This window comes from Dermochelys coriacea, chromosome 4, assembly GCF_009764565.3.
Source record: "Dermochelys coriacea isolate rDerCor1 chromosome 4, rDerCor1.pri.v4, whole genome shotgun sequence".
Classification (NCBI taxonomy): Eukaryota; Metazoa; Chordata; order Testudines; family Dermochelyidae; genus Dermochelys; species Dermochelys coriacea.
In genome coordinates, this window is record NC_050071.1 from 62,722,347 (window position 1) to 62,794,435 (window position 72,089).

Here is a 72,089-nt window from a genome sequence, read left to right on the forward strand (position 1 = left end):
AGAAGAGGTGCAGATGCAGGTTGGGAAAGAGAAAGTGGGAGGGAAATAGTAGAAAGCATAGGGGAGAGAAGAGGAATAGGGAGTGGGAAGGATGCAGCAATGAATAGGTGTAAAGAGGAAGGAGATGTAGCATGGAGGCACCAGTAGATGGATATGGACAGGGAGTAGGGGAACTGGAGGGTGTCACATTGCAGGGTTAGCTGCACCTCTGACTCCTGTCTAGCCTAAGTGCACACCTTCAGGTGCCAGGCCTTGTGTCTTTACTTCTCCTGGGGCAGAATCACATGATTCTCTCATTCTTAGACGGGGTGCTTGGATACAATATCCTGTGTATTGACCGTCCTTACCCCAGCAGGTCCAACTACATTTGGCACCTGCGGTTCTTCCCTTCAGCAGTGACCGTACAGCCTTTTTAAATTCAAAGTATTGTTTAATAGTAACAGTCGGAATAAAGCATAAGAGAAAAAGGATTTTAAAACAACAAAGGGATTACACATATGTGGTTTACCTTAGCTCTTCCACCTTGTGATGGGAACCTAGGAAGGCCTAGCTTCCTAGGGGGACATGGTAAAAGTCTTCAGGTACATAAAAGATTGTTATAAAGAATAGGGTGATAAACTGTTCTCCTTATCCACTGAGGACAGGACAAGAACAAATGGGCTTAAATTGCATCAAGGGAGATTTAGATTAGATGTTAGGGAAACTTCTGAACTGTAAGTGTAGCTAAGCGCTGGAACAAATTACCTAGAGAGGTTTTGGGCTCTCTCTCCCTGAGGGTTTTAAGAGCAGGTTGGACAAACACCTGACAGAGGTGGTCTAGATAATACTTAGTCCTACTTCCCTGCAGGGGACTGAACATGTTCTAAATTTCTGTGATTCTTCAGACCCACCAGTGAGGCGCTGTGTGTGTGAGAACAGCTTCCCCTCTTTCTAGGGAGGGCCACAACTGCCTCCTTTCCCTAGAAAGATACATTTCATTCAGACAAAAGTCCTTTGTCTTCTCAGTTTCCCAAGATTGGTCCTCCCCCTTGATAAACTGTTCCAGTGAGCTCAGCAGGAGGCTGGAGGTAGAACATCATCCTTATCATCCTGTTGGTGGGTAGATGGATGCCTATCTGAAGCCATTGTACTTTTCCCTGACTATGTGCAGTCAGCTACTTATTGAATTAAACCGATAAAACTCCTTACAACAATCAGAGACAAGTCTATAATACTCATAAAACATACACAGCAGTCCCATTTCTGTCCCATGCTGCCTGGAACCAGGTGAGGTGAGGGAAAGGGGCAAGAACAGGGTCGGAGAACAACGGCTGGGTATTGGTAGGGAGGAGGATGGCTAGGGCCTGGAATGGGGGCTGGAAGGAAAGTGGCAGCAGAGTATTTGCAGTGCATCCTACTTCAGCAGTAGAGATGTAACAAGTAAAACATGTATCGTGGAGAAAGATTAAAATGGTATATAATCTGGTTCCATTTATAACCCTTTCCCTTCCAGATCATTTTAACATAAATCCAGTGCTCGGATGAAGAATCTGTTCCTAGCATCCTGTCCATTGGATGGCATGTGGAAGGCTTCATAGGAAGCGTTGGAACATAAATCTTTTCTTGACAGAGCTATTAAAAGCAATGCAAGGTTTTAACTGTGGAAGCTTTTCTAGGGTAATTTTTCTTCATTGGAGGGACCTTGGCATTCAATAGCAGGAAAACATTGCACATAAATAAGCTCAGAAGGTGTCCTACTTGTCAGAGCTTCCTGAGTAATGGACTTTAAAAGAAAATATGTTCAGGAGTGTTCAGATAAGAGGACATGTGCTTACCTATAATTTTTGGTGTCTCTCTCTCAGACAATTGTCTGCTTCTCTCTAATCTTGGGACTCCATTATTTTACCCAGTTTACTCTGTTGCTTTTCTAGTTTAGCCCTTTTCTGGGATAGACTTAAAATACTTTGCTGTCTCTTCCCTTCACTTCCAGTATCCACCTGTCCATCTAGCCACATCCGGTCTGATTCAAAGCCCCTGAATTTAATGGAGTCTTTCCAATGGGCATTATATCAGGCCTTTTATCTCCTGTCTCCTGCTCAGGGACCCAATGCTGCAAACACATATAAATATGTTTAACTTGATACATTTATGAACAGGAGTATATGACATAGGTGCCTGTGGTTGCAGGGGACTGGACTTAATGACCCAGAGGTCCCTTCCAGCACTATGTTCTTATGTTCTTAATGAATCCCATTAGTTCTTTCCCCACGTTTAATCATCTATATAAAAAAGACTCAAAACAAATTATGCTGAGATAATATATTCCGTCATTTTGCTATTCCACTCTTTTCAAATAGTTTATATTCCCACATGTGAAGTTATGTGAAGTTAGAAGAAAATGTTAGTGAATTTAACTTCTCCTAGGGCATGTCATTAGGCCCCATACCTATCCCTTGATTATCTATGAAATTAATATATTTTCTTTAATTATTCTTATTCTTATTCTTGCTTTTCCTTATTTGTAAGTTTCATAATGAACTCTACAAAATACAGTGTAGCCACAAACACACTGACAAAAGATTTTATCATATAAATCATATAATTAATTTATCATAGTCCAAAATGATTTTCAATCAAGTAAAACATGATGCTGCATGTTCCAAGCTTATTCTTCCATGTGAGAAGCAATGGAGTATCCACTGTCGTTCACTAGATTGGTTTCATTGGGACCTTGCTCCAGTTTCTCAAGTAGTATGCACGTTTATAACAATTCATAACACATAAACCATTTCTTTTGTTCTTTAGAATTTTACTCTCTCTCATTTCAGGTTTATTTTCTGCTGCAGGGGCCCACAAGCCATGTGGGCTAGGGCTAGGGCAGAGGTTCTCAATCATGGCCCATGCGGGGCCCATGCGGGGCCGCATGCGGTAGTACACAGCTGTGTAGTACAAGTAGTACACAGCTGTGTGCTAAAGGCTGTCGGGCCACACGGGATTCGGGGTTCGGGTTCCTGGATGCTAGGCCACCCAGCACTGTGGGAGTCTGGCACTGCTGGCCGGCCCCATGTGGCGGGGGTCTGGAGCTGCCAGCCAGCCCTCTGAGGTCCGGTTGCCACCCAGCCCCACAAACTCCAGGACTACTGCCTGGTCCTGCAAGGTCTGGGGTCTGGGCTTCCGCCCAGCTGCCCTATCACCCAGCCCCAAGCAGCCGGGGCCAGGATCCAGGCTGCTGCCGGCCCCACACAGCAGGGTCTGGGGTCCCTGCTGCCCAGCCCCACACCTAGGGCTCCACTCCTGGCTCCACTCTGTGGAGGGTTCTCTTGGCAGGAGGTGCTGGGAGGGCACGCTGTGGTTCTCAACCTGCGGCATATGCAGCCCACACTGATAAATAGGTTGAGAACCACTGGGCTAGGGGAATCTAATGGACTCAACTAGGGCATGAACTAACTCCTTAGGTGGATTAGGAAGAAATTGTTCCTGGTGGCAGTTTATCCCATAACTGTTCACTGCAGGACTTCTTTCGTCTTCCTCTGAAGCAGCTGGTGCTTTCCATTCTCAGAGACAGGATATTGGATTAGATCTGATGCAGTGTTTCCCTTATGCATGAGTAGAAGTCCATGTAGATGGCTTCTGCTTATACAGATTATGGATTCCTTCCCAGCAGATTGCCAGGTTCTGAAGCATTGGGAGGAACTGCTTACTGCAAACCTTGCAACCTCTTAAGCCCTCCTGTTGTAGAGGGTACGCTGTGGGAAGCTCAGCAGGGTGGAGCTCAGATTTCTCAGGGCAGGAAGAATTTGGCCCTGAGCTATTTAACTTTCAAATGCAGCTACAACCATAAATCCTGCTTTTTCCCAAGCATTTGCGATAATATTCAGTAGCATGTTTAAACAGTTTGATATAAGAATTGGTGAACCAGTGTGGGCTAATTCATGCTGCAGGTATTGTCCATGCAACTAGGCATGAGTAATGCACAGTTATTGCCAATAGAGCATTTTATTGTGACAACAAAATATTCCCTTTTGTAAAATATTAATGTTCATTAAAGGCAAACCCCAGCCACTTCTCTCCACAGGCAAGGAGGGTTCTGCCCTCAGGCAAACCAGTGTAGTTTTACAGCAGAAGGGCAGCATTTCAGGACCCCAGAATGCTTTAGCACTAAGTTCCCCAACATGCAGGGGGTCTTGGAGAATAACAGATAGGCAGAGGGACCACATTCAAATCCACTGGCCATTTTCTTTTTCTCCTCTCCCTGCCCTGCCATGCCCTACCCCAGCAGAGGGGAAGCATGCTGGCTGTGCATGTTATTCCAACCCTGTAACCTCCACCTGAGCAGGACACCCTTGCACAATACGGAGTGGTGCAGAAGTAGTGGTATGAAATTGTATTCCTATGTGATACAACTAAGAGGTTCCAAGCAGTGACTGTAATCAGTCCAGCGCATTGTTCTGAATTTCCTAAGTTCAAGACAAATAATTTTTGAGTATTATAGTCATGGCTCAGAATTCTTTTATCAGCCAGTGAAATTCCATATTCATTTTTCCTGCCCATTTAATGGTCTTGTTTATATATGTAGTTTGTAGATAGCAGAGGTCATAGAAATGATTGTCTTATAGCACTGAGGATATTTCTTAAATACGTACCTACTGCTGGACCAATGAGAAGAATTCACTATATATCTCAGATCTTTATATTCTGACTATTCTAACTAGTACATACAATTATTGAAGATCTGGGGTGCAAAGATGAAAGTGAATCATAAAAAACGGAGAGTTTGTAACATGAAATAAATTTAACTTGCAAATATGTGTGTAGGCTTTCTGAAAACACTTAACATGCACTTTGCTATGTTTAGCACTGTACTATTAATCCTGATGTTTCCACTTACGGTTGGCATGGTGTTATTTGCACATAACCTCACCTTTGAAATGTTACTTGTCAAGCAAGCCAAATTTTATAGATTGCTGGTCTTGCTCTGAGCAAGTTACAAGTTCACAGCCATTTGCAAACAGTAGTTCTTTAATGAAAGATTCCAATGTTTTTGTTGATGCACAGGAACAAGACACACTTTTCCTGAGCAGAAGCTAATCTTTGCTGCCAGAGAAAGGTAACAAATTGTTTCACCTATCACCACGGTAAAAAAAAAAAAAAAAAAAAAAGCCTAAATAATTAATTGATGTTGCATAGCTATTTAATACTATTTGCAATATAATACCTAAGACAGATACTAGGCCTCCTTGAATAGAAGATTCTAATATGAAGTTGTTGGATAATACTGATGAATAAGAATGGGCAGAATTTTTCTAAGTTAGAGGAAAGGATAAGAATCTTGAGGCTCTAGAGAAGGGGAAACCAGTTAGAGGTATTGAAAAAGGGAGCTTGGGAACACAGTCAGAACAAGGGGCAGGGAAGGTGATCTCGGAGGCTGTGTTTTGTGGGGGAGGGGCAATGGTAGTCAAGAAGACTAATTGCTGTGACTACTTAAACCAAGATGGAGAGAGCTTCCTGCACAACAGATCTGCAGATGCAGTGCTAAGACTACTGCCTATCATGCAACCCAATATCACCTCATTGTTTCCTTATGCTCCTCTAGCTCTCTGTCTATCCAGTACTTGACTTATACTTAAACTGCAATCTCTTTGGGGAAGTGACTTTTTTTTTGTTCATGTTTATACAGCACCTAGCACAATCTCCAGGACTCGGCCTCTTAGGCTATACTGCAATACAACTATAATAATGGTATTATTAATCAACTTGTAAGGGCATCCATGCATTTAAACTTGCCTCACCCTCTTAGACTAGGACAGCTTTAACCTAACCTGAGACACTGAAAGTGTTTTCATTTTGCTCCCTGGACTTCTACAATTGAGGTCCTAGCTAGCTCCCATTAAAACCAATGGCAAAACTCCCCTCGTGCTGCTAGATCAAGTCCTTGCTGAGCAGCAAATATCATCTCAACAGTGCTATACCTAGATAAAAAACATGGGGAGAAGTGAGGTGTCCATGACATAGAGTAGTTGGTTGAGAATAAGTCTTTCCACTATTTTGCCTGCAATAGTCAGAGATGCTTCTGCTTTGGAGAAGAAATAGTCAGTGTGGCTGCACCAGGGTAACAGAATGGAATCTGGATCCCCTGTGTCTCCTAAAGCCACTTCAAAATGGAACTAATCATTCTATCAACCTGCAGAGATTTATGACCAGACATATATAAATGGGTTCTAAATAGCCTTCTGTGCATTATCTGCAATTACACTTTCCATTTTGACAGGGCACCTATTAAGAAGCTTACAGGCACTCAGTGTAGCTAAGGAAGTTTGTTCCAAAGAGACAATTCAAAATCCTGTAATATTTACTTATAAAGGATGAAACTGATTGGAGGATATTTTGGAATATTTGTATATCCTCTAACAAGTTAGTTCTTTTTTTTTCCTCATGACCCCTTTTCTCAAAAGAGACACAATAGTCCAGGGCCTCTTTCTGTAATGTCATGGTACAGATCTGAATGGAAAAGAGAAATGTAATCCTACATGGTAGCAATGATGAATGTTGACAGCATACCAAGGCACTGAAACAGTTAAGCAATGCAATGATCTATTTATAGTCAGAGCAGGTTTCTGGAGAGCAGTGGTGCTTGGAAGTAACTTCAGCATCCAAGTCATGTGTTGTCATCCAAAGGCCGGACAGGTAAGTTTATTTTAATGAAAAATGTGATTAGCTTATAATGGGAATGTGATGGAAAAGCAAGGTACCACACATGGCATTTTTTTTCTAAAGAGCAGAGGAAATGTACAGACGTGGCTGTGTTTTAAGCATTCCAGTCAGAATCTACCCAGAAATAAAGGATCACACAAGCAACTCATTCATCAATGAGCAAATCGCAATGAAGAAATATACCTTGCAGTACTAGGATGTTTCAATACTTATTCTTCCCTGCTGCAAGAGCATGACCCAAAACCTATAACCCTTGGTGCTATACAGCAAATATATTGTACTCATTTGAATTCACTGGTACTATGAGCAAGTAAACAGTGACTTGAATTCACTGGTAATATGATGCTGAATCAGCAAGAGAACAGTTAGGCAATCTCTAGCACTCAGCACCCATTTAAGAAAAACGTGGGCACCAAAATCTTACTAACCCCTTCCCCCCCCCCAATTTATACATTGTTTTTTTTAAAGCCAGTATGGACTCAATGAAAATAAAAATTGAGCAAAAATGTGCAGTTATTTATAATGAAGACAGAGTTTGAAAAGGATGACCCTGGTTACAATGATTTGGGATACTGAACTTCAAAAGATTTTTGACCCATAATATTTGCTCTTTTGGTGGTCTTAAAAGAAAAGCCTTCTGCCAAGTTTGCCAGATCTCTCTTCTTTAAATTGAGGTCTATTATCTCAAGCAATTTCAGATGATCATAGATGCCTCAGGTATCCTACAGGGAAAGGGGTGGTCACTCAGTCAGACAAGATCTAGACTGTTTAGGACTTCACAGATCAAAACAAATATTTTAAAATCAGAACTCAATTGGTAGCCAATACATGGAGCATAGGTCTCTTCATTCCACCATTCTTAAAAACCACAGGCAATTGCATTCTGCACTACCTGCAATTTTCAGCTAGTTGGAAAGTAGAGATTGTACAGGAAAAATATGACCTAGAAAGGGTTAACAGTTCAGAGAGATGTGAATGTATATCTTATTTACTTTTTACATGTTTATTACCAACCCTCTACAAACTTAAAACTGAATCTTTTCAAGTCAATTTTTTTCTTCTGTATTATGTAAATGGTGCTTGTTGGCTAACATCCATCATTATGGCAACCTTTCAGGCTCTAGCTCTAGAAGACTTTCATGAATACTTTCTTCCACTCGAAGAAATAAGATTGTATTTAAACTGTTAAGTCCTCAAAGGTGGAAATGTTGCTGCACCAAAAGTATTTGATGGAAGGCCAAAGGCAGCATTCCATCACCAGCTGAAGGTAGCTCTTGGGGTTCTGTTGCCCCTAAGCAAACCACCAGATGTCCATCCTATCAACCCACATTCACCCTAGCAGCAATTAATAAAGGTTTTGCTACCATCCATTTTGCCTCTTTGGTAAGCCAGTCCTGCCACCAGCCGCTGAAGCCCTGATTAAAAATATAATAAGAAACCCCTGAACTACTCATATGATCCTCCCCAACTGCGAAGAGCACAAACAGATGCCCCCCAGTAGCCATCACTCTTCTGTTCACCAGCATTTGAAACATTATTGTGGTACTTAGGAGATCCAGGAAATCACATTTTAAGGATTATTTATAATTTGTGAGCCTACAAAGATGGCACAGCTTTATTAGTACTAGTTGCAGTTTGCTCTGCCATATTTGCTGAGGCTAATCATAGATTTGTCTAAAAAAACGCATCACACCAGCATAGCTAGAGCGATTTCTTGGTAGAATAGGGAAGGGAACAAATGTGCTTAAGTCAAACACAAGTTACTGGGCTCAAAACGGGTAGACTGAAATTTAATAGGCTTTAATATACAGAAGGCCAGAGTAGATGGTTTCTGGCCTCAAGTGTGATGAAATCTTTGAAGAGTTTAGGGGAAAGATGGAAAGGTATCAGTATAGTATCTTCCTTACCCAGAATGGGGGTGTTGGATAAAAATACATGTTTAGAATCCATGGTCTTAAACAAAAAAAGTAGATTGTCCCAGGCACTCCTCTATCCTACATTGCACTTGTTGATTTACTTAAACTTTCCTTTGCTGAGCAGATCCCCAGTTCTGGAGCAAAAGGGGTATCTTTGCACTGGTAGGGACACAGAGCCAGCATACCATGATGTTCTTTGGTTGCTGTGGCTTGGAAGCATTTATAGTTTAACTTGGTCATTCATTTCTACTTTTAATGCATCAATTTAGAAGTTTGACTGATGAATAATATACCGGGGGGAAAATATAAGTCAGATGCTGCTCATCTGTCAGGTACATAACTTTGAAACACTGATTGATGTTCCACAGCAGTTTCTCTGTATTGGAACAGAAGTAACAGAGGGTACAGTCAATGAGCCAAACAACCCTAGACTCCTAGCATGAAGGATGGAATGAAAGGGGAGTTCTGCCTCCAAATCTGAGGCTTGGATTTGTCCCTCTGTTCTATTTATAATATTAGCAATCCTGAAAGAAGGGTTTGTGTTCGTTGAAACTGATCAGGTGATTTAAATACATAGAAAGTTTCTAGTGAGATTTCATAAATTAATTTCAAATGAAACCACTGATTCCACTATATCAAAACAAAATTTAATATCAAAATATTTTCCCGTACTATGTACAATAAATATATTTACAATATTTGCCTAATTAAGGTAAACTGAGAAGATTTTTTACAAGTTAAAGTACATTTATTTATGCTTTTATCAGATTTTTCTTGCCAAGTATGTGTCAACCTGTAACTTGACCTAGTACTTAGAAGATAAATTATACAAAAGTCTCACAACTGTTCACCATAATATTTGAAACACTGAACTTGACACACTATAGATGCCTTTGCATGTCTACAATACTTCTTTCATCAATGGTAGAAGTATGCTCTTTGTAGCTGATACCAGAGAAATTCCCCAGATTCCACTTTGTATTCCTAATCTCCATTTTGTATCCCTAGCTTCCTTCTTGAATAAGCAGGAGTCACTTCATCACTGAGAAGCTGTAGATCACATACCATTGGATGCTTTAGGTCACATGACTGGTGCTGCAAGTAGAATGAGGTATGGCCTCAAAGTATTTCTGGGCTGAGCATGCCCAGTAGAATGTAGGTTACTTAATGTTGCATCTGAAGAAGTGGGCTTGTACCCACAAAAGCTTATGCCCAAATAAATCTGTTAGTCTTTAAGGTGCCACCGGACTCCTCAATGTTTTTGTGGTTACTAAGGTATGGCCACAAAGTAATGGAGATCTGGAGCATGGGAAGTAAAGTCAGATGAGGTAATCAGCATAAGGGTAGAGAGAGGTCAAACAGCTCCAGCCTGGGATGGTTTGGAGCAGCTTTGTCCAGTAGCTAAGAATGAGGTAATGTTTAGTAGTGAGCATGCTCAATAAACAGGAATGAGACAATGTTAGATTGTGAGCATGCTCAATAGAGGTCTGACAGTATCCAAAGCAATTGTACGGTCATGTCTATAATAAAAAAAATTAAGATGTATGGGGCAGGGAGCTGTCTTTCTTACTTTGTTAAATGCCCAGTATGCTTCTGAACTCTATAAAACTATTTAGATAAGCCAGCATCCCGAATGTCATGTGCTAGTCTGCATTATTTACTTCAAATTCTTCTGATCTTGATGTGATCATATATCAACCTTGCTCCCTGTATATTTTTCATTTTCCTAAATGTTGCTCACTGTGAAGTTTATTCCCAAAATCAGCAAATCTTGCTCTTGAGGGAATCAATAGGTCATTATACATACATAAAATTCACCTCAGTATATTCTCCCAGACAGCATATAAACTTCTCCATGTTTTACTTCCCTAATTATTCCGTTAAAAATAAAATTAAAAATGGGTATTACTGTTAAACTTCTCCCCATATTTGCATATGTAATCACAACTAACGGTAGCCAGAGATTTATTTGCCAAATTCCCAGAGGGGAGGAAACCACACATGGATTTTGAACCTATGGACTGCAAAACATAATCTTTTAATACATTTAGAAAATTATAACGCACACAAAATATGTAGAGGAAGGGAAAAATAGACAAAGTGTACAATCTAATATGAGAGATACCTATCCTTCCTTTCTGTACTGTCTGTATTTTAAAACTGCCTTCCAAAATAAAAATTGGCAAACAAAACTATATTTAGTGACAATTAAGGATGTAACAGGACACACTCCATCCAACCAAAACGTGAGCAAGGAAATAAAAAGTTAACAAGATAGTCCTTTCCACCTTCATATTGCCTCCAAAGCTATTGACAATGCACTCCAATATTCCATAAGGCTTTCACTTCCATCTCCAGCAGATACCCAAAAGCAAGACGTACACCCCTTTTAATATAAACTTTTAACAGTGACCTCCTATGCTTTTACATAAACAGATCAGCACATCTGATCATTACATATTCCACACATTTATAAAGTTATTCTGCCTTAACACTGCTGAGGTCACTGTTAAGATTTTGTATTAGAGTGGAAATCTAATGAAGCTGGGGTATGCATTACTTTTTTGGTATCTGTGGAGGATGGAAGAAAAAAATTTATTGAGTGCTAAAGTGCATTATCAACAGTGTGTGTATGTCTCTCTCTCTTTCTCAAATACAGCCTATGTATTATGTATGTATTCTGGAGTCAGCCCATGAGGAGCAACAATGTAGCCAAAGGGCATGGCCCAGAGTATTTTAGATTTCTTGTAAAAGGGGTACAAAGAAAAGAGACAATCCAGAAGGGAGGGAAAATCACCAAGAGGGAAGAATTTTAAACTCTTAAATCTTTCCTTATCAATTCATTTCCATGAAACCACCATGAAAAATTAAAACAGTGTTCAAAGCTTATATTTTATGTTCTGGTTTTTGTTATTTCAATAAGATTTTTACAAAATAAAGGTTTAATGTCAACCTGTTTTAAATTGAACTCTGCAGTGCAACCTTCACTATTATTGCTGCACCATAATCTCTCCAAGACTAACATGAAAGAACACTTCTATTTAAAGCTCTTTAAAAATCTTTGATCATCTCTTTAAAACATTTTACATAGAAGACAGCAATTTTAACAGATATCAGCTCCTTAATTTTGAAGAGTTTACAAATTAGTCAAGATCAAGCAAGCAAAAGGCATTAGAACTCTTTTCTCATTGAAATTCTGCTCATACAGACTAGATTATGCCTTTAGGTACAGCCTTGAGAAAGTGGTGAGAGCATAAGATGCACCATCAAGAAGTAGACAGAGGCACTGTACCTCAGGGACATCCCTCAAAAACTACAGTTGCCTCCTTACTCTGGGATGAGAGGCAGTAATTTCCTGCTACTCTATACCAGCGTAGGATGATAATGCCCCAACAACAGCTCAGCTGTGCTAGCCAGAGTGTTTCCTTACCTCCCCACCCACTTGTTTCAGTATGGGGAGTAGTGGATGTAATATTGTCCACTTACTCCTGTGTGCTCCACATAGTCCAAATCACAACATGACCATATCATTTAGGCCACTGCTCTTCACTATTTTTGAAGGGAGGCCACTTTGGCAAAAAACCTTCAATGTGAGAGCCATATCAACCCGACACAGACGGTTGAACAAATACCCGACACAGACGGTTGAACACTCTGAGTTCTTTGTTGGTTGATACGGTAATATTACCATTATTGGTAATATTTCTTGGGGTGCAGGAGGGGGTATTGAGGGCTGGCTCTGGGAGAGGGCTCAGGGCTGGGGCTGGGGTGCAGGAGGGGTATTACCATTACTAAGTTGTCATTCTGAGTCTGCTGACAGTCTAAAACAGCTATGAGAGGTCGCAAATGCTGTTCTCATATTCTCTGGAATAATTCCAGTTATATTGACAGTTAATGAAATTACTGTGCACATACTTGAGTGTATTTGAGAATGGAATTTGGCCTTTAAAAGTTTCATTAGTACAAAAGGCTCATACCTTAGTATCAATCTTTGCACATCAGTAGGAGCTCTACTGAGGCTCAAGGTAGCATATAGCCAGAGGTGAAAGTAAGCCGGTCCGGTCCGGCGTACCAGTACGCTGTGCCGGACCGGACCAGCTTCCCCAGGCTAGTGATTTAAAGGACCTGGGGCTCCCCGCAGCGGCCGGAGTCCCGGGCTCTTTAAAGCACCGCCAGAGCCCTGCCACCACTACCCCAGCGGTATTTAAAGGCCCCACCTCTTCTGGTCGAGGCCACACACCCCCACTCAGGACTTCGGAGTACTGTTAAGTCCTTTAAGTTACTTCCCCCGCTGCATATAGCTCTATTATTATAGGCTAGGCCCATGGATCATAAAAATATACTTTGGCTCTCTTCATAGAATAGACCTAGCACCATTGATTCAACACAGACAAAGTTTACTTTGGTTAAATACATTCTGGACAATTCTGAATGATCCTTTTCTGGAGCTAGCATTATTAGTCCTTTAAACTCGAACTGAAAAAGCGCAAGATATTTGTGCTGTTGCGAAACCTAAGTTATCCTTACATTCTGCACAACTGCACTTTGCAAGTCTCATCATACGGTAAAAGCCTCAAGATTGATTGTTTTTTTAAACTTCCTTTTGCTTATTTATTCCCCCTGCCAATCTTCAGGGATTGTTTACCGGTTTATAAATAAAGCTGAAGCTATGCTTGAATGATGGTTTAAAATATTTTCTACTTTTTCACCCTGCACTTTGTATGGGAACATATCTAGCACTTGCTTGACCACTCATTTTGGGCCAGATTCTGACATCCTTACTCAGGCTGAATCCACAGGCAGGCCCACTGACTTCAATGGCACCATTTATGGGGTAAAGCGCAACTCATATGAGGAAAGTGTGTTAGAGTCTGGCCCTGTGTGTCCCGAACATGAATTTTTACCAAAAGGGGCCAAATGACAAAGTTTAACCAAGAAATTAATTGCAAAAAAAAAAAAAAAATCACACAAGTTAAGTTAAGTTTTGGTGAAATGTAATAGAAAAGAACAATTGAGCTATTTAGCACATACACCCAGTTGTTCCAACTGAGAAGTCTAAAAATAATCACCCTAGAAAAGAAAGGATGCAAGAGCCAGTATCAATTCACTTTAAAGTCAATTGTTGTGAAATATTGATGATTAGACAGTGTCAGAACTTTGGACATGAACTTTCCTCACAAAGGGTAATGGACATCTCAGTAGTTCCTTGAGGACACAGCTTTGCCAGGCGGGCTCCATGCAGGACGGATTTCATCCTCAAGGATAACCTGGAGCTTCTTTTGTTTTTTCTCAATCTGGTCTTTCCTCTCTTTCTTTTCCTGAAATTAGAGGAGGTTGTGTCAGAGAAGTACTGTGTCAAAGGAAAATTAAATAATTACTATTTTACAAAAGATATTAGTTGAAAGTCCATGATGTTTCATTGGTGCAATTCATAAAATGTAAAAAAAGATGAAAATGGCTGAGAACTTGATCGAAACTGACTACAAATCCCAGCGATGATTGAACCTGGAGATATTTTAAACAAAAAGTGCTCTCTTCACCCTGACTCAGACCAGCTACACTTCATAGTGACACAAAGTCCGAGTGACAAGCCTGGCATTGTATTATAGAGAAGATATAGAGATAATGTTAATTATCTCTATAATAATAATAATGGGGAGTTGTGCTTGGAAGCTCATCCTAGCATCCCTTATAGAAATACAGCTACACAGCATGAGCAGTGCAACATCCATGCTACAGACTTATATTTCTCCAAGGTTTAGGTGGATGGTTGGAGATAAGCTATGCTGTGCACTACCCAAACACAGAGCATGACATACAAGGTATAGCAAGCTAATTTCTGTATTCATCTTTAATTGACTATTCACATCCTAATGACTCAAATTATAGGACGCTTGAATTCCAATATTAAATATTGTTTTCAATAAAAAAGGATGGCATTTGATGTCTATACCTTTCAGTGCTTTCTAAATTACTCCGGCACTATCTATGCTGTAATAAAACAGGTTTTTAAACAGTTTAGCTATAACAAATCTCTGTCGTTTTAATGTCATGCTAACAGTGTCATAAGGTTCTAATGACTTTTTTATAGTTTTAGACATAGCGCTGGGAAATTAGAACAATGATATTGAGCAGAATGTTTGCAAAAATATTTTCACATTACGTGAAATTTTTAGTTTGCTCCTTTGTAAAATATTTATAATTCATTCTGCAGAAAACCTTGGTTTTCAACAGAAATTTCAAAATGGGCAGTCAATGAATTCCCAAACTCTGACTCCTTCTAAAATGCTTTTTGAATTAGGGATGGGCAGTCTGGTTTGGCCAAATTCACATCTAATTGTTCCACCGAAATCAATGGAGAGATGCGAGGAATATCTTGGGCCCAAATGATAATATAAGCTTTGAGATTCCAGACTAGTTGACTTAACTTTTGCCTCTACAAGCTGCCGTTGCTCTCTTCTCCCCACTCCAACGCAAACCTTCATTTGACTGACAAAGCCTGCGCTTTTTGACCTTCAGCCAAGCTGCAAGTTACTTCTTTAGGATTTTCTAAGGGAACACTGTAGTGGTTTGCGGAGGAAAGAGTTTGTATTATCAAGGCAAAATTTTATATTCTTGTTGAAATACTGAGCTGCATTTGAGTTTAGAACGGATACATACTCTAAAAAGGAATAAATATATGATTAGTGCACACTGTTTGGAATAAATTCACACATACTGAGGATGTATTTCGGAATTAACTTAATTGCAGTCACTCTGGAATCTGTATTGAGTACAGAAATAAATTTTAGGACTGGTTTTTGATATGTAATGATTAAAAAAATAGCATTTATTGTATCACTGGTAGCCAGTACTTAAATAATATCTTACTAAGGAATTGCACCTTGCTATATGTAACACTGTATTACTGACTACATGCTGCATAGTATGCTTGTTTAAGGAAAAACCCAATTTCACAGCATATACTCCCGAATGAGCATTAAAGCTGGTCTGGGCAGCTTAATTAAGAATTTCTTGATTTCTTCAGATTTCAGTTCCTAACCTTAATTTGCATGAATGAAGTTTTTTTTTTTTAAATAGTTTGAGTGTTCTTGTTTTGGTTTTGCTGGTTTTTAAAGATAACATTTGATAAGCAAGTCCTGCCACCAGAGCCCTTCTGCTATCATCTCTCCCACCCCTCCAACACAGGCTTTTGTACAATTAGTCCTCACCACTACTCACAACCCCATGAGAAATAATTTACCAAAAACCTTCCTCCTCTCCAAATAATAAATAAGAAGGTTGTGTGCACACAGGTGTTGAGGGAAGCATAATCAGAATTATGAAAGATACAGTAAGAAACAAAATAGCAGCAGCAGTCTGTCATACATTAATGTTTGTTTCAGAGATCCTGTGTTGGGGTATGTTTACACTGCAGCTGCGAGTGAGCCTCCCAGCCTGGCAGACAGACGTGCGTGCTAGCAGGGCTCGAATTAGCATGCTAAATATAGCAGCAGGGATACTGTGTCCAGAGGAGACTTGCCCTAGCAACCCAAGCCCAGTGCTGACTGGACTTGAGAACCTGAGCTGCTGCCTGAGGCTCAATGTTCACACTGCTGTTTTGCACACTTGCTTCAACAGACCTAATGAGTCAGTGCAACTTTTCTTCATTTACAACATCTGACAAGACCATACCCCATGGCAGTGTGGCTGCAACATAACGATTTTATTTTACACAGTTAATGAAGCATTAGAGAGAAAGATAAAAGGAACAGTAGTAAAGCCCATGTTTCAACACTGCTGAGCACTACTACACCACTGAGCTAGATTTCCAATATATAAAATCTTTCAAAATAAGCCTTAACAACATATATCTGTAAAATCATCTGAGTAATTTCCAACATAGAAAAATAACAAATCTGTAAAACCCATCTAATTCAACTTACCACAACTCCTAGAGTGTATAAATGTACAAGGTGCATCATGAGATGAATACTGTTAAAAACTGGGTGTTGAGCAGTGCTAACCCTCAGAATAAGGGCCAAGCTTCTTAGAGGGTACATAAACTTGCTATACTATACAAATCTCCAAGATCTGTAGTTTTGAAAGAGTGCTTACTTGAAATCTCACTACTCACCAGCTAGAACCAAGTGTGGTGTCAGTATATATGCTGGCAAACATTATAAATGTGCCTACATGCATCTGTTCATCTATTTTAGGTATTTATATGACTCCATGGTATCACAAAATGGAAATCGAACCAGTATTGCTGTTAAATTGAGTAGCTAAGAGGTAAATAATATCACAAAAACAGAATTTTAATTACTGAACTAACTGTAGGGGAAACTTAAAGTTATCTTTTTCATGTTAAGAGTTTTGGAAGCGTTAATAACAAAAACTCAGTGTCTCCATTTCTTGGGTTTTAAATTTCAAGATGGAAAAAGTCCTGTCCATGCCCTTCCCTTGAGATAAGCATCCCTTGAGATAATCAGTGAACTCTATGCCACAGTATGACACTTCAGTAACAACAGAATTCCCCGTTCTATTGTATTTTTATGTTTTAGAAGTATTTAGGGAGGATTTTTAAATTCCTATTTTTGCTATCCATAAAGGCTGCCATTTGCTCCATGAGCTGAAAGATTTAATTAATTCTCAAAACTAGTTTTCCCTACTGATTGCTATGGGAAGAATTAACAGATTTTCATTAAGTTACTTGTCTTTTAATAGAACACTTTTACTTATTTATCTTCTTAGAACTACTGACACCAATAATCTAGGTACATACAAAAATCCTCCTAGTTAGATAAATTGACTTGAGTCACACAATTGTTCTTTCCCTAAATTTATAAAAAGTGAGTTTTACATTCTCATTGTTTTTATATAAGCCTAATACTCCTCTGGCCAGCAGAGCAAGGATGAACAGAAACATTGGCTGATGTGACCTCCAAAATACAGAGACTTGAGCCACAGCCAAGGGCACGATTTTAGAAAACGGACAGAGGAGATGAGATGTGGGTACAATCTGCTCCTGTTCAGAGGAGCAGCAACAAGCATGCCAGTTAGGCCCTGATCCTGCAAACACTTTTGCACATACCCAGCTTTAAGCATGTAAGTAGATACTTCGCTTTAGTGGGACTGTTTGCAGGATTGATGCTTCAGTGTGCTGCCGACAGCATCACCACAAGTGCTGGTAGGGATGGGGCAGAAGAAGCTAGACATTCTCCTAAAATCATACCCTTTGAAAGCACAATATATGTTCCTGTGCATTAGTTGACTGTCTCCTAGGGTTCCCCTGAACGGTGGTAAAGAAATCTTGACTTATTGGTTTTTGTGGGACTGGAAAGGCTCCTAATGACTTCTTCCCACAATAGCACATCAGATGTCACCCCTTCCTATCAAATGGAGGTAATCTCAATCCTCAATGTAACCGTTCTTATTTATTTTGATTTATACAACTCCCCATATTTAAAACTGTTTTCTTGAATGTAAATGCACTCACTTTTGCAGCTGGTGCTGCTTCTAGCCTTTGCTGGTTCTGTGCTGTGCTGAGTAGGCCCTTCAGAGGTGGCTCTTCCTGACACTGAATGGGAGAAGAGAAGACTGTACTTTCACTGACTGTAAAATGCAAAGAACTCAATGGCATACAGGTAGAGAGAATATATCCCATGTATGCCAGATGCTGTATACACTGCACTTTTAAGTGATTTGCTAGAATAACCCTTAGAGGAACTGCATGAAAAGGTATATACTACTGCCATTACCTGGCCATTTTCATAACATGATGAAAACCATTGAAGATTATAATTCAAAAGTTATTCACATGCATTATTTGTTAAAAAACACAAGGATAAATGTAAAAGTGTGAAAAATATGTTTACCAGCCATCTTTCATATTCCTCCATAGCCCTTTTATCTTTTTCTTCCCTCTCAAATTGTTCTATTTCTTGCCGTCTTTTCTCTTGGATTTTTTCTGTCTTCTTTTGTTTTACAAATTCTTCCTTTTTCTCATTCCTAAATATGGAGAGAAATATAACATACTATTCACTGAATTAAAAAAAATGCTGCAAATGTGATTGGTTAACCAAACATCATGAACACTGCCAGGAATTGACATTTATGTCTACTGACAAATTTGATAACATGTAGTTGTAATGCTTGCTTTTTTAATTCTGGGTTACTAATTAAGCATGAGATTGGTAGTACAAGGTTCCATGCTACCCAATATACCTCACTTTTGATTTGCAGCATTTTCAAATCATTGGCCTTTCTTGAGAAGAGACTTTCAATTCAGCAGATTGAATAGAAGCTGTATGGCAAGTTTTATAAGGTGGACAAATGGGAACGAAAATAAAGCTACCACACTCATATTTGGGAACAACAGGCCTGACCCTCTGAGGTGCTTAGCACCCTTCCCTCCCAGTGATTTCCAGGAGAATTGAGAATCCTCACTCCCTTGCAGGTTCAGGCCCTCAGGCCAAATATTCCCTGCAAAATGAGAAGACATAAGTGCTAGTCCGTACACAGTTATGTAACTAAATCCTCTGTAGCAGTACCATTTATCAACGGCAGACATGCTGTCTCGTTTCTTTTCTGCAATAGCTTCCTCTTCTTTCTTCTTCTTGATTCTTTCAGCTAGTTTTTCCTTTCTACTTTGCTCTCTTAAATACTCTGCTTTCTTTTCTTTCCATTTTTCAAATGCCTAAAGAAGACCTCAAGTCCATTAGCAAAGTTGCATAACATCTTTGTTCCAAAACTTCCCTTACATTACAGATATTTTTTCTTTCCTACCCATCCCCCTTTGGATTGTGCATTCACAGGGTTGTAGCTCAGCAAAGGATACTGCTACTAGGAGCAAGAAGAATTTACTACTCCCAGCTCATTAGAAAAGCCTCTCTGCTGCCAACACGTTCCTCCATTGATTAACTACTTTACGTATATGGAACAAAGTATTTCACATTAAAAAAAAACCTAAACATCAATAGAAAAAATGTGTGTATGTGCATAGGATGAGAGATTAGCCCCTGCTACAAAGATGACAATCTAGACATGAATTCTCCCAAAGATTGGGGTATTCAGTTCTACGGGTATGGTTTGGGTCCCTCTTTTGTTGTTAACAACTACATTTTTACTAAGGACTCTCTTGAGTTAAGTGTCCGTATAGATTTCTCACTGCCTTTTGAGCTTCTTCTTTTTTCTCTTCATTCTGTTCTGCTGCTTTCCGTTTCTTCAATTCCTCAAGCTTCTTTTTTTCAGCTAGTTTCTTTTTTGCTTCTCTTTCTTTCATTGCCTTCCAGGCTTCAAAAGATGCAATTGCTTCTTCTTTCTTAGTAGCTTCTTTCTACATAAGAAAAGTTTATACTTCAGAAAACACTGCATTTTCTACTCTCTCAAATGTAGCATTAGCCAAAGAAATAAATGAAAGAAAATTGACTTGCAGAAAATATTCTAAAATCAATGGTTCAGTTGTGATTTGAACTACCGCTTGAGCATGACCAATTTTTTTGATCTACAGTATGAGGCTGTTTTCTACTCTGAAACCAGAAACTACTATGACTCACTTCTGAAGACTGTGTGTAAAAAACATTAGTTCTTAAATAGAAAAAATTAAGAGAATTTATGAAGAAAGATGAATATAATATAATTGCATACATGTTGCTTTAAATGTAGATTACTTATGAGGAGAGACTGAGGAATTGGGATTGTTTAGTCTGCAGAAGAGAAGAATGAGGGGGGAGTTGGTAGCTGCTTTCAACTACCTGAAGGGAGGTTCCAAAGAGGATGGATCTAGACTGTTCTCAGTGGTACCAGATGACAGAACAAGGAGTAATAGTCTCAAGTTGCAGGGGGGGTTAGGTTGGACGTTAGGAAAAACTTTTTCACTAGGAGGGTGGTGAAGCACTAGCATGGATTACCTAGGGAGGTGGTGGAATCTCCTTCCTTAGAGGTTTTCAAGGTCAGGCTTGACGAAGCCCTGGCTGGGATGATTTAGTTGGGGATTGGTCCTGCTTTGAGCAAGGGGTTGGACTAGATGACCTCTTGAGGTCCCTTCCAACCCTGATATTCTATGATTCTGTGATTATGTACAGCTGAATATAGAAGAGCCAAGACAAGAGCATGAAAATCTTCAAATACATGACTTCTTTAAATTTCATTGCTGAAATACAGACTATCCCATAATCATCATAATAAAAATACAAAGATGGATCCAGACTGCTAGTTGTAGTCAAGATGCACAAAGTGAAACAAGAAGGGAGCTGCAAAGGTAGCTTTAATTTATATGGCATCCAAAGATTCTAAGGGTGCAGGGAAGCACCAGCTACACTCCACTTTTCCCTAGCCATATTCCCTATGGCAGCCACAAGGATTAGGACATATAAGAGCTATTACATCATCTCCATTCCACATAAACTGGAGCAATCTTCTTGTGCCTCACTATGATGGATTTAGAGATGCTTGTTGAAGGCAGAGTGGTTGCAAAGTGGCCCCAATGAAGGGGATAATAACAGTTTCCACTATTTCATTTCTGTGTTTCTTTCCTTTTTTAAATACACCACAACAAATATTGTAATGACATTACTTTATAGAGTGGCAGTTGGCCAGCTCCCATTTAATCAAATATTTAAATTTAAACAAACCTTTTCATTTGCATTCTTTAAATGTTCTGCTTTGTTCCTTTTTATTCTCTGCAGTTCTAGTAGAAAGACTCTTTTCTTTTCCAACCAATCCTAGAAGATTAAGGAAAAAGCTGTAGCTGAAGAGTTTTAAGCAGTAACTAGATCTTGTACCAAAGTAACTGAGTATTATTGATAAAGCAACATCTGATGTAATGACCATAGGCAATACTGACAGTATTTCTGTTTTCATATATAACAATCATCATCATCATCTTAGGTATGCAAACTACTTCTATAGCAATAAGCCCATCTGGATGAGTGAGGTGTCATTTAAACCACATTCTGAGGATCTGCAGCACAAAAACATTTGGATCAAAAGTTTCAACTTTTAAGAATAAAACCTAAGAAATTAATAACTTTATTTTAACAAAAGATTTCAGTATGGAAATAAAAGAAAGAGAATGTGAGCATGGAAGGGAAGGAAAGAAGGAGGAGTATCATGGTTGGTTTACCTCCAGTGTTACAATCTTGGGGAGTGGAGGGAAGGGAGAGCAGAGCAATACAAGTAACAACGCTACTTCTCAAAATCTTCAATAGGGCCTTAGAAAAATAGTTGTTGGGGAGCGAAGGAAGCATCCCCATGTACACATGTACAAGAATGAGCTACAGCTACTGAACTTTTTAATACAAAATATTTACAACCACTATTTTATGTTTCCCGTGGATAATTTTTTTTTTAAAGTACAGAATACATTTTAGCCATTTAGGATCTATAAGACCACAAAATTTAGCAAAAAACCTCTAACCTATTTATATGTTTAATTCAGAAATACCTACATTGAAAAGTCCTCACCCCACTGACTTCAAAAGCAATATACACCCACAAAGTTTTAGAAGTACGTGAGTGTTTTCAGGATCAGGGTCAAATTTTGTACATTTGTTCATGTGTTTAATATGTTGTACTGAGAAGCTAAAATATCTTAATGAAGACTATTTGACTTTAAAAAAGTGGCTATGAGTCAATGCACTAGTACTTGAGACAGCATGATATTTAGAACCATTAAACTGTTTAGTTAAGTGAATATGATTTTCCTTATGCGGAAACAATTTATGATCAATAAACAGATATAACCACAGTTGAGATTTATGCTAATTTTTACTACAGAGGGCAGAATTCAGATAGATTATGCTGCTCCAGGGAAAAATTTAAGATCTGACATCAAGTTCTTTTACCTTTCCCATGAAACGTAGCTTTGGAACAGAAAATACAGAGAAAAGAACCTAAAGGATACACATTAAAAATAAAAAACAACAAATACAATAATGGAGATCATCTATTGTGTTTGAAAACATTTTGCCACAACAGTAACATATAGATAAGTATGTTTCTTTCTCATCTGAATCTACCCTTCTTGGCTCATGTGCTTTGTAGTGAAGCATAATTTTTTAAAAATAAAAAAAAAAAGTATTTGATTTAAGAAAGGTACATACAGATATTGAATATAATTAACAGGCTTTTATTCTTATTGGATCTTTTCATGCAGACTTTGGATATGCCAAAATTTACCTGATAAACAGCTGCTCGTAAACTATCTGCTTTGTCAAGCTCAGCACTATATTTTTGCAAGTGTTTATTGTCTAAGACCTTTAATGTTCCCAAGTATTGAGAAGATGTAGTTGTAGATGGAGGGATGGTTTTCCCAGCTTTCTTCAAGTATGCAGAAGACAGAGACCTGTGAAGCATCAATTCATAAATATATCATAATAAGCTTTGAGTTTCTTATAGTGGATGCCAGGTAGAGTGCCTTCTCATTGCAATTACATCCAGATATTACTTATAATCCTGTTTTCACAAGCTTATATCTTTTTTTTGGGGGGGGGGAGGAGGAGGAGGAGAGGAAGAGACAGCCTGAATTGTCCATTTCTGTTTTTACGTGGATTTTATCACTACTAAAAGAACCTGCAGGGCCTACAAAAATTCTGCTAGTCAACCCAATAGAGAATGTGAACTCCACAAACACAATAATTTCAGTTCAAAAGTATTAAAAGCCCTATATGCTTTAGCCTAACAAGAACATGTTGAGACAGGTACAAACTGTTACTCCTGAGGGCATTCTGCACCAAAAACTACAAATTTGGCATACAATATTTTAAAATTCTGCAAATTTTATTTATCAAATAATTGTGGAGGCTCCAGCATAGCTTTGGGGAGCACAGGCCACTGGCTGCACAGACGTGGGAGATCACTGTGCAGCTCCCCACTGGAACATGGACTCAGTGGAGAGGCTGCACCTAACCCTGACAGAGCGCAAGGACCAGACCTGCCCCAGAAACACCCCAGGGCTCTGTTCCTCCATGCCAGGTGCACCAGGTGTGGGCAGGCAGGCTCAGCAAGGCAGGATTCAAGTGTGGAGGGGATCCAGGTGTGGGTTGAGAGGGTTCTGTGTGGGGCAATCTGGGTGTGGGTGGCTCAGTGGGGGATCAGGGGTGGGTGGGGGGAATCTGGATGCACAGGGGCTTGTTCGGGGTGTTCTGGGTGCAATGGTAATGGGAATCTGCACAGGTATCCAGGTGAAGTGGTTGGGTCTCAGCGGGGGTAGGAGGGGTATGGGGGGCTCAGTGGAGTGGGGATCCAGGTGCAGCTGGTCGGGGCTTGGTGGGATGGGGATACAGGTGGCTCATCGAGGCGGTCCAGGTGCAGGGGGAGCGGGGCTCATCAGGGGTATTCTGAGTGCAGGGGTGCAGGAGGCTCGGTGAGAGGAACTGGATATGAGGGGGTCTGGATGTATGGGGGTTGGGTGGATGGGGGGAGCAGCTCCCTGTACAGGGATCCCTCTCCCTGCAGCTGAGGAGTGAAGAGTGCAGGAAGCAGAGGGGTTGAAGAGTTTGCAGAGATTCCTGCTGCTGGGGGAGAAATCTGGGGGCTCCGGATGCTGTGTAGGGGAAGAGGAAGTCCTGTCCTCCCCAGCCTAGCCGGGATTAGCAGCTGAGCCCAGCACAGGGTAGGAGCCACCAGCCAGGTCTTCCCTAGTCCTGCCCCCTGCCCCACAGTGATTTACTTCTCTGCCAGCTGCCCTGGGCACCCAAAATATACTGCTGCGGAGGGTCATGTGACTGCTCTTGTGGCTTCCCTATCAGAAAGTCATTTTTCTGCACGGAAGCAAAGAAATCTGTGGGGGACATAAATTCTACACATATGCAGTGGCGCAGAATTTCCCCCAGGAGTAAAACTGTGGGCTAGAGTCATTTGTGGGTCCCATGGCACAAACAGATGAAGATTTTGATAAAGGCCCTTGGTGGGTCTGATCTGCCAGTGGAGATGTGAAGGGTTGTCACCCTGCAAAAAAGCTGCACCTCCCCTCCTCCAGCACCCTTTCACAGAATGCCAAATGTTGGCGACAGGGTGATGATGGGCATGAATGAGTGGCCAGTGTGTGTCGATCATGTGTATCTTACCTTTCTGCAGAAATCACATCAGATGGGATCAGATTGTAAACATTGACATATCAGTATAGTTTACTTACCTGCTTGATGAAGAAGGTCTCACTTTTTCTGAAAGTGTTTCCTTATATTCAAATTCTTTCTAACAAATGGAAAAGGAAAAATAAAAATATTACACCTACTGTCAAACAACAAAACCTGTTCTGCAGCATATAGCCGCAAATGCTGTATCAGAGGCTTTATAAAATACAGGAATGCAAAATATGAATGCAAAGACGGTGAACAAGTATTTTCTGCCATTCTTTTTGCTTATTATAATCAACAAAACGTAAACTAGATGAAGTCCAGCATGATCTTATAAATAAAGACCAAAATAAAATATACCATAATCTCCATTATAAGTCTTTACACAGAAAGATCACTATTTAGTCAGGATTCCATTTTAAAAGTGTCTCAATATAGAAAGAGAAAGTAGATTGTATACAGTTATTATTCATTATTTGTATTACCAAAGCGCTGAACAGTCCTAGTTATGGACCAGGACACCAGCGTGCTGGGCTCAGACAGAACAAAAAGATAGTCCCAGCCCTAAAAAGCTTACAATCTAAATATAAGTATATTCCTCTTTTTCCCTTGTACTATAGCTAACAATTACCATATGAATTACACAAATCACTGGTGTGAACAGCACTTAAAACATAGTAAGTTAGACCCTCCGCTGGTGTATTCACCTAAACTGATCTGAGCCAGTTTATACCTCCTAAAGCTCTGACTTAGTTTATTTTAAATTCTATACATGGATTTAAATAAGGCCAGCAAGTATAAAGTTTGATACCTTTTATTTGTTTGTAAAATATTCATTGAATGTATGTTCCCCTCATCTTCTCAAAATTGATGCTATTTTATAACAGAATCAACACCAGAAACCAGGCAGTAATGGGTGGCTTCTAATGTTGTTTCTATTATAAAATAATATCTGTACATATACAAGATGGAACCAACAAGTTTCATATGATAACTTCTTGGAAGCTTCAATGAAAAGTTTTTGTAAATTATGATACAAATTATATGTTTAAAAGATACCTTGTCTGAGTCCTCTGAAGTGCTCACTTCCGCCATGTCTTCAGATTTATCAATCAGTGACATTTCCTTTATGCCATCAGCAATGAATTTCTCTTCCAATGTTTGCAAATTTTCTTCAAGCTCGTCATCAGCTGATTTCTGTAGTTTCTTAGTTTTCTCATATACTGTAGTCATCATTAGTTCTATCACAGATGGGGATTTTCTGCCATTATTTTCCAGTTTCAAATCCCTGCAGTCATCATCTTCTGTTTGATTCTGCCCTAAAGCAAGTCAAAAAACCAATACGGGAAATGAGACACCAAGAGATGTAATTTTTAAGAAAAAGTGTGGTTCATTAATTCAGGTATTTCTATACAGTACCTAAAATATTCATGTATGAAAAAGCTTATTAAGCTTGATACAAGACATATTATCTTCTGTATACTTTAATGACTTACAAAAGTATACATAAAAATCATATTACAAGTTAATATTACTGCTGCAATAAATGTATTTTTTATTTTAAGGCAAGCGGCAGCAGTTTTGAGATAAAACAGCTCAGCAAAACTGTAAACTATTAGTCACCTGATCATATCTAGACAAGTTTCTAACATATGAAGTAACAGCAAGAAACATCTGGATCACATCAAGAGCTATTCTGGCATTCACTGAAGTATTACAGAGGTTTTTGCAAAACAATGGCAGAAAACACTTTGTATGCTATTTCTGACTCATATAAACATTTTCCGCTTTGAAACAAGAAATTTTTGTTAAGTAGCAAAAACATATGCCTAACTGGAATAATTAGTAATTATCATTAATTTTAAAAAGGCTTTAAACGGGTATTCCTAATGTAATTTACACTGTGATAAATATAGGATTTCTATACCTGTAAAACAACATAAAGACAAAAATCAAGAGGAGCCATAGTAACTCTCTAGTTGCATTTCTGTGCACATTTTTGGTGGAATTCTGAAAGGAGGAAGTGACAGGGAATTAGCTAGGAGATCACTGCAGCTATGGAAGGTAGGCTAGGCCTACAATTTGGAGAGAGTAATCTAAAGACAAAGAATTGGAGATCTCTCTATCCTATGAGGCTTCTACAGGGTGACATTTGGACATGTTCTAATTTGAAGGTGTGAAAGCTAAGTCACTGGAAAGTCCAGCCTACTAATGAGAGCTCTAATTGTGCACAATTTCTGCATTACTATATAAACAAGTTTCTGTCTCCTGTGGATAAGTAAAGTTTGCATATTTTATTTGCATATCACTTTCCAATTACAGGTATTAGAGGACTTTACAAAAATTAATTAAACTGCAACACTTGCCATTGTCCTATGGAGTTAGTGGACAAGGCACCGGACTGCAAGTTTGGAAACCTGGGTTGCATTGCTAGCTATACCACTGATTTACTGTGTGACTTTGGAAAAATCACTTTACTTCTGTGCCTCAATTTGGAAGATACAGATTACAGTACTATCTTCCCACAGTGCTTTGAGATCTCCAGTTGAAAAATGCTATAAGACAACCATTATAATTGTGATATCTTCCTTGCCAGATCAGACTATAGTACTCCCTCTTAGAACCATTCCACTTGTTCCCCCATCTACAGACTACAGTATCAAGTTTACATTTTCTCATTTTCTCTTTCAATGCCCTGAACAAATCTGCCCCAGACTACATCTCAGTATTGTTCGTCTTTCGTATTTTCCTTCTTCCTTTGCTCCACAGATGTCCTCATCTTCACTACCTCATCTCTTCCTTCCATGCATGGAAAACCTCTCTAATCAAGAACAACGGGGATCACTATCCTCTACATGTTCAAAGCTGTCCAAAAGACTTGCTTCATCCATAATGCCCACAAGCATTAACGCACATCAAATGTATTCTTCAACCCAAGAGTACAAATTAAATATAGATATTACATGACACTTACCAGTCATCCCTCTGTTTATATGTTATATACTTTTTCCCACCGTTTGTCTATCTTGTCTACATTGTAAACTATTCAGGGCAAGGACTACTACCCTTTATACATATTCTATAGCATAGCGGGGCCCCATTTAAACACTATTAATTTCTTCTATGAGTCTGCCTGTGCATTTTATCTATCTGTGTCAGTCTTACATATCGTAAACTCTTTGGGGCATGGATTCTCAGTATGTTTGTGTCTTGTACAATGCAGAAACAAAGTAATATTTATCATCCCCATTTAAGCAATAGTTAAACACAATACAGAGAGGATAAGTAACTTGAGCAAGTTCACACAGCCAGGAACAGAACACAGGCATTGTAATTTCCACAAGACCATCCTCCCATTATACATAAAATGGTGACCAACAGTTTGTCTACTCAGTTGATTTGTGCCTGGAAGGGATAAAGGAAGATAAGGGAGATGCAGGCAGATGGAGATTATTAATTGAAGAAAGTGACTAGGTTGGAATGGAGAGGGAAATTCAGGAGCAGTGGTTTAAGCAAGTCTCAAAGATGTTTAGACAGTGTTAAGTACACAGAATATGAGCAAAGGATGTTTCTGCATTTCTCAAACTTTAGCCTGTCTCCCTAAAAAGAATGTTTATCTGATTCTTATGTATCATGCTTTGTGATGCTATTCAGAACTGTTTCTAACAAAGAACCTGAAAACATCATCAGTTATGATTTCAATTTGTTAATGTAACTATAATAAACTTCCAGAAGCCACTTTAGGTTATGTCAATACTACACACCACTTTCAGCAGTGTGAAGTGTACATGTAGCTACATACCCTGGGGAAAAGTAGGCTGTGTCCACACTGAGGTGTGTAGTTACACATGTCAGTGAAAGGCTCTGGCAAGAGGGAGTCAGCTGGTAACCGCTGATGCGTCCCCACTGACAGAACCTTCCCCCCACTGAGGGGAGTCTTTCCGTGGAAGGGAAAGGCTCCAAAGCAGGAAGGCAACAGGACTCTACGCTGCTAAAAATAGCAGTGTAGCTAGGAAGGCTCGGCTTGGGCAAGTAGAAAATGTGTAGGTTATGTTTTCACATACCTACCCACATCCTTTAGGTAAGTCTTTACTTGCCTACGTCATGCCCCACTGGCTACACTACTATTTATATTAGGGGGGGTACATGGGTATGTATACTATAGGCCACCAAAAGTGGTGTATAGTGTAGATGTAACCTTATTGATTACTCCTCTGCAACAAACTGACACCAATAATACACAGCTGATGCATATTGGTGTAGCTAGTCTCAGATTTCTAAAGTAAACTTAGTGGTTGGATCCACCTCTATCAATGGAAACAGACTATATTGACATCATGGACACTAGTATCAGACCCTTAAAAGTTGCTTATACAAAGCAATTCTATTATTTCACTGATTGCACATATTCAAGTATAATGGTTCTATATAAAGTATATTGATTTCTACCTTTTGAAGGAGAGCCTTCTCCACACATTAACAAATTCGAGTCTCCAGAAGTTTCATCAGCTGAATGAAAATGAATAGGGAATGGTGGTGAAGAGCTTGTTAACAATGGACCCTTAAAGCAGAAAGTGACAGCATAAGCAACAACATGAACAATTCACACCAAATCAAAACCAGTTAACTTGCTTCTAAAACATAGTTTTCTATGCAATATTTATTTAGAGTTCCTTAAGAAAAATATGGCTATGGTTTAAATTAAAGGAGATGTAAACAGATTTTAAAAAGGGTGTAAACTCACCACAGATTAAGGTCAAATCCTGCCCGTAGTAATGAAGCAGATGGCTTGTTTATACTGCCCCACAGTTTAGATTATAGGGGTGTTAAAAGAAGTGATGTTAACGCAAACTAGGAACCTTTTAGTTCGCACCTGCAGCATCCGCACAGGGGAGATACAGCTCAGGACTTTGGTGCGCATTGCTAGTCACACCCCCTTAGTGCCAAACGTGGGGCAGTAGACATGGGCAAATAAGAGCAAAGATACTGTCAGCTGTACCTTCTGCCGTAAGAATCCTGCAGGCACACAGTTAGGCACTTTCTCCATGGCAGGATATGGCAACAAGGAGTAGGGTTCAATCTGCCGCTGTTCTTCTGAACTATTATATACTGCTGATAAGTAGCATATATGCTAGTCAGTTTGAAACTCAACATAGGCAACTACCCTTCCTTTGTAGAAAGGTTCTGCATATTGACATACTAACTAGGTATATTGCCTAGAGTATTTTTCTATCTTATGGAGGTTCTGCATATTGACATACTAACTAGGTATATTGCCTAGAGTATTTTTCTATCTTATGGAGGGAGGATCCTGTCCCCCATGACCTTCTTTCCACACCATCATCCACCAATTTAGAGAAAACAAAACAACTCCAGTCATCTTTAAGTCTCTGTTCACAGCATAAAGAAATTTTTACATACAACTTATTAGTCATGTTACATTGATGAAGAAAATGTGTATGAAAAGGGATAGAACTTTTTTATAACAACATACTTCTAGGCTTGGAAGGATTAGATTTTTACTGATAAATGTCAATTTCGCTGTGCACACACAAATTCACTAAAATATTTCTGTCAATAATAATAAAAATGTACAGATAAGTAAAAAAAATACTGCTTGTTATTTGTTTTGTACATTTAGACATATGTTTACAATTTACGTTGTAATGGTTATAAAGCTTTAACTTTCTGAACCTTAATGTCTACTGTCATCAAATAAATACTGTTTGACCCACCACCATCCTGACTCCATCCATAATTTCCTTCAATATTGAAAATTTAAATAGTTAAATACAAAAAAAGGCTTAAAACCCATAATTTTGCACAACTATGAAAAACTAAATCAATAAAAAATAAGGAAAAAATGCTTTAAAATAAACACTGATACTACCCATTGAAATTATAAAAAAATAAAGATCAAATTCTGCCAATACTACATATCTCCCAGAGTTAATGACCTATAGTTGAGAACTTGTATATCAATAAAGAGATACAGCAAGGCAACAGAATGCTCAAAGCTGCAGATGTAGGAGACTATTTCCCATAGAAGCTCCACTTTTTCAATCCAAGGAGCAATGCTCTTTGAAAACTTGATTAAATGTACCTCTTTCACCCTCTTATCCCCCTTTTTTTGTGTTATGAAAAATGTTATCACAATCACAGATGAATAAAAAGAGTGTTTGGATGATGTTATTCCAGTGTAGAATAGGCAAAACATACACAGAAGGGAAAAAAAATAGATAACTGTGCACATATATAATACTACACTAATGCTCTTACCTCAGGACTAGGGCTTTCAGCAAGTGCCCTTTTCTCAGATGTTGTTATTCTGGCACTCAGCCTAGTTAGGGAGGATGGTGCAGAAAATGAAGGTAATCTGTAACTAGAAGAAGCAGCCTTATCTTCTGCCCTGACAACATCTTTGTCTTCTACATGGCTGCTCTTTCTTAACACACTTCTTGGTTGAGGTGATGGTTTAGAACGATCATCCAGTGCAGAAATGCTGACATTCTCAGCTGACAATAAATATTGTTATTTCAGCATCATCCACTAAAGATACTTTATTCAGTTTGGAATATTATTTTGTCAATTTAGGATTGACTAACGTTTTTGGATGAATCCCTTTCTTCTGTAAATAAGCAGCAGTCACAGCAGGTCAATGACCATGATATATTATTTAAAAAAATGAAGTGTCCTGAGGCTCTTACTACAATGAAGATGAAAACAATCAAACCTGAACAAATGCAGCCAAGTATGAGAGAGAGAGAGTTAAAAATTTTATCTTCAGAAATTTTAACCAAAGTTTTGAAGCTCTGAATGTAATGTAAAGAGACACAGGTCAGAAGTTCATCTTTCAAGTTACTTTGTTCTCTGTATAGTAAAGATCAAATTCTTTATATTCTATATATTTAGATATACACTTTGAGTATTATACTTGGGTGTTTATCTGAGGCCAGGAAGACAAACCTAATAGACTGTAAAGGCAGAAAAAACAGCATGTGTCTAATGTAGCACTGCTGTGGGAAGACTTTCCATAGTGATCCTACTCTTTTTTTTTTTTTTAATAGGTCCACTGAACTCATTACATAAACCCATGTGCTTTCCTCTGCCCAGGGCAGAATAAATCAAATTTGTGGGGAAAAAATAAATGCAGTGAGAAGGTTGGTGGAAGGGACCAGGTGACTACTAGGATATTTGCCCCCTTGTATGCATAAATCTCTGTCCCTTTTATAAAAAGTTAAGGGCTCAGCAGTCACAAAGAAATAAAGTGCGCTGCCAGGAATGGGGTGGAGGAACCTAGGAACAGCCAGTACAGTCAGCATTTTCCCAGACAAGTTGCAGAGCCTTGAAAGCGGTGCTAAATTAGTGCCCCTTTTCAAGCAAAAACTCATTTTCCCCAATCCACAGCTATCCCCAGGCAGCCAGTGGCAGTACAGCTATCCTGCCTGACATGTTTCACAAGGACTAGATTTATTCAGAAGAGAGGGAACAGTGAAATGTGTTGCTTGGTGTGCTCCTCTGCATTCTAACCCACATCCAAAATGAACTTCCAAACCCAAAGCTAGCCATGGAAGTATTGGTGTATGAGCATTAGAAAGTAACAGTACAATGTGAGTGCTTAGTGCCATTTTCTAAAATATCATTTCATAAAGTTCAAACAAGGGTGAAATTCATCCCAGTGCACAGGGCTCATCAAGGCCATCCACACTGCTTAAAACACTAATTCAACTCTTAGTTGGAGGAAGGACTTGCAAATAAAGTGAATTTGTTCTCAATAAGCCATTAGAATATCAAAGAAAGAGGCCAATCTTATCCCTCATTAAAGGAAGTCACTGACCAGAGATTAGATCAAATTGTTTAACATGAGATAATTTAAAATTAGTTGCTTGTTGGAGAAGAGAAGCAGGTGTCTGTGTACTTGCTGTGTATTTAGATAAAGGACGTCTGAACTTTTGTCCGTCCAAAGTAAGAAAGATTTTCAGATTAAAGTACCTGAAGCTTTGCTGCCACCGTGTGTATGGAAGTGGGGAATTACAAAGCATTTGCTATTGTTCATCATGCACCACTCACTGCAGTTTGTGTTTTCCCATCATTAATAGTAAATGGGCCATGTATTTATCTCAAGATAAAATATCATTGCTAAGTGACAAGTTACTGCATGGCAAACCAAGGTCTGAATCAACAGTGCACAAGCTTGCCACGCAGTAACAAGTCCCTGCTACAGTGTAAAGTCCCAGAGCGTAGCTTACCATATACTACTCTCTATTCTCTCTTTCTGACATAGTCTATCATGTGATTTCAGCAATCCTCTATTTGCCTATAATTTGTTTGTTTATCTAGTTACTTGTGGCAGACAGTTGCAGAATATTAAAAGGAGAACTTAAAAAATTAGTTAAAAACTGTGATCCTCTTTCAATATTAAAGATATTGAAACCACACTCTATACTGAAGTCTAAATAATTCTAACATTTTCATTTCCAACATTAGATTAATTTAAAAATATTATAATACGAATATACAAATAGCAGCAACAATATTCAAGTGCCTTCTTTTTACCTGATGATATATTTTTGATTCTGTGCTCCCTTAGCTTTGGTACTGGTTTGTTTTCAAATTCATGTTGAGTAATTTCTTCCCTTTCATTCTGCAGTACAGCCATAAGTGATTCATTACAGCGGTCACCTTCATTACCATGACTAGTTGATTTTTCAATGAATGACCATTCTGTTTCATCTTCTCTGTCACCAGCCAAGTTTTGGCTATTCAAAATTGTCATCTGTTGATGTTTCTCTTCATCTAATAGTGAAGTCAAGTCATCAGCAATTTCACTTTTGAAAAGGGCCCTTTTCTGAGTAGTCTCATCATCTGAGAGGGTAATATCAAAGGCAACTGATTTCTTATTTGTGTTTTCAACAGCTGAATTATTTTCAGGAAGTTCTTCTAGAATACCCCAAAACAATGTATTTTCATCAACTTCTATATTAGAATTGTATTTCATATATACAAGGAATACAGCAATCTCATATTTTATACCTCATATAAAATTCTTTGTACAGCTCTGCTCTGGCCAACATCTCTGACTTTAAGATCAGTGGAATCGGGGACAACATAATAGGAGTTAATTTACTTTGCTTCCTCTTTCCACTCCTGTTCTCCTGCCTTTTTCAATTCTAAACCCTATGCATAGAATGTCCTCCCAGTCTTCATTAGTTAATTCCTACCACTCACCAGATTTAAGTTCCTTCTAAAAACCCACTTCTCCACAACTACAAGAAATGAGTTAAGTTAAAAAAAACCCAACATATTTCAAGCAGAATCATAAAGATGGACACATACTATAAAATGAGCAACCTTAGGATCTTATTAATAGAACCTTTATGATACCTCATGCCCTTCTACTGTTACACTCACTGGTTGTGTAAACTTCACAAATAATACACGGTCCTTGCCCTGTTCTGTACAACACCCCGAAGCAAGACCAGCCTTAGGGGTGGACCACCTCGGCAACTGCTAAGAGGTGCCATGGTCCAGGGGGGCACCTCTGCACCAGCGCAGAGCTGTGCACTGCTGGCATAAAGTTAGAAACTGCTCCTGGCTGGCAGGAGAGCGTTGCGTGGCTGTGTGGGGGAAACGCACCCCGATTTTTCCCTGCTTCCTCCTGGCGTAGGAATCTGGTCGGGGGAAAAGGGAGTGGTGATGCACAGATACTGCTTTCCCTCTCAATGTTCCTCTGCGTCCTCCTAAGGGGCTGTGATGGGGGGAGCGAGGAGCAATACCAAGCACTCCGTGCATACAGGTCACTTTCCCCACCTGGGCTGTGCTGTGAAGCGAGCATCAGGAGCTTCTGTTCTCCTGCCCTGTCCTTACTCAGCCCAGGTGGGGAAAGTGAGCTGGATGCATGGAGCCCTGACATCGCTCCTTGCTCCCCACTTCACAACCCTCTAGGAGTACACAGAGCAGCAGTACTTGAGGGAGCAAGCAGCAATGCCAGTTGCTCCACGCATCCAGCTCAGTTTCGCCACGTGGGTCTAGGAGGGGAGTGCAGAGCTTAGGGGCACAGGAGAGCAGTGCAGGGGTTAGCGGTAAAGGGTGCACAGTGCAGGGGTTAGAGGTGCAGAGGGTGGTGGGGAGTCTGGGAACCCATGTAACCATGTCAATGGGGAGCACTCGTGGGGGCCAGGGGCAATGGGAGATCACCATGCCCATGGGGGCCGGGAGAACTAAAATACAAGTTTGTCCAGAGCGCCATTTTCCCAAGGCAGGCCCTGCCCCAAAGTATAGTTTTGATTAAGAAAGCTGTTTTATAGAACCTTGTCCCTATTATTACTATTTGCTCGGAGTTGTTTCAGGTTAAAAAAAAAGAAAAAAAAAAGGCCCACTAAAGAACACAGATTTCAGAGTAGCAGCCGTGTTAGTCTGTATTCGCAAAAAGAAAAGGAGTACTTGTGGCACCTTAGAGACTAACAAATTTATTAGAGCATAAGCTTTCGTGAGCTACAGCTCACTTCATTGGATGCATTTGGTGGAAAAAACAGAGGAGAGATTTATATACACACACACAGAGAACATGAAACAATGGGTTTATCATACACACTGTAAGGAGAGTGATCACTTAAGATAAGCCATCACCAGCAGCAGGGGGGGGAAAGGAGGAAAACCTTTCATGGTGACAAGCAAGGTAGGCTAATTCCAGCAGTTAACAAGAATATCAGAGGAACAGTGGGGGGTGGGGTGGGAGGGAGAAATACCATGGGGAAATAGTTTTACTTTGTGTAATGACTCATCCATTCCCAGTCTCTATTCAAGCCTAAGTTAATTGTATCCAGTTTGCAAATTAATTCCAATTCAGCAGTCTCTCGTTGGAGTAACGTAATGTAATTTATGACATTTAAAAGGCCAAACTTCCTTTAAAGAGATAGGGAGGCAACTGATTCATTAGGGCTTTGTCTGCATAAAGAAAGTAAAAAAATCCTTTAAAATTATATAGACCCTGGACTGAGGAAAAACAAAGGCCCAATCTTGCACCTAGTGACGTCAATAGGAATTCTGGTCCTAACTTTATTGAGCAGGACAGGGTACATAATTTAGGAGCAGTCGTAATGTGGAATCTTAGTACATTAAACCATATTGGCTCCAAAGGATCTTTAGTGATCTATCAGTGAAGGGTGGGAGGGGGAGAACACAAACAAAACGGCTGCTATTTAACATACCATCCTCATCACTGTCAAAGTCATCTGAGTATTCAGCAGTTTGCTGTCTTGCTGCACGAGCAGAAATTGCTTCTTGTAGCTCATCCTGAAATATTTGAATAGATTCCTTTTGAATAAAAGTTAAGATCCATTACTTCAAGTTCAACTCTCATTCTTCCCACTACCAAAAAGTGTTTTGGGACAGTAACAGATATGAAACTTTGGGGGCGAGGGGGAGTGGGTGAGTGAACTGGTGTAGTATAGTGTTTCCCAAAATTTTGAAAGCTGATGCACTTTTCAGGAGAACACCACCAATTGGATCCCCCCCCCCCGCCACATACTGATAAAAGTCTATGCATCTTAGTTTATATATCTTTTGAGTAAAATCCCCAACCCATTAGAACTTTGTGCTCCCTCTTCCCCAGGGGCTTGGAAAATACTTGCCTAGTTAACAAATTGCTTGACTGGGAGTCAGAAGACATGGCCTATTTCTGATAGTGCCTGCTGTGTGACATTGGGTATGTCACTTCAGCCCAGATCCAAAGGGACTTAGGAGCTACACTGCTGTCACAAGGCCTTACTTTTAGGTGCCTTGGAGAGCACTGGAAACCACAAAGCCTGAGTTAGGTACCTAGGCTCCCTATACAATGAATGGGGAGAGAGAAGCATTTAAGAATGGGATCCACAAAAGCAAGCATATTAGGCAGCTCCCCTCCTAAGCTAGTCAATAGCAGAGAGTGTTTTCTTGCTCAAAAATTATCAGCCACTAGCAACCTGGAAGCAGTTATACCCTCCAGTAAAGTGCATATAATCTTCATTAATGTGCTTTCACAAAGAGGCCACACAGATCTTTTCAGGTCCTATAGAATCTAGCTAGAAAATACCTACATCATTTACCACCAAAAATCAAGGATCTGATGATGGGTAAATGAGGAACTATGAATTAATTAATTAATTAAAGAAATAATAATATACCTAACAGGATATCTTAGAAGCACCACAAAAAATCTTCAAGATAAAGTTTTTCTTTTCCTCAGTCACCTGCTGTGTAGTTTGTTACTAGACAGGAGGCATCTTCTATAAACATCACCTGCAATCTTCAAAACTTAAACCTTGATCGTGCAAAGATTTATGCATGTGCTTATCTTCAAGCATACAACAAATCCCATTGACTTAGAAGATAAGCATATGCTAAAATCTTTTCATGACCAATACCAAAGCTACTGTATCAAACTGGCTGCATGCAAAAGTTACCCACCCAGGATTTATAGTCTGAAGTTCCTTGTTTTTATTGGTTTAAACTATATGTTTTACTTTAAACTAGAACAATTATTATTGTGTATTATTGTAACAATTATTGTGTGCATTTAGGAGATCAAGAAAACCTCAGTATGATTTTTCTAAAGAAGCACACAGAAACTAAATGAGAATGTCAATTCTACTTTTAAGAAAGGAAAGTGTATGCATTTAAGTTTTTGCTTTTCTTGCATATTGACAACAGAGTTGACAGCCACCTTAGTAACACAAAGGCCAGGTCTACAATAGAAACTTTAGCCAGTGTAGCAATGCCGTTTAGGGGTGTGATTTTGGTGACATTTCTACATTGGCAAAAACTCCACTGTACATGTACCTGCACTAGGAGCGCTTTTATTTCACTTGCCAAAAGGGTACAGATTATCCTGACAAAAGCATGTTTTTACTAGGATAAGCTGTACCTGCACTAGGAGGGTTTGCCAGTTTAGCTAGCCTAGAGTTGGCTGATTTTTTAATCAGATAATGTGGGGTAAAATAGTTTACCTGAAAAGTGGTTCTCCTGGAGACCTTGGGGCTCTTAGTATACGCTAAAGTGGTGCCAATATCTTCATCAGACATGGTGGGGAAAAGGTCTGGAGAAATGACTCTTATGCAGGTTCTTCGTGTTTTCAAGTCCTCAGCACTGGGCTGCAGTGAACTCAAATCTCTCCTGCGGGTTTAAACAATGGATCAGACAAAGTGATGGAAGCAAGGATCTGCCTGCCCCTAAAGGGAATGCATCTGGCCAGCTCCGCTCGGGCTGGCCCGGGGCGCTGCAGGAGGCGCCGGCGTGCGGCGGATTCCCCCCGCCCCGGGCAGGTCTGCGCTGCAGGGCGCACCCGAGCTCTGACCCACTGAACCCGGGGCCGGGGCCGGACGGCGCCCCCCGGCCCCACGAGCCGGGCCCTGCACAGACGGGTCCCACCTCCCGTGGCTGCCTGTCCCGTGCCCGCGCGGGCCCGTCCCAGGGAGGCTCGCTCCAGGCGCTGCGCAGCGGCCGCTCCGCTCCGGCCGTCGCCGTCGCAGCTGCATTGATCAGAGGGGCGGAAACTGAGCCCCTGCCGGCCCGCGCGGCCATACACGTTACCTAGCAACCCACCAACACCGGAAGTGACCGCATAGACCGAGCCCCCGTTCCTCGGGAGACCAAGCCCTGCCCTCTCGCCTGCCTGTCGGGAAGGGGATACGGTCACGTGTCTGGCTCTGTCTCCTGGAGTCCAGGACCTGGAAATGGCCCACCTTGGTTATCACCACAAAAGGTTTTCCTCCTTCCCCCCCTGCTGCTGGTGATGGCTCATCTTAAGTGATCACTCTCCTTACAGTGTGTATGATAAACCCATTGTTTCATGTTCTCTGTGTGTGTGTATATAAATCTCTCCTCTGTTTTTTCCACCAAATGCATCCGATGAAGTGAGCTGTAGCTCACGAAAGCTTATGCTCTAATAAATGTGTTAGTCTCTAAGGTGCCACAACTTTTCTAGTTGTGTCTCTGCACTGGAAATTATCACCGTTGTAGGGGCAGAGTGGGTGTTTGTGCAAACAAGTGCCATTTAAACACCTAGCTATTCCCACGTGACTTCTATAATCGTTCAAACAACAGTCAAAACGCAATTGCAAATACATTTTTGCCCATGAAACTTGGGCCTCTGTTTTTGAGCATTTGGTTTTTAAGCTGTATGATCTGCTGGGTCCAGGCCTTGCTTGGACCAAACTCCACCCTGCTTGATGTTTTATACAAGCTGAGGGAAGTCAATGGGATTTGTCAGGATTGACTTTAAAGCAGAACCTAACTCCTCCCTTTCTTAGGGATGAGGGAAAACATACCTACATGTAACTGAATTATTTGGGATTCATACCCCTAAATATTCAGCTTCCATTTTCTCTAAAATGGTAGGTAGCAGTGCAACCTTTGCTAGAATGAGTGGTCAGGTTGCAAAGGAGTATTAATTTTTTTGGGACTGTCTGTTGTGAGTGTCTCTAATCTCCTGTATGGCCAGGTTAATGATTGCAAGCAGGCAAATCCTCAGAACATTGCAGCAATACTTAAGTGATCTATATTTGAAGAAAACTTAACTTTAAACTATTTAATTTTAAACTCCACAAACACATGGATAATGATCATTCTCTTTTTTATTAAATCTAGTATACTCACATTCTCTCCCTCCAGATTAAATGCTTGTGATTTCTTCTCTCTCTAGAATAAGACTGTCTTTAATCATTCCAGAGCTTAGGTCATCTTAAACAACAATGAACCTGACATATTTTTAATATTGTTAAAAACGTTTGTATTATATTTGCATATATTAATCTTTCCTAAACGAACTGTATATACATATTTTGTAGGAAGAAAATCTGATTAAATAATAAATTGGACAGAACCCAGAACTTTAGGGTTTTTTTCTTGTTTATTAATATAGAGTGGAGTTTTGAAAGCAACTCTATTGTGCTAGTGCGTGATTGCCAAGGAAAAGGTTTGGAACGGAAATGGCACTCTCAAGATTAATATTAGATTTGAACATATAATACATTGTGAGTAATTTAATCTATGTTTGTGAATTGTCTGTGAGCAGTTTACAATGTTGCCAAGTTTAGTTATTTGAAATCATAGAATAATTTTTGTGAATAATTCTTGGTCTGTAGATTACTCATAAACAGTGTAGGTAATAATGCTTGATACTCAACACTCTGTTGTTACATTTTGATTGGTTCTTTTCCTTGCATTAGAATAACAATTGGAATGAGGTTTCTAGTACAGACAATCATATATACAAGTTCAACATTTGGTTTCTGCCAGTGTACTTCTATATTCACTTAAAATGTAATTACGGTGACCAGACAGCAAGTGTGAAAAATCTGGAGAGGAAGTGGGGGGTAACAGGAGCCTCGGTAAGAAAAAGACCAAACAATCAGAATTGTCCCTATGAAATCGGTACATCTGGTCACCCTAAATGTAATGCTTCTGCAAACATTTCTGTCAGTAAACTAATTTTCTAGAATATTCACAGAAAGTGAACAACAAGGGGCTCAACAAAGTCTAAAAAGAAAAGGAGTACTTGTGGCACCTTAGAGACTAACAAATTTATTTGAGCATAAGCTTTCGTGAGCTACAGCTCATAGCTCACAAAAGCTTATGCTCAAATAAATTTGTTAGTCTCTAAGGTGCCACAAGTACTCCTTTTCTTTTTAGCAAATACAGACTAACACGGCTGCTAATCTGAAACAAAGTCTAAGTAACTTCCATCTTTAATTGAAATCAATATTTGCAGGTAATTTTGAAGAATTTACACTGTTCTACTTAATATAATATGAGAATAACATGCAGATTTCTGTATCTTATGCCCTGTCTGCTCTTGGAATTAGTCCCAATTTCAGTCTTTGATATAGCTGAATGAGCATAAACCCATAGTATAAAAATGGAAAGCTGCCTTTTGCACCAGTAGAAGCAGCAGTAAATTCTACTAGTGCAAATTGTTGCTTTGGTTGTCTACATTAAAGGTTTACATCAATGCACTTAAGTAGATATGTGAAATCAGGGCTAATTCCAAGTGCAGACCAGGGTGGATAAGAATCAATGATTTAAAAAAAAAATTAGATTATTTTATTTTGAAAGTAATTCTATTGTGCTAGTGCGTGATTTTAAAAAAAATCAGATTTTTTTTATTTAAATTGGATTTTTTTTGGATAAAATGCTTTTTGAGGAAAAAATTTAAAGATAGTTTTAATTAAGATACTTTATGTTCAAAGATTTCTCATCAGGGATTATACATTCTAATTCTATAGTATGAGACAATATATTCATGTAATGTTTAAGAAAAGTTTTGTAAATGAGTTCCAAAAGTTCATGGCTTAGGGACTCAATCTTATGGAGTTCCACGGGCTTCTGTATAGATTATTTAGGTTAATCTTTCTATCTACCCAATGGGACTCATTGCTCAGTCTAGAAGATACCATCAGAGATGCTTAGTTTTGCAGTTCTCAAACTGTGGATTTGTGTCTCCAGAGATAACATGCTTGTTAACAGCAAAAATAATTTTAAATAAATAATATAGAGAGATGAGAAATAACAGACCTCAACCCTATTGTCCCTCTGCACATTTCTGTACACAGTCAATCTCTTGCTAAAAGTGCAAAGTTTCAAAAAGTTCAGTGAATAGAAGATTGTTGGGGGCGGAATAGAGCTGGACAAGGAGAAGAAGTCTGGAGATAAATGTGAGAAGGGAGGGACAGGCAATAGAAACAAAAGTGAAACTGTTTGAACAACATATTCCAGAAGTCTTGAGGTCTTTCTGAGTGTAGTCCTTATTGATTTGAGATCTACCATACAATTCTCTCACTAGAAGGGAAAACCTATAATGGCAGCAGGTGGTAAAAGAGACCCAGTTTGGAAATATTTTAATGAAGTTCCTCTACCTGTGGGTAAGACATGCATGGGTGCATAATGCAAACAATGCAACAAAGAAATGCAAGGCCTGGTCGCCTGAATGAAACATCATGATGAGAAGTGTTACTGCTCAGGAGGAAGATGCGTTGAAGATGATGAAAGGAACATGTCTGAACATGCAGGACCTTCAGGTTGGTAAACTTTTTTATTTCATACTTCTTTCTTAAGGACTTCCTGTCTTCCTTCTGGACTATTCTTGAATTCTCATGTTTGAACAAAAAATATAGTTGTTACTCTTTGGTACTATCATTTTAGATGCAGTTATGATAAAAAATAAATAGCTGAAATAGGCAGATCTTCCTTTTACAATTTCATCTTTAAAGTAGTACTGAGTGTCAGTGAATGCAAGGAGTAATACTAAATGAGCAGTATCGTAACAGTAATTAAATAACTTCATTGACTTATTTTGTTTAGAAGAATCCAGGATTCTGGATTCTGAAGACTATTCACCCTCAAGATCACCATCATTTTCTATAGTTTCAGAGTTATCTGCCAATGATAGTGTTTCAGTCACATCATGTATGTCACATAGCCACAGTATATCACATGTAGCAAAAAGGAAAAATAAATTCCACCATCCAGAAACAACCATAGATAAGTTTGTGATAAGAACCAGCAGATTACAAAAAGAGGTAATTGATGAAAAAATTGACCAGTTTGTTTATGCAACAAACTTTCCTTTCCATATGATTGAGAACCTACACTTCATTAATCTGGTTCAGTCATTAAGACCAGGATACAGTCCACCCAACAGAGCAGATGTCACAGGCAAATTGCTGGATAAAGTGTATGAAAGAGAAATTGACCAGTGTGCAAAAGGTCTAGAGGGTAAAATTGTTAGCCTGAGTCTTGATGGGTGGAGCAATGTCCACAGTGATCCTGTTGTATGTGCTTGTGTGACAACAGAAGAAGGGACTGCCTTCCTTACGGAAACAACTGATACATCAGGAAATGCACACACAGTAGAATACTTACAAGAAGTAGCAGTAAAAGCTATAACAAACTGTGAAAAAAAATTCAAATGTTAGTACGCAGCTTGGTCACAGACAATGCTGCAAATGTATCCAAGATGAGCAGAAATTATTTAGAAGAGAATCCCAAGCTAATAACATATGGCTGCAGTGCTCATTTGATGCACTTCCTAGCCAAAGGCTTAAGTGTTCCAGAAATAAAGCCTAATGTTGTTGAAATTGCAAAATACTTCCGTAACTACCACTTCGCAGCAGCTGCTCTGAAAAAAGTGGGAGGAACCAAGCTAACTCTCCTACGAGACGTGCGATGGAACTCAGTAGTGGACTGTTTTGAGCACTAGATCAAGAACTGGCCTAATGTGATGACAGTTTGTGAACAAAATTGTGAAAAAATAGATGACACTGTCATAGCCAAAGTTCTCAACATTGGACTTAAGAGAAATGTTGAACACATGCTGAGTGCCCTGAAGCCTATTTCTGTAGCCTGGAACAAAATGCAGGGAAATAGCTGTTTTATTGCTGACGCTGTTGAAATTTGAGTGAGATTTAAAAAGAGAAATATGCAACAACAGAGTTAAATTACAAGCATTAAAAAAAAGAATGGGACAAGCACTATCTCCAGCTCATTTTCTTGCCCATATTCTCAATACTCGGTACTAGGGTCAAATCTTAACCGCTGAAGAAGAGGAATTGGCTATGATATGGACATCCAGCAATCATCCCTCTATAATGCCAATTATAATAAACTTCAGAGGTAAGGGTGAACCATTCAAGAAATATATGTTTGCTGATGATGTTTTAAAGAAAGTCACACCAGTGAACTGGTGTAAGTCACTTAAGCACTTGGATTCAGAGACTGTTGAAGTGATAATCTCACTTTTAAGAGCAGTAGCTTCTTCTGACGGTGTAGAAAGAATATTTTCTTCCTTTGGACTAATTCATTCCAATTGAGAAATTGTTTGGGACCTGAAAAAGCAGGAAAGCTTGTTTTTTCTTTTCCAGATTAAGAACAAACAAGAAAATGAAGGTGAAGACACTGAGATAGCTGCAGAAGCCAAAATCTTATGTTTCTCATGTTGACCTTGCTGACACAGTGGATTTAATTTTTTTAAAAAAAAATATTTCATTTAACTATTTTAGTTACTTAAAAACAATTTTAACAAAAACAAACCTGATTTTAAAAAACTTAAATGTTTAACTAAATTCAAAAATTCATATGCTTGTTTTGTTAAAATATTATATGTTTGCTGTTGAAGAAAAATATCCAGAATACATAAAGTTTTTGTTTTAGTTAAATAAAACAATTTAAATGTCTGTCTGGTGATGTTCTCCTCCTAATACAGGATGGCAAGAAAATCCTCCAAATATTAATGATTAACCTATTGAATTGGAGATAGTTCACCTCCCAATGATTTCATAAATATCTGCTTCAATTACTTTTGGTAATTGAAATAATCAAACAATCATTCATTTTCTGATAGAGCTGTAAAACTAATCTGCCTTGCTCTGCCTCTTCCCCCAAGTCCCACCCCTGAGCCCCACTCCCAAGGTCTGACCCCGTTTGCTCCTCCCCTACCCCGGCGCTTGCTGCTTTCCCCCTCGCTCTCTGCATTCCCTCTGCCTGGGTCGGGCAGGGCTTGCCTGCCAAGCTGGGGCTGGAAGCTGTAGCCACCTGAGATAGGTAGGAGGCGGCCCTGGCTGAGTAGGGACTGGTGTGAGTGATGAGCTAGTGCTTCCCTGCCTCCTCCACCTGCAATAGCCGGACTTTGGGTGTCAGTAGATCTGACCGGACACTGTCAGGTCCCTTTATCAACCAGACACCTGGCACTCTACTTGCTATTTGCTGGGTTTTTTCTTATCAAAATTACAGGTATATCCAAATCCTGAATATTAATCCTTAATGGGCATTCCAATATCGGCAGATTAGCATTTTTTCTCCTGGAATTTGTGATTGCTTATCCAAATCTGGAATGGTCACATTTTATTTGAGTTGTTTATATGAAATCTGGCTTAGCTCTTCTTTAATAAGCAAAGCTAGCACTTTGAGATCAGAAACTTCCTGGTTTACTTTTTAGCCTGGATGGAGTCTTACAAATTCAGAATCATTTCAAAAGGCAATCCTGTAGAAACTATACTCAACCTGCGCTACTGCATAGCCATAGAAAGTCACAGATGCTAGCTTCACAGCAGGCTTACCTATGCAGTAAACTGGCTATTGTGCAGCGGAAGCAAACATAAAACAACCCTCCAGCAGTGTGGCAAGCAGTTATAGAGTTGCCGGGGAGAGAAAAGCTTATGTAAATGAGCTTCCTAGTGCCTGTGCTCCAAAAAGACTGATTGTTTTGACAGTTTGCTCACCTCCCTAGGCCACAGAGCTGTCTGGAATGACTTCCCTGTGTAGACCCCCCTGGGAGAAATGGAACAATTCCAGGACTAGGCTCTGAATGATAGGCTACAAATCTCTGTCATGTGTGAATGGTAAAGCATTTCAGAAAGGATTGCTTTCCTGTGGTAGTGAACAAGAATTTCTTTTTAGAATAAGAAAAAGATATTATCTCTTTATCTCCTCTCCCTCTGTCTCCCTCTGCTTCACTGTGGAGCATCTGCCTGGGCTTGAAGTACAGTTTTAATGAAACAGTGTGTGCTGCAACTAACTCATATCGCTGAGCTGCTGCAATAGAAAGCCCACATTCAATTTACAAGTCTTAGGCCGTGGAAGACAGGCTCAGATAAGCAAAGATGAGCATTCCTTTCATCAGTCTGGACTCCAGCTTGAAGGGTTCTTTGTTCAATGTTTTTTGGGTCTGAGGGAGAAAATCTACCCGCTTGTTTCTTTATCTGCAGCACTGTTTTCTTTGTAGGTCTGAGTTGCCTGTTGACTATAAGAGCTCTAAACCAGCTGTGCTTCAGGAATCCTCAACTGCCCTATTAGGACGGTTTTTCAGCCCCTTGATATACCCAGAGTGGCACAAAAGGTCAAGGGCACAGGCCTGGCTCTTGCCCCTAAATGTACTTCTGTTGAGTTGACAAAGCTCTTATTTTAACTTCTGGGAAAATGGTTTTTCACAGTGCTGCATTTAGTAGTTTAATTTCTCAAATCTATTTAGCGCAATATTAGACATTCATATCCAGTTATTTGAATTAAGGGTAGGTCATATTATTTGGTTGCAAACAGATACTGGAGCAAAAGTACGTGAGAAAGTGACTTTTTGAACACAGCACAAACTTGATTAGAAAAAGAAAAAGCTTTAATGAGAAACATTTTGAGCCCAGTGCTGCATTTACTAGCTACCTAGAACCTCTTGAAAGTAATGGGCCTTGAGGCAGAGAGAGAATGAGGAATGAGGTTGGGGCACTGTGCATTTTAATTTTAAGATGCAAAATCAGTGATGTCATGAATATCTAATAAAAAGTTATCTTGCACTAATCTCTTTAGTTCCAGTATTAAACTTTTTGAAGTCAATGGGAGGGTTGCCTGAACTGGGACTGCAGGACTGGGTTTATACTGTAGTAAAATATTGGTACAATTCATCTCCATCTGAATCTTCAGTGAGGTGATGAGTAATATTTCATGTGTTATTCAAATGTTGACAGAATCCTTACAAGATTTAAAAGCCGATAGTTCCAAACCTTCTCAGAGATAATATTGCTTTTGTATTTCAATTATGTGAGCTGACAATATTCAGCTTCTACCTATACCTTTATAAGGGGAAATAAATTATATTGATAAAGGTTAGTTAGTGCTCCCTAATCAAATACACTGGAATAGTATTGCTTTCAAAATGGATGGTATTAGCACAAGGCTCTAAATTGACAGTAGTCAACACTGTACAGCAGTGATGAGGAGAGAATTCTGATGCCTTATGTACTCAGTCTGTTTTAACTGATAAATCTCTATATCTTATTTCATTATTTTATAAACATATAACAATCTAAAATCCTGGATTTGCACTATCCCATCTCTCAGTGGAACATAAAATCTGTGCATGCATGTTTAAAATGGCAAACATATTGAAGTAGAGAATGTATGTATTGTTTGTCTGTACTAATGCCAGCAATTGTTACTGAAGACAAAAATATGTCATAGTGCTAAAAAAAAAATAAAAAAATACAACCTCCACACAAAGCCTGACAATCAAACTGTTCTTAAACTCCAGAAGGTGGCAGCAAAAGATTTGAAAGGGACAAAATCATTGCCTTGCTGGCTAATTGTCCATATTGTTCATGTTTCTTTTACATTATCACCGCTGTCTAAGCTTTACCTTTGTGGAAGTAGATAAAGGGAATTTGGATGCAGGCCTCTGAAATGAGCAGGAGTCAGGCTAACTCTAGCTTTAATAATGCGAAATTTGTAGAAGCGGGGATAGTGCAAAGCGAGTGGAAAAGAACTGTGAAAGAAGCTGTTGTGACCTTGTATTAGATAAGAATAGAATGTAGACCAGGGGTCGGCAACCTTTCAGAAGTGGTGTGCCGAGTCTTCATTTATACACTCTAATTTAAGACTTCGAGTGCCAGTAATACATTTTAACGTTTTTTAGAAGGTCTCTCTATGTCTATATAATATATAACCAAACTACTGTTATATGTAAAGTAAACAAGGTTTTCAAAATGTTTCAGAAGCTTTATTTAAAATTAAATTAAAATGCAGATCTTATCAGTTTAGTGTGATTCTTGCCCTTGCTTTTTCTTGCTGAGTTTTCCAATGTCTGGCACGTATTTGGATACTTTAAGCTGCACACAGGCTTCTGAGTGATCAGTTGTTAACTGGCTCCTAGAGGGACAGAGGACAGATTTCATGTCTGAAAATACCTGTCCACACAGGTATGTGGATCCAAATGCTGAAAGCATTGCAAACGCAATTTTCTTCAAACAGTTAAATTTCACTGTCAGGGACATCCAGCAGGTCAGAATAGAGGCCCCATGATCTCTCTCGGTAGCTTCAAGTGCGCTCCGCACATCCACAAACTTTGAAGTCCACAATTCTGAGCTTTTTAACTGAATGAGTTGCATTTCAAAATCTTCAACACCCATCGGTTGAAATACAGACACATCCAAGTTGCTTTTGTTGAACTTTTCAGGTTTAATTAGAAAAGAAAGCATTGGGCCAAATTGCTGGAAATCTTGAAATCTGTCAGAAAATTCTGACTCCAGTTCTTGCATGTACTTTCGCAATCTCATCGACATTGACAGTGCAACGTGTCGATAGCTCTTTTATGAGTTGGAAGTAGCGGAAAGTAGAAGTTTGAATATCCCTGGAAAAAACTGCTAGGTTTCACAACAAATGCTTTCCAGGCTTCATAAAGATCCGAAACTCTTTGCCCTGCACCCTGGAGACAGAGGTTGAGTTCGTTTAGGTGAGCGGTGGTATCAGTTAGAAACATGAGCTTACACAGCCATTTGTCATTATCCATTTCAGGGTAGTTTTGTTCTTTTTCTGACAAAAAGGCCTTGATTGCATCAAAACAGTTTACAAAAGCGCACCAAAACCTTGCCACGACTTAGCCACCAAATATTGCTGTGAAGTGGGATGTCATTATAAGCACTGTCCATCTCTTCTAGCAGTGCTTGAAATTGTTGGTGAGTCAAAGCAGATTGAGCAAGAAGGAAATTCACAATTTGCACCACTGTATTCATCACATTATTAAGCTCTGAATTAGAAATTTTAGCACACAGGTTTTCTTGATGGATGATACAGTGAAATTTGACTGTCAGACGGCCAATTTGATCTTCAAGTAACTTTACAAATCCCTTCTGTTTTCTGACCATCTGTTGTCACACAAAATATTTTTCTGATGTCAACTCCTCATTCTTCAAAATGGTTTACAAAACTTTCCGGTATATCTTCCCCCTTTGTTGTGCCATGCAGGGGTTTTAGGCAACAAAGTTCCTCTTGGATTTCATCGGAAGCACAATATCTTGCAACAACTGTCAAACGTGGAACGTCGTTTATATCCACGCTCTCATCAATTGCAACACTAAACACTGCTGTGTCTTTCAATGCAGTCGTCTGCTTTTCCTTAATGTTTTCTGCCATTTCACTTATGCGTCTCTCAACTGTTCTGGCAGAGATGGGCAGTTCTTTTGTTCTAGATACGATTGTATCTTTATTTGGCAAATCATTGAACAAAATCTCCGAACTGCTGAGAAAAACTTCTTTTATATATTCCCCATCTGTAAACGGCTTTCCATTTTTTGCAATGCAACATGCAATCTTGTAACTTCCTTCTGTAGCTTGATTTTTACTTACACTTAAGCTTTTAAAAACATTGCTTTGCTTCTCACAGGCTGCTACTACCTTTTTGATCGATTCAGTCTTGTCTGCTTCATCAAGAAAGGTTTTCTCATGCTTCGTTTCAAAATGTCGAACAATTGATGTGCAACAAACAATACTTTCATAACAGAAAGCAGAAATAGCACTGTCCTTCTTTTCAATAAATCCAAATGTGTCTGTCCAAGCAGGCTGAAATGATCGGACATCTAGCTTCACTTTCTTAGGAGCTGCCATTTTGTAAAATGTTCCCTTCAACTCTCAGTGGGAAAAAAAATGGCGCTAGAAGGCAGGCATGAGGTCAAATGCAGCGTGGTCTGATATAAGCAATTTTAAGGTGGGGGTGCTGAGCTGCACCCTCTCTTGCCTCGTGTGCAACCCTCACTGTCCCAGGCTGGGGACAGTAGGCCACAGCAGGGAGGCTGCAGAGCACTGATCTAAGGCCCGGAACAGAGCCCAGGGTGGCCTGCTGGGACTCCAGGCCGGAAAGCAGGCTGAGCAAGGCTGGAGATCTAGATCCCGGCTGTCAGGAGCTCAGCAGCTGGAACCCCAGATTGGCAGCTGAGGTGAGTGGAGCTGGCCACTGGTATCCCAGACCAGCAACAGGCTGAGCAGGGCCAGAGGCCTGGACCCTGTCTGGGAGGGGGCCTGAACTCCAACCGGAAGCAAGGTGAGTGGGGCTGCAGCTGGGGACCCCTGCTGGCAAGGGGCCAGCAGCCGGAACTCCAAAGCTGTGACTGAGCAGCTCAGCCCACCCCTGCTCTGGGGTTCCGGCCCCCGTCTCCTGCCAGCCTGGGTCTCAGCCCGCTGCCAGCCTGGGGTTCCTTCACCCAGGCCAGCGGCAGGCGCTGAGTGGGACCGATGGGGGGACTCTGGCTGGCAAGGGGCCAGCAGGGGAACCCCAGAGCAATGGCAGGCTGAGCGGCTCAGCCCATCCCTGCTCTGGGTCTCAGCCCGCTGCCAGCATGGGGTTCCTTCACCCAGGCCAGTGGCAGGCACTGAGTGGGACCGGCGAGGGACCCCGGCTGGCAGGAGCCGGCAGCGGAAACCCCAGAGCAGTGGCGGCTCAGCCCACCGCCACGTGCTATCAAAAATCGGCACGCGTGCCACCTTTGGCATGCGTGCCGTAGATTGCCAACCCCTGATGTGGACTATAAGAGAAATTGGTGAGAAAAATATCATGAAGGAATATGTATAAACAATATGCATCTATTGCTTATTATTGTCTGTAAAAAAGGTATAAATACTTGCTCTAATTGTTTATCTTTAGAGAGACCTGCCTAGGTGGGGGAAACCCTGTGTCCTAGTGCACTCTCTCCCTCTGTGCAATTGCTTGAGATAATAAACTGTATCTGACTTGCGGCACCCAACCTGAGATTGAGAACTGTGTTTTTCTCCGACACCTGAAATGCATGTTAGTATCAGTTCTCAGTGTTTTCATAGTCTAAAAAGAAAGAAGACTTGTTTTTTTATACTAATCACACAAAGAGGCCTGAAATCAGAAGTATTTTTTAAAAAATAATCTATATAATTTATGTAGGCGATATTTGAATAAAAAGTTGAAATTTCCCAGTACTGAGGGACTGAAAATGTGTGAATGTGTCTGTCAAAGCATAAAATAGTAGTTAATTCCAGAACTTGCATTCCTTACTCAGGCAAAACTCCCATTGATATATGTAAATTACATTGAGATGAATGGGATTTTTGCCTAAAGACTGCAGGATCCAAACACAAATATAAATGTATTTGAAAGGTCTTGCTTATTTTTAAATTATGGAAACATAGTGGAAACTAAATGCAGAAGCATGATGGAGGCATATCAGTTTCATTACTAGATAGCGAATACTTTAAAATTAGGAGTTGAACAATGGCTTGAGTCCTGAGACTTCTGACACTATACCAAAGTAATTGGGATTCTTCTCTCCCAAGTTAATCAGGTGTTTTTACATGAAGCATTGACAAAAAAAACTGTTCCAAGTGATTTCAGAAACGACACTGATGAAACTAAAACAAACAGACCTGAGGTATTTAGGAATTCTGTTGCTCAAACGTTTGTGAAGCACCGTCGATGTCTGATAGCAGAAAAAGAGAACCTTTTAAGGATAGAAAAAATAATACAGAGACGCATCATAAATACAATATAATTCAAAGGAGTGTTGCAACCAGAATGCAGTCTGCTGTGATGATTATTTTTAGGTGTTTATTGACTACTTAAAGACTCTGATCCTATAACTCTAACTCGTGTAAATAAATACAGCTACTTGTGAAAGAGTTACTTATGTGATTAAGGATTGCAGGATCAGATCCAGTATTTCGTCAGAACAATGATACACAGATTCTTATATCTGAAGTCAAATAATATATATCTATGTTGGACAGAGCAGTGTTTAATTTGCTTTGATATATTATTTCCTTATGGTGAAAGTTAACCTGAAATGAGATTTTTAGCTACATAAACTGCTTAAGTAGCTGCAATATCAGAGGGATAGCCGTATTAGTCTGTATCCACAAAAACAATGAGGAGTCCAGTGGCATCTTAAAGACTAACAGATTTATTTGGGCATAAGCTTTTGTGGGTAAAAACCCACTTCTTCAGATGCAAGTGGGTTTTTACCCACAAAAGCCCAGGCCCAAATAAATCTGTTAGTCTTTAAGATGCCACTGGACTCCTCATTGTTTAAGTAGCTGCATATTTCTAACTGTATAAAGTGATTTTTGTTGTTGCATGACTTGAATCTTAAAGATATACTGATTTAACTTTGTAATTCCATACCCAATTGTCCAACTATTTTTTTCAAATATAAATAAATTTAAAAATCCCTAAATCCTACTCCTAAATCCTAAGTAATTTTTTTCATGACAATCAAATATACAGCATTACACTCTTTCTCTCTTTCTGCATCATATAAAATAACCCTTCCTCTATAACACATCTGATTTTGGAAATCCATTCTTGCAGAATATATATAACCTTGATATATTACACTTAGATATTTTTTGTTACCATCCTTTTCATTTGGTGTATAAAAACATTGCAGCATCCTTCCTGAAGACAAATATTTGTGTACTATAATAAATAGAACTGCACATAATCTCATGTCTGTATTATAATACTTTGTTTGTATAGAAACTTGTATCTTAGTGTGTTTTAAGCTTTATAATTAATGAGGTAGCTAAGCATTACGGGCTTGATCCAAAACCCATTGAACTCAATGGAAAGATTCCTATTGAGTTCAAAGTCTTTGGACCAAGCCCTATTATTGTATCTAATTTGTAGATGGATAAATTGAGGCACATAGAGGTTAAGTTACTAGCATGAGATGATGCATATGAATCAGTGGCAAATATGGGAATATAACTCAGAAGTTCTATCTGTCACTAGACCTTATTAATTGGGATTCCCCCTATTTATTTCAGTATTTAAAGGTGTGAGCGCTTCCCAACATTTCAGCAGCTAGAAAATACCACTACAACAGTGTCTAAGTGTCTACAGTGTCTTGATTCTGATTCTTTAGACATCTATTTACTTGAGTGGGAGTTTGGGTATGAAAAAATAACAGAAGGGTCTCGAGTATGAAACGGGATCCAGTCTCCATTTGAACCAGTAATGAAGTCCCTTCAGCGATACATAGGTGTTAACTCCCTGCTCTGGGGTTCTCTGTTTGGTGAACCCTTCTGGATCCTGATTTTCACCCTGTGACCCTCACACCCATCTCTGTTTTCTCATTAGTTGTCCCCTAGAATTGTTTGGGATCTGGGTCAGGGAGCTTTTAGCTGTGGGCAGGCTTGTACCCACCCATCCCCGGCTTCTCAAAAGGTGCTACCTCCGTGCACTTTGTCATAGCTTCCTTTAATAATCATTTTCTGAGGTGAGATCCATGTCTAAATTTAGCTGAATTACAAAATGGCATTTTGAGTGAATTATAATCTCTTCATTTTTCTATCACAGAATTCCAGAAGCATTAATACTGTATCCTTTTATTCTTCACAGTTATTTTGAGTATACTTTATTAATTCTCAGAGAAAGGTTTGTCTAGACTATGAGCGGTATTTAATGACTGACCTAGATAACTATACTAATGGGCTTCTATGTGCATACCTTGATCAAATCTGCAACTACATTTTCAAAAGCAGAAAGAATTCGGGGCCAACCCTTATAAACATCAATTTTGGCTCCTCCAAACTTGGTTCTAGGAAGACAGATTTATTGTCTTCTTTGGACACCTAAATTATTCTAAACAAAAAATAATGTTAAGAAATGTGAATGTTGCACAACTATGTGTACAAAAGTTAGGAAATGCCAACTGAAAGGTTGCCCAAACAACTTTGCCTCTGTCACCTTGTGCATGTTCATTGTGATCTAGTCTCTCATTATATGATAACATACATATTTTAATTTAGTTTAATTACAAAAACCTCAGAACAAAACTGTTTCAAGGCCAAATACACATAGCTCCTTTTTTTATTTTTCATTAAAAGAAAGTGTCGTCATCTGATGAGTAATACCCTAGCTGAGTCTCCACTGTGTGTAGAAAAATGCCTGTGTTTCAATAGGGCACAAATAACATATTTCAGGCATATCTGAAAACAAAACTAAGGAAAGGTGTCAAATTCAAAACCAACAACTTTAAACTGAACTTTATCTTCAGTCGTTCCTGTAGTGAGTCTCTCAGTGGAAAAACATAATTCCTGACTTTTGTATGTGACAGACACTATTTCCAGGGTTTTCATCACCATGTTTCTAGTGTAGAGCAGAAAGTCAGTGAATGTATGCACAAATTATTAGCCATATCAGCATGATAATGTGGTATCATGGGGATCTGTGGAGAAGGGTCTACATGCATCAAATATAATAGCTGTACTAGCATCAGGATGGTCGTCCTACTCTTACATATTTATCCTCATTTGTAAATGGGTAGAAAAAAAATCTGAGTAAGGATTTTGAGAAATGGAAGTTTTTATGAATCAGATCATTAAACTAGAATTATATATACTGCTTTCAAGGTCAGCAGTCACAGATATATTGAAGGAGAGAACTGGGAGGTTCTTCATGGTTTGTCTAATTTAGGGTTTTTTCCCCATACTTTAAGGCTATATTTCTTTAGGTTACAGTTTGTTAAGAATACGTGATGTGATTTATGTAATGCAATTTATAAGAAATGAGACAATTTTAACACTTCCATCAGTCACAGTAATAGGCACTTTTAAACTAGACAAAGTTTGTTTGTGACAGCGGAAAAGACTTTCTGTAAGTGTAGTTAAAGTGTCCAGTCCTGCAAACCCTTGCTCATTATGGAGTCCCTTTATAGACAAGTGTCGCACATGAATAGTATTTATATATAATAGAATAGAATTGATATATAAAGACTTTCCTCTCATGAGTAAAGGGTTGCAGAATTAGACTTAAGATGGCCCAATACCTTTTGGCCAGCATGGAAACCACAGACAAGCCTAAACATCTTGCATACATTATAAACATCTTGCATACTCAAAGCATCTCTAAATGCACTGTCAAATAATGAGCAAATAATACTGCTGGGAAAACACATCAGCCATTAAATGTTGAGCAATAAATTTTAACATTACAGCATGTTTCACTCAGAGAGGGAGAATGTCAGTGAGGTTATCACCTACACTTTTCAGAAGTGCTGTATTACCACAAACTTTCACCTGCAGAATCACCAGAGAGGCACAGATGGGACCTTAGATTAAAGACATGGATGGTATTCCACAACTTTCTAGTTCTAAGGAGAGAGCCATGCTGTCACCATTAAAATTAATCCTAGAAAACACACATTGTATGACAAACAAAGCCAAATTAAATGGATTTATGGTCAAAAAGGTTGACTGACTAATGCTCCCTGATGATAGTGATGTTTGCCTCTGCTTGTCATATAATCAGTCCTTAACAACCAGTGGGGCCCCTGGACGATCGATCGAGATACAAAAGGAGCACTTAAAGATGCTAAAGTCATTGCAGAGAATCTAAATGAATTCTTTGCTTCAGTCTTCACGGCTGAGGATGTTAGGGAGATTCCCAAACCTGAGCCATCTTTTGTAGGTGACAAATCTGAGGAATTGTCATAGATTGAAGTGTCACTAGAGGAAGTTGTGGAATTAATTGAGAAACTTAACAGTAACAAGTCACCGGGACCAGATGGCATTCACCCAAGAGTTCTGAAAGAACTCAAGTGTGAAATTGTGGAACTATTAACTATGGTTTGTAACCTGTCCTTTAAATCAGCTACTGTACCCAGTGACTGGAGGATAGCTAATGTAATGCCAATATTTAAGAAGGGCTCTAGAGGTGATCCTGGCAATTACAAACCAGTTAGTCTAACGTCAGTACCGGGCAAATTAGTTGAAACAATAGTAAAGAATAAAATTGTCAGACACATAGAAGAGCATAAATTGTTGCGCAGAAGTCAACATGATTTCTGTAAAGGGAGATCATGTCTTACTGATCTATTAGAGTTCTTTGAGGGGGTCAACAAACGTGGACAAGGGGGATCCAGTGGACATAGTGTACTTAGATTTCCAGAAAGCTTTTGACAAGGTGTCTCATCAAAGGCTCTTACATAAATTAAGTTGTCATGGGATAAGAGGGAAGATCCTTTCATGGATTGAGAATTGGTTAAAAGACAGGGAACAAAAGGTAGGAATAAATGGTAAATTTTCAGAATGGAGAGGGGTAACTAGTGGTGTTCCCCAAAGATCAGTCCTAGGACCAATCCTATTCAACTTTTTTAGTCATAAATGATCTGGAGAAAGGGGTGAATAGTGAGGTGGCAAAGTTTGCAGATGATACTAAACTGCTCAAGATAGTTAAGACCAGAGCAGACTGTGAAAAACTTCAAAAAGATTTCGCAAAACTAAGTGATTGGGCAACAAAATGGCAAATTAAATTTAATGTGGATAAATGTAAAGTAATGCACGTTGGAAAAAATAACCCAAACTATACATATAATATGATGGGGGCTAATTTAGCTACAACTAATCAGGAGAAAGATCTTGGAGTCATCATAGATTGTTCTCTGAAGACGTCCACGCAGTGTGTACGGCAGTCAAAAAAGCAAATGGGATGTTAGGAATCATTAAAAGAGGGATAGAGAATAAGACGGAGAATATCTTATTGCCTTTAGATAAATCCATGGTACGCCCACATCTTGAATACTGTGTACAGATGTGGTCCCCTCATCTCAAAAAAGATATACTGCCATTAGAAAAAGTTCAGAAAAGGGCAACTAAAATGATTAGGAGTTTGGAACGGGTCCCATATGAGGATAGATTAAAGAGGCTAGGACTTTTCAGCTTGAAAAAGAGGAGACTAAGGGGGGATATGATAGAGGTCTATAAAATCATGAGTGGTGTGGAGAAAGTGAATAAGGAAAAGTTATTTACTTGTTCCCATAATATAAGAACTAGGGGCCACCAAATGAAATTAATCAGTAGCAGGTTAAAACAAATAAAAAGAAGTTCTTCTTCAGCGCATGGTCAACCTGTGGAACTCCTTGCCTGAGGAGGTTGTGAAAGCTAGGACTATAACAGGGTTTAAAAGAGAACTGGATAAATTCATGGAGGTTAAGTCCATTAATGGCTATTAGCCAGGAGAGGTAAGGAATGGTGTCCCTAGCCTCTGTGAGAGGGTGGAGATGGTTGGCAGGAGAGATATCACTAGATAAATTACCTGTTAGGTTCACTCCCTCTGGGGCACCTGGCATTGGCCACTGTCGGTAGACAGGATACTGGACTGGATGGACCTTTGGTCTGACCCAGTACGGCCATTCTTGTGTTCTTATGTTCCTTATTTCTCTTTTAAATCTTCCTTGCTATTATGGCTACACTAGAATAGAAGATTTAAAAATAGATTTGAATTCAGGATGTGATTCTTGCCACCCTCACTCATATTGAGTAGTACTTTACATTGCAGATAGTCTCACTGAGTAAGGTACTAACTATTCAACTTGGGTAAAGATGGCACAATTGGGCCCATAATGTGTAAATCAAGTATTGATCACAAATTTCACTTGTTTGTTGAAGTAACTGATCATAATACTTATATACCCTCCTTCCCCCCCATATTATTGAGCACCACATGATTTTTATGTATTTAGCCACACCATACCCCTGTGAAGAGGGGAAGTGCTATTATCCCTGTTTTACAGTTGGGAATTAAAGTACAGAAAGGGTAAGTAACTTGCCCAATGTCACACAGGAAATGTGTGGTAGAGCAGAGACCTGACCCCAGACCTCTCAAGTCATAGACCAACAGCTTAGCCACTGCTCCATCCTTCTCTCTAGCTAGATGGTCTGATAAGTACTTGTGTCGTGACATCACATGGGCAATATAATTAAAATTTGAAAATTAAGAGTCTTCTGTAAAATACTATTTTTATTATCTTGATTTATGATTACTTTAAGATATTTTTAAATACTGTACCTACTGATATTCCTCTTAGATTTTTAACATAGCTGGGTTTTTTGTTGTTGTTTAGCTATATCATTTCGTCTTTCTCTTTTCCTCTGTTTTCCATTATCACGATGCTACTATGAATGAGATGATTGTATGTTCATACAATGAATAAATAAGCCAGAAATGATGCATGCAGGTTCTTGAAGCTTGAATCCCAGCTGCAAATGTCAATAGGATTTTGTCTGCTGTAGAAATGGCAAGATATCCAACCCTGACCAATCAGGTGGACTTATTTTCTTTTGCTTGATTTTTATCTAAGAAAATAAAAGAGTAGACTCAAATTAGAAAGAAATCTTGCTGAAAACTGTAAAGATATCTGAGTAGAGCTACATGGATCTCTAAGTGTTTGATACGTTTGAGTTCCATTTCAAGGGCAAAAGCAAAAACATTTCCCACTAGGAATCTTGTTTTATGGAAACACTTCACTACATGGGTTTCTCATTCTTAATTAGCTTTCTTAGCTCCTACTATCATGCATCATATCACTGTTGTCTGTGCTTGACATAAACCTGCATGACAAAATTTAAAGCTAAGGAGAAAAAGAACAGGCAAAATGTATTCCTTGTCAGTATGTCTGCACTTTTACAATGCTACACAAATATTATTCATATTCATCACCAGGAGTCTGAGGCTGCTGCTGCTGATTAAAATGAAGTTGGAAATGTTTAAATAGAACCGTATAAGGCACATAATAAAAGCCTAAATGGATCTTTAGGGGTTCAGATGAAAGTTTTCATACTATTCCCATTCACCAATATTTCTATTGAGCAATTGTACCTCAATATTTTCTTGCTGTGAAGCACTAGACCTATGCACTTGCGCACACGCACACACACACGTTAGAATTTGACCATACATTTCTGTTTATGAATGAGTGTGTGTGCACAGATTATTCTCTTGCTCTGAAGGACTATTGAGGCCAGTTATAGACCTGGGAATAGAATCCAGATTTTCTTAGTCCCTGTGTACTATGCTATTGACTAGGCCACCCCCCCTCCCCCGTTACTCATTAATACACTACGGCATTCTGTCTGGGCCTGATCCAGCTCCCCTTGCAATCACATGTATTTCGATAGGAGCTGGATCATGAAGCTATGAGCAGCCACACATGGCATCTCTTTCAGATGCCCAGTATAATCAGTTCTTATCACACCAAATAACCCTTTGTCAGCTTCTGTTTTGGAGACTTGTAGTGTGGCAACTAGGCAACATCTTGAAGATGGATCGTGAATGGACAACTTCTGCCCAGGTTCCTGATGCCAGCTATTAGTTTTCTGGTGTGCATATATGGAGCACCAGCCAGAACTTGGGTTTTATTTGACAAAGCTTATGATGCACTGGTATGATTGAATTTTACATGTATTGTATTCTAGGAATATGAATTGTGTTGTATGAGTGAGGTTCCTAGAATACTATTGTAGAAATTAGTTTGATTAACTATTACAGGTTTTTGAAAAGCAATTCAGGCAGCCTTTTGACTTTTTGAGCTATTTCAAACAGTAGCATTTTTCAGTGACTAAAAATCACTTTTGATGCCTCCTCCTACGCAGCAGAGAAACTATAGAAAAGCTGGAATTTAGAGGAGTTGTAGCCCTTGGCCCAGTGGCTGGTAAGGCTACCACTCACAGGAGCACAACAACAAAAATAATATCTCAAGACATCTCACTAACCTATTGGGGAGCCAAGGACCTGCTGAAGGCCCAAGCATGTAGTGCTTATTCAGGCAATGTTTCTATTAAAGTCAATGGCACTTTTGCTCCGTAAGCCTCAAACACCACACCATTATAACAAATCATTCAGCTGGGGAGAGAGCTTTTGGGCTTTTGGGTCAAAGGTGACCTGCAGAGAATTTCTAAGCAGTTAGGTGTGTACCAGTTTTTTGCTGCTTTACGATGGATCAAGAAAGTGACATTTTTTAAAAACCCTTTATTCCTACTTGTTTTTATACCCTGGGGAGTATAAGCTGCGGAGAGAGCTTTACAAGCCTGGTTCTAAAGAACCATTTTAATTGATGGTATTTGCAGATCCATCTCTTTTTTGTGGGCTAGCTATTAAAGGGCAACATAACTCTCTCTTTCTAAGGATTGCAGGATGGTGCTCTAAAATGGCAACACTTGAGAGGCCAGTTACATGGCCTGGATTTTGTGTAATTTTTTATAAGACTCATCCCACATCATGATATTTTTCTCAGATTGAGAAGTATGTTTAGTTCCTCTATTTTTATTATTATGACTGTGTTGTCATCACCGCTTAAAAAGTCATGGAAACAAGTTTCCAGTAGGATTCATTATAAAAAAGCAATTATCTCCAAGCATTTTGAAAATAAATAATCTAAGTAAAGAATCTTAAACATTAAGTCCAATTCAGTATTTACAAAAGAAGCTTAGGAGTTCATCATTCCTGGTCTTCCATGTTTTAATGTGATTCCTTCCTTCCATTTTGTAACTAAGCTAATAGCCCCACTGACTGATCTGAAGTTTTGCAGCTGTCTATTTGGATCAACTTCAGTTTAAATTAAACTGAAAATGTTATCCTGCCCTTGTTTAATTGAATCTTTCATTTCACCTGCTGGTTCTTTCTAGATGATTTGTTTTGAGATTACCAGAGGATCTCTACAATCTATATAAGAGTTGAACAATAATGTATATTGTAGGAAGAAAAAATCAAAATATAATCTATAAAACTGCATGACCAGGTTTTAGAAGCAAAATTTCATCTTCTTCATTAATCATCAAAATGCCCAAATGGCAATGCTTAATGATTTGTAGTGCTTACTTATTTAACTCTCATGGAAAGATTATGCTGATCGTAGTGGCCAAATTGAGCTCTAGTCAATAAACAAAACAGTGTGACATTTTCAACTAACTGCAGTCCAATATGCTAAAGTAGTACGTTCAACAGATAATAAGGGCCTGATCCTGTGAGGTTCTGAGTGCGCTCACGAGAAGTGCATAGCTTCTTTGAGAATCAGGCCTTAATTCTCAAAACTTCTATAGTTTTGCAACCTGCATATTCTTAATCTTTTGATGCCACATGAAGACCAGATGATACTCTCATTTATAGATGAGTACATCACGAGTAAGTCTGCTGAAGCCACCGGAGTTACAGTAGCGTCAATCCAGAGTAACAGAGAACAATCTGCCTCACTGTCTCTGGACCAAATTTTCCCATGGAGTAGAGCACAATCATACATAAACCATTCATAAATTTAATACAATGATCCCCAAAGTTACTGCATGAGGTTGCAATATCTGTCACATCTTTCCCATAAAGAAGTCAGAGTCCCTTCATCCCCCACCCCCAATATGATTCCAACTTGCTTGGCCCCGTCTATGGCAGCCAGGCCCAGGCCGGGGGGAAGGGGGGTATGGGCAGTGCTTGCTGCCGACGCCCTGGCCAGGCTCTCTCAGGCAGCTGCTGTACTGCTTAGAGTAGCATCCCAGAGCAGCCAAATTGAGCTGCGTGAGAAGCAGCTCTATTCCGCAACTTCCACTCCCCACCCAAGCCCAGCTACTGGGGAGAGCAGCCAAGCAGGCTGGGGTGGGAGGCGCAGTGGGAGAAGGACAGAGTCCCCCTGCAGGGAATATGGGGCGGGGAGAGCGCAGTGGCCCTAAGCTGGCACAGGGTTGGGGGAAGTCGCTAGGCAGAGGAGATGCATGGGGTGATCACGTGTCCTCCTTTAGATTGTGCCCTTGTAGTATGGGAAGGAACAAGTCATCTATGCTGGGTGGTGTCGCAGCCAATACCTTCTATAATTTTAAATTACAATAATTCACATAACAAAAACATTCTTCCCCAAAGCCCAGTTCCTTTCTCTGTCCCCATCCTGGGAAGTCGGGGCACAGTATAATCTCAGCTTCTCGGGGGAAGAAGGAAGAATATTGAACCCCTTGTGTTCCTCCTCCTGGGTCCCATGGATGTGACTTGACCCTCTTCTCCTCTTTGAGCTGGTAGCATTTGTCCTGGTCAGCAAGCTTCTGTCACTTCAGTGCTGGCTCCAGCTCCAGTCCTCTCTCCTGCACAATCATCCAATTCCATTCCAAACTCTACATCTCAGGATACCCCCAATGACCGGTGATGGGATACTAGATGGGGATGCCTGAGTTACTACAGAGAGTTCTTTCCCAGGTGTCTGGCTGGTGGGTCTTGCCAAAATACTCAGGGTCCAACTGATTGTCATATTTGGCATCAAGAAGGAATTTTCCCCTGGGTCAGATTGGCAGAGATCCTGGGTGTGTATGTTTGTTATGCCTTCCTCTGCAGCATGGGTCACGGGTCACTGTCAGGTTTAAACTAGTGTAAATGGTGGATTCTCTGAAACTTGAAGTGTTTAAACTATGATTTGAGGACTTCAATAACTTAGCCAGAGGTTAGGGGTCTATTACAGGAGTGGGTGGGTGAGGTTCTGTGGCTTGCAATGTGCTGGAGGTCAGACTAGATGATTATGATGGTCCCTTCTAGCCTTAAAGTCCATCTCTTGTCATCACTGGACCATCTGTGGCACCATCTCCTCTGTCCCTGCACACCCAACAGGAGGAAAAGGGAGCTCTCCTGACCCGATCTGTGGGAGGTACCTCACCCGCCTCAGATCATCTGAGCACAGTATGGCTACCACTTCCAATTTCTCCTGATCGGCAGCAAACAAATCTTGCTGCTCATACAAGTTCAACAGCTGCTCTTTCTTCAGTGGTCCCTAACTCATGTTCCGGTCTCCCTTTTCACTATTCTGTTCCCAAAAACACTACAAGACTCTTTTTTCTCTGTGCCTTTCCATCTATAATACCTATGTTCACTGCTGTTGACCCTTATGGCAGTCACACTGTCATAGATCCAATACATGTTGCCACCATATTGTCACGGTTTCAGGGTAACTGCACCTGTATTTCCCTCTGTGGTCCACTCCCGGAGTGCTCATTCAGGTCTCAGGTCTGCAGCCATCACCAGTCTCTGGGCAGGGACCCTTGTCCCAATCCCTTCTGAGCAGGGATCATAAGGCTGCACAGCCCCACTGCCATGCTCTGTGATATCTCCAGGAAGCCAGTCTATCTAATGGCCAGTGCCCATGCATTGCTTTCTCTCCAAGAGCTATGAACAGTATATTGCTGGCAGTTACAAGTTGCCACACAGATTTTTCTAAGCAAGCACAATTATTCTTAAGGTAAAAGTGTAACAGAGGAATAAACAGATTTAAACATACTCTACACATGCCAGACATTGCCCCTCAGTCTTATGGGGAACCACTAGGCCAAAGTTCTTCCAAAATATCAGTAGGATTGGGGCCTCTTGTTTGCTGAATCAAAGAAGGCCCTGTGTCAGTTCAAACTCAGAGGGCCTGTTCATACTCAGCCTTTTCATACCAAAAGTGCTTTCTTTTTTTGAGTCTCTGGAAAAACTCAATTTGAACCAGGCTAGGCAAACTTCTTCAGGGGGTAGTACCTCTTTGGAATTGTTTAGTCTCAGTGACTCACCTTGATGACCCCTCCACTATTTTTGGGTTCCTGGAAGTGCTATAGTAACCCTTCCCTATAAACTCTCATTTACAGTGGAGTACATCAAGAGTAAGTCTGGTGAAATCACCAAGTTACTCTGAATTGACACTAGTGTAACAGAGAACAGTCTGCCTCACTGTCTCTGAACCAAATTCTCCCATGGAGTAGAACATAATTTATTCATAAATTTAATAAAATGGTCCACAAAGATACTTGGAGTTACAATATATTTCACAATCAGATCTGGGTATTACCTCTTCATAAGACATTAGTCTGGTGTCCATACTTCCAAAAGGATGTTGGCAGATTAGAAAGAGTTCAGAGAAGAGCTACAAGAATGATTTGGGATCTGGAAAACTTGCCTTATAGTGAGACTAAAGAAGCTCACTCTATTAAGAGGTGATTTGATCACAGTCTAAGAGTACTTACATTCAGAAGGGATGTGTGATAGTAGATGGCTCTTTAAATGAGCAGAAAGAGGCGTAATGTGACCCCATAGTTCAAAGCTAAGGCTAGATAAATTCAGCCTAGAAATAAGGTTCAAATTTTTAACAGTGAGAGTAATTGACAATTGAAACAAATTACCTTGGATTCTTCATCACCTGAAGTTTTTAAATCAAGATTGAATGTCTTTTTACAAGATGCTATATTTCAAACAGGAATAGCTGGGTGATGTTCTTTGGCCTGTGTTATGGAGATCAGAATGGATGATCATAATGGTCCCTTTTGGTTTTAAAAATCTATAAATCTATGTGCCAGTTTGGTGGCTGGACTGCTAACTGTCCAATATATGTGCAAACCCCATGTGTTGGGGTATCAAAACAAGGATTTATACTTAAAAACTGATGTTTATAAATTTAAAGACCAAAATTGATCTCTAGTTTGACCTGAAACTATTATTTTCAGATTCTTTCCACATTTGACTAAATCTGCCTTTCAAGTACCTGTGGCAGAAATTTACTATTTAAAAGGAGACATTTAAAGTTTACTTGCAGCCTGATGTTTAGAGGCAGCAGCCACTCAGTTGTAAGTAGATGTAATATTTGATTTTTTAAAGTCACTAGCCTCTTTTTGCTGAGATCAGCTCCTGTGACTATTTCAAGGGTAGGAATGAGCATGGCCTTTGCATCTTCTGCCTTTGATTTATCTATAGTATAGCAGCTTCTCTCAACGCAGATGATATTTTTGAGATCTTTACAGAACTATGAAATTGTCAAGGTTTAGATGCTAAAATTACTGCACAGGATAAGCAAAACACCATGCATTTATCCAGCCACTGAGATTCTATTTCTGCTAGTAGAGCTGGAAGCTCTCACAGCAAAATATAGCTGGGAAATTTATTTTGGCTTGTATAAAAAACATTCTTTGCTTTGTAAAATAAAAATAATGGAAAGCAGATCGAGATGCGGTAGTAATAACATGCTAATCAATTTTGTGCTACATTTCAATGTTTCCTAAGAAATCTTTTTGCTCATGATGCGAGGGACTTGTTTGCACCACAGTAAAATTGCTAAATGGATTATGCACTGTATGTTTTAGATACAATTACTGGCTCTCTTTCTCCTCAGTTCTTTTGTTACTATTTTCTTCATTGCATACATCTATTTACTGCATTATTTTAAGTTAATGTGCTGTTTTTTGTTTGCTTGGCTGTCTCCTCAGTCATCTGGAGCAAAATTGTGCCTGTTAAGTACAGCCAGTAGTAAGAAGTAGAGCCATCCCATATTGTCCTACAGGACACACTGGGAGGCACCGAGTCTGTGGAACTTTGCTGATTTTTACCAGTTGAGGGTTCATTAAGATCCAATGTAGTTTTCTCTAATACTCTCTGCAAATTTCACTAATTTGGCTCCTCCAAACTTCCAGGGTTCTACTGCACATCCATAGACTCACTGGATCTATACAGATTTAGGGTACATATGCATTGTGTTTTAAAACCTGTGGCAGCAAGTCTCGAAGCCTAGGTCTACAAACTTGGACTCATGTTATGGGGCTAAAAACAGCTGTGTAGATGTTTGGGCTCAGGCTGGAGCATGAACTCTGAAGCCTAAGGAGAAGGGTGGTCTTCGGAGCCTGATTTATAGCCTGAGCAACAATGTCCATACTGCTGTTTTTAAGAGCCATAGCAAAAGGCCTGTAAGCCAAAGTCTGTAGACCTGGGCTCTGAGACTCACTGCTGATTCTCTCTACCAAACGAACAGAAAGAGATAAAGGGTCACAGGCTCCAGTCAGGGTCCATCTTCTTTCAAAAGAGCAGAAAACCTTCTGTGCCAACAACATTAGGGCTTAAGACATATGCTTAAGAAATTCTAATTCCATCTAGCAAAGTTCAGTGATTCACATATAAACCAGCCAGCACAATACAGGTGAGATGTTCAAAAGTGCTCAGTATTAGCCTAACTTAGCTCCTATTAAAATCAATGGAATAACTCCAATTGACTTTAATGCCAGCAGAGTTAGGCCAATGTTGAGAGCTTTTGAAAATCCCACCCTATACAATTATTCCAATGAGGCAATGCTATTCAGATGTTTGGAGTTCCTACTGGTTTATCTGTGACTATCAGATAGCACTAGAGCACGTTACATATATTGTAATGAGTAATTTATTCAAGAAACTGCATCTCTTTTTCATTCATGCATTGTCCATGAACAGTCCATGATTATATTGACTTTATTCATTATTTCACTGAATGTCATATTATCCCACTATTATGATGAGTAGCATCTAACTTTATCAGTAGCCCCTTTAATATCAGTGGGAGTACTGGTAGAACAAAGTACTACTTAGGGTGTGTAAGTGTGACAGAACTGAGCCCTAATTAATTTTGGCAAGTAATTCTTAGACTAGATTGTTGATGAGACTTCATTATGAGTATTCAATATTTGAGCTGTTTGGATTGGTCACTTAAATCACATAGTCTATTTTTGTTCCATAACTGGATGATCATAACTTTTAGCAATAGCATCCGATGAAGTGAGCTGTAGCTCACGAAAGCTTATGCTCAAATAAATTTGTTAGTCTCTAAGGTGCCACAAGTACTCCTTTACTTTTAGCAATAGATTTCCAGTGCAAAGAGTAACCATTATATTGTCTTTAAGCACACCCCTGAGCGAGGGATAATGCCTGACCTGCATGAACTCAGGAGTAGCCCTGGGAAACAATGTTACTAGAAACACTTCTCAGAGTCACTATGCCTCCATACTTTCTCCTTACTTCTGAGAGGTAGTGATTTATTGTTAGCCTATACAGTGATTAAAGTAGACTGAAACAAGAGGGAGTCTATGAGAGAAATCGAGCGAAACAACTAAGGAGAAGGTAGAGCTGTGGCCAAATACTGGTTCCCCAAATCAGGGAGAGGAGAAGTAGCTGCCATCTGATTTAGTTGTATATGGTGCGTTTCTTTTTCTCTCCCCCTGTAATAATGGTATTTAGAAAATTATATAGAGCACTTCACATATTAAAAGTGCAATACAGCCATTAAGTAATTAATCTTGCAAGCACCCATGTGAATTTACAATATGTAAGTATTATCCACCTTTTAAGATGGCAAAACTCAGCTATATCCCAAAGGCCTTCCTAAAACAATGACTTAGATATTGGTAGTACAGCACCAGTGTAGGATTATGGAAAGGTATACCAATCGTTTACACACCAATATCTTACCAATAGTTTACATGCAGGCTGGGATATTAGAACCTGTTTTAGTGTGACAGTTTTTCACATGAAAAAGATACTAGTGACAAACAGAAAGGATCTTGGTTTTGTCCTATCCTGGAGCACACCACTCATCACCAGACTGGTGCCTCCTCCTGGTACTTTGGGGATTAGCTTGAGGCTGACACTCCCTCCCTCCAATCCATAGTTTACACACTGTCACTCTGTCTCTACTGTTTGCCTGCAGCCTCAGGAACTGCAGCATCCTCTTCGTGGTTTGGCCCTCCGGCTGTTTCACTGTCCATATTCCCCCCTTCCAGGGGAGGTTTAGCGCCTCAATAATCCGAGGCAGTCTTCCTGCTCAGTGCGTCTGTGCCACTTGCCCAGTGGCTGATAGGGGAACCCAGGCCCACCCTCTTCTCCGGGTTGCAGCCCAGGGACCCTCAGCCCAGCCATCTGGGCCTTCTCTCTCTGGCCTCACTGCTCTATACCTGGGCTTCTTCCTACGACTGGTTCCCTTTCTCTTCCTGGGCCTACAGTTCCCAAAGCCTCCTTCCTCTTCCCAAGGAGTGATTGAAGTCGGCACTCATGACTCCCTTTTCCCAGCAGCCTCTTTCGCTTCCAGCTTGTAGGCTTTAGGCCTCACCTGTTCCTGCCCAGCTGATCTGCCTCAATCAGATGTTTAATGGGTTAATTGGCCTATCTGGCCTACATTAAATCCTTCAGGGTGAGTATGGGGCAGTCACCTCATCGCATGTACTCAGTTTTCAAAGCCGGGAGCAGTGGATAAGTCATGCATTTCCCTGATGTAACCCTATCTTTTCATTTCACCACCATCATAGTTTGTTCACCTAAACAGCCATCTGTATGTGCAGTTATTGGATTGAAACATCTGTATGAACTAGGTTCTTGGGTGTGCTGTGAGTATGTGAGGATTTTAACATTTCTTATTTGGAAAGCTCCTATTTGCATATTTTATATATCCATCTAGTATGTTATATATTTTTGTATATGATACGTTAGTGTACGGATTGTAATATACAAAATGAGTCCATATATGATCTCATATATTCAATATATAAGTCATGTAGACAGTATTTGCATATAAATTATGAGTGGGATTTTCAAAAGCATTTGTATTGGACCAACTCTCCTTCCATTGAACTCACTAGGAGTTTTATCATTGACTTCAAAGAGAGCAGAAATAGCCTAAGGCCTTGTCTACACTACAATGTTTTGAGGCTAAACTCTGAGAACAGAAAAATTGAAATTATAAATAATAATTTGCATTGTTGTATTTATTTGTTTATTTATTTTACATACAAGGATGGGTTTACCATCCAGCCATGTTCTTCCCAAGAATCTAATTTTCTGAAGACTTCTCCTGGAATTCTTGTCAGTCTTCTGGAAACTGAACTTCAGAGAGGGATTAAGGAAGTCATACCATCCTAGAATGCTCAAATTCTTCCCCCCACTTGATTAGATGTTATTCTTGCAAGTATATTCTTCCCAAATAGAGACTTCCACATTTTTGAATACCGATACATATTATCCATTAAACAAAAAAAATTGCTTAGAAATCTTAAAGGTAAATATTTTCGGAAATTCACTTTCTGTTCATGCTGCCACACAATGAAGTGCAGTTGTAGTCATCAGTTTGCTAATGTGCACTTCTCTGTCTGCCTTGTCACCATTAAATATATTTGTAACCTTTGTTTCCCTTTGGAATGCCCTTTCAAGAAATACACACTGTGCCTGGAGTGAAATAAATGTCAGCTTTTAATTAAGTATTGGCAGATAAACCACTATCTTTCTGTTTCATCTGCCCAAGAAAGGATTGGAAGTGGGAGAATTCAAAACATATGTCTTGTCAAACCATGTGTCTATTTTGTCTATGTAGACTGTAAGCTCTTTGGGATAGAGACTGTCTACTATTGTATGTGTGTACAGTGCCTAGCAGAATAGGGGCCCATTCCTGATTGGCCCTTAGGCATGACTGTAGTAAACATGACTATTAATAATTTGCTCCCTTCCTCTAACTATATGATTAATTTTGTTGTTTAGTTCCCATTATTTTATTATAAAACTGAACGTTTTACCAGAAGTTGCTTTTCAGTTGTACTGTATATAGAGAGCTCCATGGTGCTAGCTCAGACACACTAGACCTCAATTGTGCTCCAATGACCCTTGATTCCTCTAATATTTTAATATTTAGAGACTGATCTAAGGCACTGTCCAAGTTGCTGTTGATGCGGGTGGTGGAGGTAGTGAGGAGGGGCTGCACACAGGGCATAATTCCTGAAGGCATTGTGTTTGGGGTAGGCATAATGAGTGAAATCTTGGCCTCATTTAAATGAATGGGAGTTTTGCCACTGACTACAATGAAGCCAGGATTTGGCCTAGTGACTAACAATGCTGGAGGAGTGCGCACTGCAGCGGTATGTGCTTGCAAACCACAGCATAAACTCCTCCTTCAAAGCCTAGTCCAACTCAGTTCTATTGGCTAGGGCCAGAGGTGCTCAGGACACTGTCCCATTCTTGCTCTACACTTCACCACCACTTTTTAGACTTTATAGTGCTGCTGATGGCACTACAGTCCTTCAGCACTGGGAACAGAAGAAACAAGAGTGTGTCTACCTCCCTCTACAGGGATACAAGGGATTGGTGGGGGAAGCACCTGCTTCCTGCTTTTCTTGCCTACCCTATGCTATGCTATACCCTATCTTAGGAGAAATCTAGCCCTCAATTTATTTTAAAAATCTTGATATTGCATGTTTTCCCATTTATTTTTTTGTTGCCTCTGTGACAATCTAGACACCCTAAGGGAAGAGTAGAAGGTGTAAACCCCAAAAATGAGCAGCTGAACTGCCATATTGCATATTGTATTATTGTATTGTAAGGGGATATTGAGTAAAGTATTTTATGAAAGCTTGTCATGTTCTTATCTCCTGTATACAGACTGTGATTATGCAGCTTTATATTTATGTATATCGAAAACTGAGTTAATAATCTGTACTACAAGTTCAATTATACCTCACAGCAGGGCGGGGCACCTCCCAAATCAGGTGTTTACACAAAAGCAGCTCCAATTTCCTAGCCCAGGAAAAGAGAATGATGGACCATTAGAGTTAATGGGAAGACATTGAGACATCCCTGCAATCAGGTCAAGAGGTAATTTCCCCCACTGGGAATAACCATGAATCACCATGCTGGGGGAGGGAGGGAACGGGGGGGGGGGGAGAAAGAAAAAAAAACTTTTAAAACCTTTAAAAACTGAGGTTTTCCTTCAGAAGCTGAGGGACAGCCTCTGGGCAGGAAGCTGTCCGTGAATGCTGCATCACTCTCTCTAGCTAGAGGGTATAGTAGGCAACTGGTCAAAGGCATTAATATTAGAAAAGAGATTTTTATCTAATATTGAAGTGTAAAGCCTGAGACTGTATCTTTAGGTTTATTTTCTATGTAATTTGTACACTTTTGCTCTCCCTTACTATTTCATCTGTGGTTTTTTCATCAATCTGTGTTTTCTTTTGTTAAATAAACTTTTGGTTATTTTTATCCCAAGCAGCTCTCGTGTTCAAACTGTGTGGAGTATGTATGCTGAAGTGAATTGATGACTGTAGGGCTCCCCCGGCTCTGCCCAGGCCCCACCCTGCTTCTTCCCACCTCTGCTCCACCCCTGCCCTGCCTCTTTCTGCCCCTGCCCCACCCAGTTCTGCCTCCTCCCCCCAGCACGCTGCACCCTCTTTCCTCCCCCCTTCTGCCCCCAGTGCCTCCCGATACCGTGAAACAGCTATTTCGCAGCGGGCAGGAGGCACTGCTAGGGGGGCTGCCAGTGGGTGCTCAGCACCCATCATTTTTTTTCCTTTGGATGCTCCAGCCCCAGAGTGCCCACAGAGTCGGCGCCTATGGCTGGAAGGGTGGCCCTCTAGTCCAGGCCCCTGCACTGAGGCAGGACCAAGTATACCTACACCATCTCTAACAAGTGTTTGTTCAATCTTTTCTTAAAAACCTCAAATGTTGGGGATTCCACAGCCTCCCTTTGAAGCCTATTCCAGTGTTTAACTATCCTTATAGTTAGGAAGTTTTTTCTAATATCTAACCTAAATCTCCCTTGCTGCAGATTAAGTCCATTACTACTTGTCCTAGCCTGAGTGGACATGGAGAATAGTTATTCACCATCCTCTTTACAGTAGCCCTTAATATATTTGTTATCAAGTCCTCCCTCAGTCTTCTTAAGACTAAACATATTTTCCAAACCTTTTTCATTTTTGTTGCGCTCCTCTGGACTCCATCCAATTTGTCAATATCTTTCTTAAAGTGTGATGCTCATAATTGAACATGGTACTCCAGCTGAGGCTTCACCAGTGCTGAGTAGAGTGGGACAATTACCTCCTGTGTCTTATGTACAACATGGCTGTTAATAAATCCCATAATATTAGCTTTTTTAACAACTGCATCACATTGTTGACTCATATACAATATCTGATCCACTATCGCCCCTCCTCCCCCATCCTTTTCCGCAATACTACTATCTGGACAGTTATTAGTCATGTAGTAGTTGTGTATTTGTTTTTTTTCTTCCTAAGGGTAGTACATTGCACTTGTCTTTTTTGAATTTCATCTTGTTGATTTTAGACCCTTTCTCCAATTTGTCAAGGTCCTTTTGAATTCTAATCCTGTCCTCCAAAATGCTAGCTATCCCTCCCAGCTTGGTGTCATCTGGAAATTTTATAAGCATATTTTCCATTCTGTTATCCAGGTATTAATTAAAACATTGAACAGTATGGCAGTGAAGAAATTACTTGTAATAGATACAACTAAACAATGTAACAGATGTTGCTGATTAATTTAAACTTCTTCAAATGTCTCATTTCATCATGATACAAAAAAATAAATAAACTTTGCAATAAATCACTGATATGGGAAGAGTAACTAGCTTTAGCTGCTAACTCTAAAATAAACATGGTGTCTTATTTATTCTACACTGCCCAAAAGAGGGAAATGTGCAGGTTTGAGCACAGAGAGAAATGTCAATGTGGTGTAGTTCTACATGTGTTGAAATGGCAGGGAATAATTACCACGGTTTAATGACTTTACTTATCGGGATCCAAGCATCCTACATTTCCTTGTAAATACAAATCTCATTTACTCAGCTTGGTAGCACCCAAAATGTGCTAGGTACTGTTCTAATATATATATTAAAACAACAATCTTTGTCGGAAAAGATAAGGCAGAAAACAAATGCCACCTTTCGTAAGATGTCTACGCTTTGCTTGTTGTTTTTCTCTCTCTTTCTGACCCTCTTCCCACCTTTACAGTGAGATGCCAAAGTCTGCCTACACTGCTATTATGTCCCAATGCACCCTCCTGCCACCCTTAGGGCATAGATGTCACAGGCCTTGCTGAGTCCCCTCTAGCAGATCATTACCAGTCTGCTGTATTGAACCCAAACTTTGGATCCCACCTGTTTTCAAGCCACCTGTTCAGAGCAGCATCCAGCATCCCACATTGTCTCTAGTTCTGGCCTCTCAGGCATGCTCCTGGGGTCTAGATTTCCTGTCTGGCCCTCTCCCTTAGGATGTGAGATTTTCCAGTCCAACTGTCCTCAGCCCTGAGACTAGTACTGGCCACCCTAAACCTTCCTCG

General features: G+C 39.7%; 1 protein-coding gene across 6 annotated transcripts; it reads right to left on the reverse strand.

The window, feature by feature from the left end:
- Positions 1-13,201: 13,201 nt before the first annotated feature.
- MAP9 (microtubule associated protein 9) lies at positions 13,202-38,221 on the reverse strand. 6 transcript variants are annotated; one of them, XM_038398048.2, is made up of 15 exons: positions 38,072-38,221; positions 37,651-37,816; positions 35,875-35,959; positions 33,221-33,460; positions 30,944-31,179; positions 29,114-29,225; positions 25,724-25,983; positions 24,724-24,782; positions 22,767-22,932; positions 21,221-21,310; positions 19,756-19,923; positions 19,139-19,284; positions 18,464-18,596; positions 18,085-18,165; positions 13,202-13,924 (listed from the first exon to the last, which is right to left on the reverse strand). In XM_038398048.2, exons 1-15 carry the CDS (start codon positions 38,176-38,178, stop codon positions 13,802-13,804), a joined length of 2,172 nt encoding a protein of 723 aa, XP_038253976.1. In that variant the 5' UTR covers positions 38,179-38,221; the 3' UTR covers positions 13,202-13,801. The 6 variants fall into 6 exon arrangements, with proteins under 6 accessions (XP_038253976.1, XP_038253974.1, XP_043369365.1 ...); XM_038398046.2 differs by having other exon boundaries at positions 33,221-33,529; XM_043513430.1 differs by having other exon boundaries at positions 18,085-18,159; positions 33,221-33,604.
- Between the last annotated feature and the right edge of the window lie 33,868 nt (positions 38,222-72,089).

Excerpts from the sequence above, each read along its gene's own strand:
- MAP9 (XM_038398045.2), bottom strand. The coding sequence starts at position 38,178 with ATGCAGCTGCGACGGCGACGGCCGGAGCGGAGCGGCCGCTGCGCAGCG. Across the intron at positions 35,960-37,650 it reads CCAGGAGAACCACTTTTCAG|GATGAGCTACAAGAAGCAAT; the intron begins GTAAACTATTTT and ends CAAATATTTCAG. Across the intron at positions 29,226-30,943 it reads CTGAAAGCCCTAGTCCTGAG|GGTCCATTGTTAACAAGCTC; the intron begins GTAAGAGCATTA and ends TTCTGCTTTAAG.